At 40.6% G+C, this 72,089-nt stretch overlaps 3 protein-coding genes and 1 long non-coding RNA gene across 10 annotated transcripts; 1 reads left to right on the top strand and 3 right to left on the bottom strand.

Moving 5' to 3' along the window:
- Window positions 1-25,562: 25,562 nt before the first annotated feature.
- Window positions 25,563-27,262, top strand: LOC121970310. Of its 3 annotated transcripts, none has more exons than XR_006108898.1 (3): window positions 25,577-26,059; window positions 26,146-26,485; window positions 26,571-27,262. It is a non-coding gene; the product is annotated as an uncharacterized LOC121970310 (long non-coding RNA). The 3 variants fall into 3 exon arrangements; XR_006108896.1 differs by having other exon boundaries at window positions 25,579-26,059; window positions 26,578-27,262; XR_006108897.1 differs by having other exon boundaries at window positions 25,563-26,059; window positions 26,146-27,262.
- A 10,633-nt stretch (window positions 27,263-37,895) lies between these two features.
- LOC121970309 (ethylene-responsive transcription factor ERF118-like) lies at window positions 37,896-39,430 on the bottom strand. 2 transcript variants are annotated; one of them, XM_042520922.1, is made up of 2 exons: window positions 39,229-39,430; window positions 37,896-39,139 (listed from the first exon to the last, which is right to left on the bottom strand). In XM_042520922.1, exon 2 carries the CDS (start codon window positions 38,971-38,973, stop codon window positions 38,173-38,175), a length of 801 nt encoding a protein of 266 aa, XP_042376856.1. In that variant the 5' UTR covers window positions 38,974-39,139; window positions 39,229-39,430; the 3' UTR covers window positions 37,896-38,172. The 2 variants fall into 2 exon arrangements, with proteins under 2 accessions (XP_042376856.1, XP_042376857.1); XM_042520923.1 differs by having other exon boundaries at window positions 39,206-39,429.
- Window positions 39,431-40,800: 1,370 nt separating this feature from the next.
- Window positions 40,801-41,298, bottom strand: LOC121972540. The gene has a single exon (XM_042524197.1). It carries the CDS (start codon window positions 41,296-41,298, stop codon window positions 40,801-40,803), a length of 498 nt encoding a protein of 165 aa, XP_042380131.1.
- Window positions 41,299-42,494: 1,196 nt separating this feature from the next.
- Window positions 42,495-71,257, bottom strand: LOC121970308 (eukaryotic translation initiation factor 3 subunit J-A-like). 4 transcript variants are annotated; one of them, XM_042520918.1, is made up of 7 exons: window positions 70,836-71,256; window positions 56,515-56,642; window positions 44,494-44,645; window positions 44,228-44,375; window positions 43,995-44,154; window positions 43,824-43,914; window positions 42,502-42,732 (listed from the first exon to the last, which is right to left on the bottom strand). In XM_042520918.1, exons 2-7 carry the CDS (start codon window positions 56,566-56,568, stop codon window positions 42,597-42,599), a joined length of 741 nt encoding a protein of 246 aa, XP_042376852.1. In that variant the 5' UTR covers window positions 56,569-56,642; window positions 70,836-71,256; the 3' UTR covers window positions 42,502-42,596. The 4 variants fall into 4 exon arrangements, with proteins under 4 accessions (XP_042376855.1, XP_042376852.1, XP_042376853.1 ...); XM_042520919.1 differs by having other exon boundaries at window positions 42,538-42,742; window positions 70,836-71,255; XM_042520921.1 differs by lacking the exon at window positions 44,494-44,645 and having other exon boundaries at window positions 42,495-42,732; window positions 70,836-71,257.
- Window positions 71,258-72,089: the final 832 nt, after the last annotated feature.

Here is a 72,089-nt window from a genome sequence, read left to right as displayed (position 1 = left end):
AGCTTGCTCAATAACACGCGAGACACCACCCAGGCTAACACGTGGAACAACATGGTGCATATGACGTGTGATAACATAACACGGGATGGTCCTCTACAATACATAACATGAGTGGCATGACTGTAGATACGAGGATGTGATATTTTTTTCTACAAGAGTATGACATCCCATTAATCAATAACTGGAGCAGAGAGGTACCGTGTCTTCATTCTGCAATAGTGATATAAAAGAAGTCTGCTCCTATGGGCAAAAGTATGTGTATGTACGCCCACAAATCCCCACCTACATTTCTTGTTTAATGTTCTTCTTCTCCATCTTCCTTACCGGAGACCTAACTTGGGTGTCAGAGTGGTTGAGTCAGGGCCCCCTCCGACCCTCCCTAACTCTTACTCTCTCTCTCTCTTTCTCTCTCACTTTTCGCAAGCGCTCCTGATGGCCTGACTCTCACTTAGTATTTGATGACTTTGTCAACATAGAAGACAACTATCTGGTGGTTTATTCTGTTGGTGCAGGTTGCATTAACAGTCTAACTCAAGTTTTGATGAATCACAAATTAAATTAAGTTAGATTTGTTATGATCTAACGATGTAACTAAGTGTACAAGAGAAGTTCAGATAGGTTGATGGGTTGACAGGATATTTGACAAGAAATCTAGCTAGGTCGACGGACTGACAGGATAGCTGGTACGAAGTCCAGTTAGGTCGACGGGCTGATCGAATATCTGACACGAAGTCCAGCTAGGTCAACAGGCCGATCGGATAGCTGACACGAAGTTCAGACAGGCCGACGGGCTGACCGGATGTCTGACAAAGCGGTAAGTTAAGGTAAGTCATTAGAGGGGAGTGACATGGTGAGGACGCATTCCCCGTTTGAGAGAACAGTAGGCGTCGATCCAACTTAGATCCATTTTAAAAATCTAAGTTAAGATCTTGACTAGATTCTGATCTCGAGGAGACAGAATCTAATTACTACTCTACTTGTTATATATTGTGCTAACTTTGTTTTGCAAGGTAATATAATTTTTATTTGTCTCGAACTAACTTTTTCTTACAAGAAAATGATTTGCTGGAAAAGGTGGTTCGGCGCCCGGAACGGATTCGGGCACCCGGAGTGGTTTGGGCACCTAGAACTGGTCCGGGTGCCCGGAATGCCTAAGGCGTATCTGCTCGTCAACTCAGAGGACGCTGATTGTGTTAGAGTGTATATTAAAAGTTTAGCTTTTTGTATAAACATTTATTTTGAAATAAGAATTACATTGGTCAAATGTCTACATTTATGCTAAGTGTAGTTGTCCATTTAATTTATATTGTAGATAACATGGTATGAGGTGATACACAGAAGATCATGTTATCAGTTCCTTATAAATTATAAATAGTAGCTCACAACCAAGATGGAATGGGACAAGCCATTGGAGTGGTTGTAGTGTAATTTGATATTAGTTTATCTTGACTATAAAATTACACTAGTATACCATGAGTGTATTGAGCAGGACCATTTGAGATAGTTTCTTTTTATACTGACTAAATAAAAGAACAAAACTTCTGTTATTATGGAAGTGTGTACTCTTAATCATGATATAATAACAAGCATGTATACTTAATATTTATTTCTTTAATTTATCAAAGGGTGATATTTAGTTCGTTAAATCAATAGGCCCGATAAGTTCGGAAGTGATATTATTTATATGGTGTGTTGTTGATTATAGAATGAAACTGTGTCCTAGTAATCTAGGTTGATGATGTCCCCTTGAGGAGCTCGTAAGGGTTGTCATGTAAACCCTGCAGGTGGACTTAGTTCGACATGACAATAAGGTTGAGTGGTACTACTTTTGGAGCTAGATATTAATTAAGTGAGTTGTCAGCAACTCATTTAATTAGTGGGCATTCGATATCTTAAATACAGGGAGATTAACGCACTCATGATAAGAAGGAGCGCATATTGTAATATGGGATTGGTGCGGTAGTGCAATAATAACTCTTTAGTGGTATGAATTATTATTGATGAACTTGAGTTGGGTGTTCGGGGCGAACACGGGAAGTTTAAGCTCATCGGGAGACCAAAACCAATTCCTCCTCTCGGTCCCTGTTGTAACCTCTTATTTATAAAGTCTTATATTCACTTAAAGCCAAACTTCTTACCCATCTTGATGTGGTCGTTTAGCCAAGCTTGGAGCCCAAGTTAAGGCCGACCAAGCCAAAGATTGGAGCCAAGTTTATGGCTGGCCAAGCTTGGAGCCCAAGGTAGGTGGAGAACCACATTAAAATAAAAGGATATTTTAAATTTTAAAATCTTTCCTTTTGTGGAAGCTATGGTTTTAAAAGAGAGTTTTTAAATTTTAGAATCTTTTCTTTTATAGCTTTATACAAAGGATTAAGAGAAAAGTTTGATAGCTTTTCTTATTTGTAGTTAAAAGGAAGATTTTAATTTTTGATAAAACTTTCCCTTTTTGTAACCATCCACATGTTTTAAAAGAGAAATTTTAATTTATAAAATTTCCCTTTTATAACTAATAAGGGATTTAAAAGAGAAATGTTTTTATTAAAATTTCTTACCGGAAACAAATAAGGAAGTTTTATTTTTGTATTTAAAACTTTCCTTATTTGGAGCACAAGTATAGGGTCGGCCATGACAAGCACTAAAGGAAGTTTTAATTTTTTATTTTAAAATTTTCATTTTTAGTCATGGGTAAGGAATATAAGGAAGTTTTAATTATGTTTAAAACTTTCCTTTATTACCAAGACCAAGGATTATAAAAGAGATGGAGGAGTGCTTCATGAGATAACACATCTTCTATTCTTCTCTTCCAATCCTTTGGTGGCCGACCCTCTTCCTTTTCTCTTCTCCTTTTGTTTTCTTTCTTGGAGGCCGGCGGCATCTAGTGTGGTGATCTCTTGGTGGCCGGTTGCTTTATGGAGAATAATAAGAGAAGGAAGCTCTCTTGTCTAGCATCCCTTGGAGGTTAGTTGGTGGCCAGATCTTGGAAGCAAAGGAAGAAGCTTGGGTAGATTTCATCTTGGAAGATCGTTGCCCACACGACATCAAAGAGAAGGAGAGGAATACAGCAAAAGATCAAGAGGTCTATTAGCTACAAAAGGTATACCTAGTTATTAGTTTCCGCATCATAACTAGTTCATCTTTTGTATAGATTTTGAAAAACCAAACACAAGAGGTTATCGGTTTTAAGTTATCATTTTTGTTATCGATTTTATTTTTCGATTTCATGTTTCGATAATGTATTTCTATTGAGGTCTCTGTAGTTAAACCTAATTTACTGTAAGAAGTTAAATATCCGATTTCTTTGAGAGGCTTTGTCTAGGAAGTGGTGGATGATCTCATACCCAAGAAGGCCTAGTGCCTCGCCATGTTTAACCTGGAAGTCGATCTTTGAAATAGATATTTGATAACTTCTGTAATATGGTTTAACTTAGGAAGATCACATTGGTTAAACTTGGAGTAAAAATATTAAGTATCGTTTCCAATCCAAGTTTAACTTCTGAAGGACAATTTGGATTAATAATGTTAAGCATTGTTGGCAATCCAAATTTAACTTCAGTAGAGCATATGGGTAGCTAGGATAGTTCTATGCTTGTACAAAATTTTTGTACAGGGGAACTAGGACGGTATTCTGAGTAGCAACCAACAGATTGGTTGGCTGACGTCACGGTTTAGGCACCCGAAAGGAATCCAGGCGCCCGGAACTACCTATATAAGTAGCCTTCCACCAAGAGCACAGAACATAACGTTATTCTGTGATTGCCTTCTTGCGCGCTGCTCTAAAGAAGTTCCTGTGACTCGACGATGTGACTCCGAAGGCCGAGTGACGCTGCTCCGATGACCGAGCAACACAACTCTGATGACAGAGTGACGCGACTCCAACAACTGAAATCACAGCCTTCCAGATTTCTAAGAAGTTGTTAGTATACTTGTTTATTTCTACACTTAAATTATACATTCATTGTATTTCTCTTGTAAAAGATTTACGAATTATTAGTGAATTGTCCACCGAAAGTACTATTACGTGCGAACCTTGGAGTAAGAGTCGACGAAAACTCTAAACCAAGTAAAACTTGGTTTGTTAGCATTGTTATCTTTCCGTTGCGTACTCAATTTAATTCTTGATTTTCGATGATCACTATTCACCCCTAGTGTTCTTCATGATCCAACAAGTGGTATCAGAGCAGTTACCGCTCTGATTTGGTGCAACCACGAATCAGGCAAAGAGGGTGAAAATTTTTGTTTTCTCATTTTTTGGTTTTAAGTTTTTTGACATAATACAAATTGGTACCATTACCTCTTTGGAAACATTTTCTCGTAGCAAACCAATCCGAATTAGTACAACACCAATTCAGTTTTAATATTTTTATTTTTATCCTAAACTACTAATCCAAGACCAAAAGTCTTGGGACCATCTCTATTTGTCTTTATTGTGTGCAAGAGCAATGATCCTAAATGAGGGATACAACACTGTCCGTCCTCCCCTCTTCAACGACGACGACTTCCCATACTGGAAGAAGAGAATGGAGGTCTATCTGAAAATCGACTTCGACAAGTGGTTCAGCGTCACCAGAGGCTACAAGGCTCTCGTCGACAACTTCGGAAATCCAATAAACTCGGAACATTGGAATCCGAAAATGAAAAAGAAAGCCCAGACTGACTTCAAAGCTCTCAACACACTACAATGCGGGCTAACAAAGGAAGAGTTGAACTGTGTGGGCTCACACGAAAATGTGAAAGAACTGTGGGACAAGCTCATCAAATTGCACGAGGGAACCAACGACGTGAAGGTAATCAAAAGAGACCTCTAGTTGAATAAATTATTTAATATAAAAATGCAGGAAGGAGAATCAACGAGTCAACTCCACGCGAGGATAAAGGACATCCTCAACAGGCTCCACACCATCGGCCACCAATGGAGAACCACGACTTGATAAGGTACGCCCTAAACACATTTCCTCGAAATGCACTATGGGCATCCATCGTGGAAGCTTACAAGATTTCTAAGAATCTTCTAAATTAAAACTTGACGAATTATTTTGTGAACTCGAACTCCATGAGCAGACTAACTCAAAACAGGTTGAGAAAAGTATTGCCCTTTTTGCAGGTTCCTCAAAGGAAAAGTCAAGAACCAAATATGAACCTAAAGGTGAGTCTGACCAAAACTCAGAAAATGAAGAATACCTGATGAACTTGGTAAGAAAAATGTTCACCAGGAGAAAGAAGAACTTCAGCAGAAATGACCTATAGAAGATCAACTCCACTACTGACCCTAACAATAAAAATGTGACTTGCTTCAGATGTAACAAAAAGGGTCACTACAAGAATGAGTGCCCAAAGCTGAAGAACGACAAATCCAAGACAACCACAATGGATGCCCATAATGCATTTCGAGGAAACGTGTTTAGGGCATACCTTCTTAAATCACGGTTCTCCATTTGGTGGCCGACGGTATGAAGTCCGGTGAGGATGTCTTTGATCCTCGCATGAAGTTGACTCGCGGATTCTCCTTTCTGCATCTTAATGTTAAATAATTTATTTAGGAAGAGATCTCGTTTGGTTACCTTAGCGTCGCTGGTTCTCTCGTGCAGTTCGATGAGCTTGCCCCACAGTTCTTTTACATTTTCGTGTGGGCCGACGCGGTTTAGTTCCTCCTTTGTCAACCCGCACTGTAGTGTGTTGAGGGCTTTAAAGTTCGTTTGTGCTTTCCTTTTCATTTCCGGGTTCCACTGTTCCGGGTCCAACGGAATTTCGACGTTGTCAACTAGAGCTTTGTAGCCTTTGGTGACACTGAACCACTGGTCGTATTTGATCTTTAGATAGACCTCCATTCGCTTCTTCCATTATGGAAAATCATCATTGCTGAATAGGGGAGGACGGACGGTATTGAATCCCTCGATGTGGGCCATAGGTTTTGCACACAAGGAAGAAGATACAAAACGGGTCCCAAAACTTGGTCTTGGATTAGTAGTGCGGGGAAAAAATATTAAGACTGAATTGGTGTTGCACCAATTCAGATTGGTTTGCTACGATAAAATGCTTCCAAAGAGGTAATCGTACCAATTTGGAATACATCGAAAAAATTGAAAACCGAAAGAAATAAAATAAAGATTTCACCCCTTCGTCTGATTGGTGGTTGCACCAAATCAGAGCAGTACCTGCTTTGATACCACTTGTTGGATCGTAGAGTTTGTTAGAGGAGGTGAATAGCGATAATTAAGAATTCAAAAATCGATTCGAGTATCTAGCGGAAATAAAGACAATGCTAACACAACCAATTTTACTTCGTTCGGAACCTTCGTCGACTCCTACTCTAAGGCCTGCACTCGTCGAGTGCTTTTATTGGGCAATCACTAATAATTCGCAAAAATGATTACAAAAATAAGTACAAGAATTATTAAAAGAATACTGACAATAGAAATAGAAGATTAAATCGTAGGTTGTCGGAGATGCCTCGCGGCGTCGCAGGAGCAGTGCACAACAGAGTAGTCGTAGCAGACGTTGTTGTCCAAAGCTCTGGTGGAAGGCTTCTTTTATAGGAGTGCTTCGGGCGCCCGAATCCCTTCTGGGTGCCCAGACTGTGACGCAGGCCTAGCCAACCAGTGCGCTCCACGTTTGCGTTGAGATAGAATTTTGCATTCCGGGCGCCCAGACCACCATTTTCCAACAAATCCTTTTCCTGTAAGAAAATGTTAATCCGAGGCAAATGCAAATTATACTACCCTGTAAAATAAAGTGTTAGCACAATTAAAGTCAAATAGAATAGTAATTAAATTCCATCTCACCGAGACCAGAATCTAGTCACGACCTCAACTTAGATTCCTGAAATGGTTCTAAGTTGGATCGACGCCTAAGTTCCCTAATTGGGAATGCGTTCTCATCAAGTCACTCTTCTCCAGTAACTTACCTCAACTTACTTACCAGACATCCGGTCAGCCCGTCGGTCTGTCTGGACTTCGTGCCAACTATCCGGTCAGCCCGTCGACCTAGCTGGGCTTTGTGCCAACTATCCGGTTGGCCTGTCGACCTAGCTGGGCTTTGTGCCAGATATCTGGTCAGCCCGTCGATCTATCTGGACTTAGTACCAGATATCTGGTTGAACCGTTGACCTAGCTGGATTTCTCCTGGACACTCAGTCAAAGTGTTAGATCACAACAAACATAACTTAACCTACTTTATCATTCATCAAAATCTGAGTTAAACCGTTATTGCTAACCGCACTAACAAAATTAGCCCAATTTGAGAGAAACAAGGTCTGAGACTTAGTACCACCACCTAAAAATAAAATGATAATAGAAACAAAATGGGTATTCAGAAATAAATTAAATAAAAATAAAGAGATTATTAGAAAAAAAAGACTAAACTAGTTGCTAAAGGGTTTAGTCAAGTAGAGTGACTTGACTATGATGAAACATATGCCCCAGTAGCCAGACTAGAGTCCATTAGAATGTTACTTAGCTATGCAGCCCATAAAAGATTTAAACTTTATCAAATGAATATAAAATCTGCCTTTTTAAATGGGCTAATAAAAGAGGAAGTTTATGTAGATCAGCCACTTGGGTTGGGTTTGAGAGTTTAGATCATCCTGACCATGTATTTAAACTTAAGAAAGCCTTATATGATCTTAAATAAGCACCTAGGGTATGGTATGAAAGGTTAACCTCTTACCTAATTTCCAAAGGGTTCAATCAAGGACAAATTGACCCAACTCTATTTGTCAAATCAATCAACCAAGATATTTTTATAGCTCAAATATATATAGATGATATAATTTTTGGGTCAACCAATTTTTACAATAATTTATAATCCTAATGGAACAAGAATTTGAAATGAGCCTAGTAGGTAAACTAACTTACTTTTTAAGGTTACAAATTAAACAAACAAATGAAGGTGATTACATTTATCAACAAAAATATATTAAGGAATTACTTAAAAAATTTGGAATGAAAAATACTAAAGAAATAAAGACACCTATGACAACTAACACAACATTAGATGATGACCCAAATGGAAAACTAGTTAACCTAAAATACTATAGAAGTGGTATATGTAGCCTTCTATACTTAACTGCAAGTCAACCTGATATTTTATTTGCAACTAGTATGTGTGCTAGATACCAAACCTGTGCTAAAGAATCACATTTGAGTAACGTCAAAAGAATTTTTAAATATCTCAAAGGGACTTCAAATGTAGGAATATGGTATCCTAGAACACCCAATTTTGAACTCATAGGCTACTCTGACTCAGACTATGCTGGCTGTAAACTTGACCGTAAAAGTACAAGTGGTGGGTGTCAGCTATTTGGCCTATCACATGTTAACTGGTTTAGTAGGAAGCAACACTGTGTTGTCTTATCTACTACTGAGGCAGAATACATAGCTATAGGAGAATGTGTTGCCTAATTATTATGAATGATGCACACTTTAAAAGACTTCAACTTAAATTTTACAATTACAAAAGTACTAATTAATAATGTTAGTTCAATTAATTTAACTAAAAATCTTGTGCATCATTCAAGAATTAAACACATCGAAATTAGACATCATTTTATTAGACATCATGTCACTAAAGCGACATTGAACTCAAATACATTGAGTTCAAGTCAAATCTAGATGGCATATTCACTAAACCCCTCCCTTGAAAGTGAATTTAGTAACTTGTGTCGACAATTAGGAATGTGCCTAATAGACTAGGACTCTTAAAATTGCTTTCAATTTTTTTAAAAAAATTCTAGGGTAAAATTCTTTATTTATTTTTCGCAAAACTTCCCTTATTTTTAGAATTTTTAAAATTATTTTAGCCTTAGTCTAAATCAAACCCTTAGAAAGCATGTTCCTATAGATGTAGGACTTGAACATCTCACCAGCACACTAGGGCTACCTTGTTTGTGTACTGCTAAACTTAGAAAGGAGTGAGATGCATAGGCAAATTGCCTGGACTTAAGATGCTAATATCAGTGTATCAATACAAGTCTGAGTATTAAAAAACTAAACTAACAGTAATCAGGTTAAGTTTTTCAGCTTAGTCAAACACTAACTGGATAAATTATCTTAACCTGACTAACCAAATGGAAACTGCTATCTTCTGATAGTTAGTAAGTAACAAATGGTTAGACAGTTAAGGACACTTCTTAGTTGATTATTTTGAAATAATATCAGGTTCAGGGGGAGGATTAATAACTTTAAATATCTTTTTATTTTTTTAAAAAAAACTGCTTAATTTTTTATTAGCATTTTCAAAGCGGTAAAGTTTTAGCCTTACAATTTTTAAAAATATTTTTAAAAGATAAATTTTAAAAGATAACTTTTAAAAATAAGTTTGACAACTATTTAACTTTTTGAAATATTACTTTAAAAGATATTTTTAACCAACTTGACATAGTTTTCAAGGAGTTTGAAAATCTTACTTCAGTTTTTACCATCACTTATATCTTTTTTAAAAATTTCATTTCTTGAAAAAAGTTTTCAAATATTTTCAAAAGTTATCTTAAAAACCTAGCTATTTTTTAAAATATTTTTTTAAAATATTTTTTTAAAAAATACTTTTGAATTTTCTAACCTTAAAGTTATTTTTAAGAAAACTTTTCTTTTGAAAACCTTATGAAAAATTAGTAGATTTTGAAAACAATTTCAAATTTTCTAATCTTTAAAGTTATTTTTGTAAAATTTAGAATTATCAAACTTTTGTATATTTTGGAAATCTTATTTTTTGAAAACTTAGTAGATTTTAAAAATAATTTCAAAATCACCTTATTTTTAAAAATCCTATCATAAAATTTTTATTTTCACAAATTTTTATTCTTGAAAATCACTTTATAAGATGTCTTTAAAGATTTTCTTAAAGTTAATTAACTTATTTTCTAAGTTAACTCTCTAAGTAATCCTGAAAATTTTTCTATTGTCAAATTTTTTTGGTTACTTTACTTAGCAAATTTAACTATGAATTGTCTATTTCTATTTTTTGATGAATGTCAAAGGGGGAGGGTTAGGTGTATTAAGTTAGCAAAATATCAAGCATAAACCAAAATATGACTAACTTAAGTCATGTCATTTAACCATGTCATTTATTTCTGCATATTTTTCCTAACTTAAGTCAGGTTGTCATTACATCAAAAAGGGAAAGATTGTTGGTGCAGATTGTACTAACGGTCTAACTCAGATTTTGATTAATGACAAAATAAGTTAAGTTAGATTTGTTATGATCTAACGATGTAACTGTTGGGATGTATACTATAAGCCTATCTTTTGTATGAACATCTATTTTAAAATATTTTGAAATGAGAATTACTTTGGTCAAATGTCTGCATTTTATATTTATATATATATCAATGCAGTTGTCCATTTAATTTATATTGTAGATAATATGGTGTGTGGTGCCACACAGAAGATCATGTTATCAGTTCCTTATAAATTATAAATAGTAGCTCACAACCAAGATGGATTGGGACAAACCATTGAAACAGTTGTAGTGTAATTGGTATTCATCTGTCTTGACTATAAAATTACACTAGTATACTATGTGTGTATTGAGCAGGACCGTTTGAGGTTGTTTGATTTGTACTGACTACATAAAAGAATAAAACCTCTGTTATTATGGATGTGCACCCTCTTAATCCCTATATAATAACAAGCACGTATACTTAGTATTTATTTCTTTAACTTATCAATGGGTGAGATTTATTCGTTAAATCAATAGGTCCGATGAGTTGGGAGATAATACTGTTTATATGATGTGTTGTTGATTATAGAAGGAATATATGCCCTAATTATTTAGGCTGATGATATCTCCTTGAGGAGCTCATAAGGATTATCATGTAAACTCTGCAGGAGGACTTAGTCCTGCATGGTAATAAAGTTGAGTGGTACTACTCTTGGAATCAGATGTTAATTAATTGAGTTGTGAGTAACTCATTTAATTAACGGACATACGATATCTTAAACACAGGGAGATTAACACACTCGTGATAAGAAGGAGCTCATATTGTAATATGGGATTGGTGCGGTAGTTCAATAATAACCCTTTAGTGGTATGAGTTATTATTGATGGACTTGAGTTGAGTGTTCGGGTCGAACACAGGAAGCTCAAGCCCATTAGGAGGCCTAAACCAATTCCTCCTCTAGGTCCCTGTTGTAGCCTTTATATAAAGTCTCACATCCACCCATCCACGGTTTGTTTTTAGTTAATCCTACCTTCCTAGGGTCGGCGACAAGGGTTATAAAAGGGAATAGGTGGTGGCCCCAAAACCTAATTTTCTCACAATTCTCTCCTCCTCCGTGCTAGGGTCAACACCACCTCCTCCTCCTTGCTAGGGTCGGCGCCACCTCCTCCTCCTTGCTAGGGTCGGCGCCTCCTCCTTGCTAGGGTCGGTGCGCCTTGCTTAGCATCCTTTGTGACTAGCGGCTTGGAAAAGAAAAAGAAGAGGAGAAGGTGCCTCATCCTAGAGCCTCTCTTGGTGGTCGACGATTTGGAAACAAAGAAGGGAAGGGTGTTTGTTATCTTGATAGATCGTCGCCCACACGATGTCCAGGAAGAGGAGAGGAATACAACAGAAGATCAAGAGGTCTTTGGTTACAAAGGAAAGGTACAACTAGTTCTTTGATTCCGCTGTGTAATTAGTTTAGTTTTCTTTATATCGATCCTGAATACCAACACAAGAGGTCGGCGATCTTGTATTTCGATCAAGGTGTGCTTTGATCCGTCAAGTACTTGCTCGATTGATCAAACACATATCTGATCAAAAATACGGGTTGCTAGGAAAAGTTCTGTACTTGTACAATTTTTGTACAGGGGAAATTGAAACAGAATGGAATTCCAGCGCCTTCAAGTGGTATCAGAGCAAGTTTTCTGGCTTTGTGTGATTGATTTTCGGTTAAATTATGCACTTCTCATAAATAAATTTAGGCAGGATAATAGTAGGATGTGCTAGAAAGATTAAATCTGTGGTTGTAGGCATCCTAGGTTCAACTATTATGGCTTTTTGTGTTGATGTATAATTTGAACCCTCGGGCATGTCGAGGTTATTTTGTGTTGTGCATGATTGTAATAATTAAGTACAGTCGGTTGCTATATTATTTTTTACATTCTGTTCGATCTAGATTACATGTAAATTCCTTTATGGAATATATGATCGATAAATGTAAATTTTTATTTCTTTTTGTTGTGGCTTGTATCCTTGCTATGCGTGGTACTATTTTGAGGACCGGAGGTGCGACGAAGAAGGAAGCAAGATAGACGCGACGACTTGATCCATTGGTGGCATATTGGAGGGCAGCGATGGATGTGACCATAATAGTTAAACATTTTATTTTCATATTTATTGCCTTTATATGTTGTTTTTATGTGTTGTGATGTGTGTGCATGTTAAAATTCCTCAATTTAAATAACTAAGTAGGAGAGGGATTATTTACATAAATTCCATGGTCTCCATTACTGGTTTGTAAGTGATGCATTCAAACTTGCGCGTTGGCGTTAAGTGCCTTCCTCCATATCGGATGAGTTTGTTTGCGGATCACTAGATCAAACTTCCTCTAAGAATGATTATAGGAAATTATTTAGGTATGTGTGATCTTCTCCATCTGAAGGAGTACAATCCTAATTAATGGATAAGTATCAAGTAATGATATACACTTAGGCGCATTTAATAGTATCCTCCCCATCGGAGTCACTGCTATTATTTGTGTGGCCGAAGATGAACCAACTATTAATTTTATTTGTCATAAAGTTAGGTTGACAAGATAATAAAATTAATGGGTAAAATCTCTTCTTACAAATGTTTGAATTAGTATACACCCACACTATCGTGGCATACGGAATTCACGGTGTTTTGAGGTGTTGGTGAATTTAAATTATATTGTTTGAGGAATCAATATTATTTTAAATTCTAAAGTTTTGACCAAATATTTTATTTTGTAATTCTCAGGATTTCAAAATGACTTTCAATCCTCTTGCTGTTATTTTAAAAGAAAACAAACTTACTGGTCCAAATTATATTGATTGGAAACAGAACTTAAGCAATGTCTTAACGGATGAAGAATACAAGTTCGTACTTTTTGAGGTCTGTCCTAGCGTGCTTGATAAGGATTCTAGTGAAGAGGAGATAGAGAGACATAGGAAATGAGTCGAGGTAGATGAGATGATACGGTGTTGCATTTTGACTTCTTTGCCAAATGTGCTACAACATCAGTATCAGGTCATACCCACTGCCTATGACATGATGCTCAATCTCAAGGAACTCTTCGGACACCAGAATCGGGCTGCCAGGCAGGAGGCCATGAGAAACTTAATGACGACCACCATAACTGAGGGGACACCCGTGAGGGATCATATCCTCAAGATGATTGCTCATTTGAATGAGATGGAAGTCCTTAGAGCTGAAATAGATGGGGAAACCCAGGTCGATATCATTCTCCAAACGCTGCCCAAGAGTTTTGAGCAGTTCCGCTTGAACTACAACATGAACAAAAGGATTTATTCATTGGTGAAACTTCTGACAGAACTCTAAGCGGTAGAAGGGCTATTTCATCAAAGTTCTTAAATTCACATTGCTGAAAACGTTTCTGCCTCTAAGCCGAAAGGCGGAAAGAAGAAGAAGAAACAAGTTGGTTTGGCAAAGACAGTGATTCGACCTCAAGGGACTGGGCCACAGGCAGGTGTGAAGAAGCCGAAAGGCAAGTGCTTCACATGCAAGCAGTCTGGACATTGGAAGGTGGACTGTACTCGTAGAAAGAAGAACAATAAAGGTATATCTTATTCATTAGTTGTTGAAACATATTTAACGGTGTTATCTACCGGTACTTGGTGTGTAGATACGAGAGCCATTGATCATGTCTGCAATTCATTGCAGGGGTTCCAGGAAATCAGACGACTACATGAAGGGGAGATCACCGTCTACATGGGCAATGCTACGAGAGTGGTGGCTGTTTTAGTGGGAGATGTTTATTTATCTTTTGATAGGAATAAAACTTTGATTTTGAAAAATTATCTTTACGTATCATATTTTAGAAAGAATTTGATTTCAGTTTCTAAATTATTTATGGATGGATATTCTGTTTCTTTTGATGACAAAGTGGTTGTTAAGGAAAATAGGATGGTTATATGTTCTAGTGTGTTGGTTGACAATTTATATACTCTTAATCCAATAACTCTCACGATGCAACAAATGGAAATTAATAACACATCTTCTAATTCTAATAAGAGAAAGCAACCTCCAGAAATGAACCAAACATATCTTTGGCATCTAAGGTTGTGTCATATTAACTTGAGTAGCATTCAAAGGTTAATAGCCGATGGACCTTTGGGTTCATTGGTAGTGGAAAACTTTCCGACCTGCGAGTCTTGCTTGGAAGGAAAAATGACTAAGAGACCTTTTAAGGTAAAGGGGTATAGAGCCAAAGAAGTGTTGGAATTTGTTCATTCTTATTTGTGTAGGCCTATAACTATCCAGGTAAGAGGTGGTTTTGAATATTTTGTCTCGTTTATAGACGATTATTCGAGATATGAGTACATTTACCTGATGCGCCGCAAGTCTGAGTGCTTTGATAAGTTTAAAGAGTACAAGGCTGATGTGGAGAAACGTCATGGTAAAAGTATTAAGACACTACAGTCTGATCGTGGTGGAGAGTACCTCTTATGAGAGTTTAGGAGTTACTTATCAAAGGCCAGGATTTAATCCCAATTGTCTGCACCTGGTACACCCCAACAGAATGGTGTGACAGAACGAAGAAATATGACTCTTATAGAAATGGTTAGATCAATGATGAGTTATTTAGAATTATCAAAATTCATTTTGGGGTTATGCTTTGGAAACGACGACGTACATTCTGAACTTGGTACCTTCTAAGTCAGTACCCACTACACCCACAGAATTGTGGAATGAGCGTAAGTCTAGTTTGAAATACATTGGGATTTAGGGTAGTCCAACACATGTGCTGAAGGGAGACGTTGATAAGTTGAAATCACGTACAAAAGTTTGCTTGTTCGTGGGATATTCTAGAGGAACGAAAGATGGTTTGTTTTATAGTCCTAAAGATCAGAAGGTCATTGTTAGCACCAATACCTGATTTTTAGAAGAGGACTATATAATGAACCATAATCCCATGAGTAAAATTATTCTTGAGAAAAAAGAGAGGACACTTCTACTTTAGTACCAATGGTACAAGATGATATACCACAAGTAACTGCAACACGTGTCATAAATGATGCACAATTACAAGTAGTGCCTTGTTGTAGTGGGAGGGTTGTTAAACAACCTAAAGGATTCATATTTTTAGGAGAGTCTTCGGACTTGATCCCTGGTGAACATGAAGTTGATCCCTAGACATATGATGAAACACTCCAAGATAAAGATGCAGCATCTTGGCAAAGTGCAATGAACTCTGAAATAGAATCTATGTATTCTAATCAGGTTTGGGAGCTTATAGAACCACCACATGGTGTAAAAGCCATTGGATGTAAATAGATCTACAAAAGGAAAAGAAGAACAGACAGGAAGGTGGAAACCTTTAAAGCGAGGCTTGTTGCGAAGGGATATACTCAGAAAGAGGGAATCGATTATGAGGAAACTTTTTCACCGGTAGTCATACTTGAATCTATCTAGATTCTTTTATCTATTGTTGCTCATATGGATTATGAGATTTGGCAAATGGATGTCAAGACAGCTTTCCTTAACGGAAGTCTTGAAGAAAATATCTATATGAAGCAACCAGAGGGATTCATTGCGAAGGGCAAAGAGCATCTTGTTTGTAAGTTCAATCGGTCCATTTTTGGACTGAAGAAAGTTTCGAGATCTAGGAACATCCGGTTTGATGAAGTGATCCAGTCTCATGGATTCATTCAGTGTCCGAATGAGTCTTGTGTATACAAAAAAAGTGACGGAAACGTGGTGGTATTTCTTGTATTATACGTAAATGACATTTTGCTCATTGGCAACAATGTCAAAGTATTGTCAGACGTAAGACTATGGATGTCCAAGCAGTTTGATATGAAGGACTTGAGAGAATCTAGACATATTTTTGGGATCAAAGTAATAAGGAATCGCAAGAAAAGGATATTGTGCTTATCCCAAGCTTCATACATCGATATTATCCTAACTTGTTTTAGCATGCAAAACTCTAAGAAAAGTTTTCTACCTTTTCGGCATGGAGTACCTTTATCTAAAAAGATGTGTCCTAAGACACCAAAGGAGATAGAGGAGGTGAAGGCAGTTCCTTATGCTTCTGCTGTATGAAGCCTAATGTATGCGATGCTAAGTACGAGACCGGATATCTATTTTGTCGTGGGCATGGTTAGCAGATATCAAAGTAACCCAAGACCGGGACATTGGATTGTCGTAAAACATATATTAAAGTACCTGAAAAGGACTAGAGATTATATGTTGGTTTACCAAATAGATGATTTGCTCCCTGTGGATTACACGGATTCGGACTTCTAATCATATAGGGACAGTAGTAAATCAACATCGGGGTATGTGTTTACTTTGGGAGGTGGAGCCATAGCATGGAGGAGTGTTAAGTAAAAATGTGTTTCAGACTCCATCATGGAAGATGAGTATGTGGCAGCCTCTAAGGCAGCCAAAGAAGCCCCAAAGAAACTGTATGGCTCAGAAACTTCTTGATGGACTTAGATGTGATTCCTGGTTTGCCCAAAGTTATCACAATTTAGTGTGACAACAGTGGTGCAGTAGCAAACTCGAAGGAACCACGAGCCCAAAAGGTAAGTAAACACATTGAGCGCAAGTACCACCTGAAACGAGACATCGTAAAATAAAGAGAGGTTGTTGTCGTCAAGATTACATCAGCAGATAACCTGGAAGATCCTTTTATTAAGACCCTTCCGGCAAAAGCTTTTGATAGGCATGTTGAGGGGATGAGAATCAGATATATGGCAGCATAGTCTTTTAGTATAAGTGGGAGATTGTTGGGATGCATACTATAAGCCTAGCTTTTGTATGAACATCTGTTTTGAAATATTTTGAAATGAGAATCAAATTGGTCAAATGTCTACATTTTATATTTATATATATGTCAATGTAGTTGTCAATTTTAATTTATATTGTAGATAACATGGTGTGTGGTGCCACACAGAAGATCATGTTATCAGTTCCTTATAAATTATAAATAGTAGCTCACAACTAAAATGGATTGGGATAAACCATTGGAACGGTTGTAGTGTAATTTGGTATTAGTCTGTCTTGACTATAAAGTTACACTAGTACACTATGTGCGTATTGAGTAGGATCGTTTGATGTTGTTTGATTTGTACTAACTATATAAAAGAACAAAACCTCTGTTATTATGGATGTGCGCCCTCTTAATCCCTATATAATAACAAGCACGTATACTCAGTATTTATTTCTTTAACTTATCAATGGGTGAGATTTATTCGTTAAATCAATAGGCTCGATGAGTTGGGAGATAATATTGTTTATATGATGTGTTGTTAATTATAGAAGGAATCTATGTCCTAATTATTTAGGCCGATGATGCCCCCTTGAGGAGCTCATAAGGATTATTAAGTAAACCCTGCAGGTGGACTTACTTCGACATAATAATAAAGTTGAGTGGTACTACTCTTGGAATTAGATATTAATTAATTGAGTTGTCAGTAACTCATTTAATTAACGGACATACGATATTTTAAACACAGGGAGATTAACGTACTCATGATAAGAAGGAGCCTATATTGTAATATGGGATTGATGCGGTAGTTCAATAATAACCCTTTAGTGGTATGAGTTATTATTGATGGACTTGAGTTGAGTGTTCAGGCTGAACACAGGAAGCTCAAGCCCATCAGGAGGACTAAACCAATTTCTCCTCTAAGTCCCTGTTGTAGCCTATATATAAAGTCTCGCATCCACTCATCCACGATTTGTTTTTGGTTAATCCTACCTTCCTAGGGTCGATGGCAAAGGTTATAAAAGGGAGTAGGTGGCAGCCCCAAAACATAATTTTCCCATAATTCTCTCCTCCTCTATGCTAGGGTCGGCGCCACCTCCTCCTTGCTAGGGATGGCGCCAATTCCTCCTCCTTGCTAGGGTTGGTGCCACCTCCACCTCCTTGCTAGGGCCGGCGCCTCTTCCTTGCTAGGGTCGGCGCCCTTTGCTTAGCATCCTTGGTGGACAACGACTTGGAAAAGAAGAAGAAGAGAAGAAGGTGCCTCATCCTAGAACTTCTCTTGGTGGTCGGCGGTTTGGAAACAAAGAAGGGAAGGGTGTTTGTTATCTTGGTAGATCGTCGCTCACACGACGTCCAGGAAAAGGAGAGGAATACAACAGAAGATCAAGAGGTCTTTGGCTACAAAGGAAAGGTACAACTAGTTCTTTGATTTCGTTGTGTAATTAGTTTAGTTTTCTTTGTATCAATCCTGAATACCAACACAAGAGGCCAACGATATTGTATTTCGATCAAGGTGTGCTTTGATCCATCAAGTACTTGCTTGATTGATCAAACACATGTCTGATTGAAAATGCGGGTTGCTAGAAAAAGTTCTGTACTTGTACAATTTTTGTACAGGGGAAATTGAAACAGAACGGAACTCCAGCGCCTTAAGTAACTAAGTTTGCAGAAGTCCAGATAGGTCAACGGTGTTGGAGCAATCTAGGTGCCCTAGGTTTTGATGTTTGGGCAAAGGTTTAAGTTAGGTTTATTGTTGTATTTTATATGCATTGTGAGTGTGCAGAATACATGTACAACAAGGAAAGTCCAAGTGTGATCTTGGCAAATGAGGAAAGTCCAAGAATGAGTCTTGGCGGTGTAAGTCCAAGCATGTAGTCTTGGCAACGTAAGCCCAAGTGTGACTTGGCAATGGATGAAGTCCCGGAGGTGAGGAGCCTCTTGGCAAAGGAAGACCCGACAATATGGACAAGGCCGAAGGAAGCTTCAGAAGGCAAGACGTGAAGGATGGGGAGACATCCGAGGGACACGAGGCTGATGGAGGAGACTAGAAGGCTAGGTCTAGGTTGGTCGGGTGAGGACGAGTGCTGAGTGATGGTACTCAGGGCAAAATTCTATGTGTTTTTAGGATCACTGCAGCAATACTATAGCGACACTGTAGCAGTACTGTTGCGGCATTGTAACAGTCGACTGGTTACTGTAGCAGTCAACTGATACACTGTAGCAGTCGACTAGTAGCCGAACGTTGGGTAACGGTCGACTTCACTTAAAGGACCAGTTGTCTGGTGCATACACCAGTCGACTGGTAGCGGGAAAATAGCATAGTGTTTTCCTCTCGAGCTCTATTTAATAGAGCTCGAGGTGCTTGGGCATGGTTGACGAAATAGACTTGGTTAAAGCCTATTAGAGTCTCCCAAGCCTTCGTGTGATCGGTGTGCTTGTATTCAAGTGTTTGTGGCGAGATTTCTCCACCGACAAGGAGCTTGAGCTAGTCGGAGGTTTTCCGGGGACTAATCCACCGACGGATTGAGGGATCGTCCACCTTACGGATACACCGTGGAGTAGGAGCAAGTTATCTCCGAACCACGTAAACGAATGTGTTAGCGGTTTGCATCTCTTCCTTTGTATTTAGCTTTCATATTTGTATTTGTGGTTGTATTCTTTGTTTTCCGCTGTGCACTAACGAATACGTAGGAAGCGATCGATTTGGGTGAGACGCTATTCACCCCCTCCTCTAGCGGGCACATCGGTCCCAACAAACGGGCTGACTAGATATCTGGCAAGAAATCCAGCTAAGTCGACGGGCTGGTCGGATAGCTGGTACGACGTCCAGATAGGTCGACAGGCTGACCGAATATTTGACACCAAGTCCAACTAAGTCAATGGGCTGACCGGATAGCTAGCACGAAATTCAGACAGGTCGACAGGCTGACCGGATGTCTGACAAAATGGTAAGTTAAGGTAAGTCACTAGAGGGGAGTGACCTGGTGAGGACGCGTTCCCTGTTTGAGAGAACAGTAGGCATCGATCCAACTTAAATCCATTTCGAAAATCTAAATTGAGATCTTGATTTTGGTCTCGAGGAGATAGAATCTAATTACTACTCTATTTGTTATATACGGTGCTAACTTTGTTTTACAGGGTAGTATAATTTTTATTTGCCTCGGACTAACTTTTTATTACAGGAAAATAGTTTGCTGGAAAGGTGGTTCGAGCGCCCGGAAAGGATCCGGGCGCCTAGACTGGTCTAGACGCCTGGAACTGGTCCGGGCGCACAGACTGGTCCAGACGCCTAGAACTGGTCCGGGCGCTTGGAATGCCCAAGGCTTATCTGCTCGCCAGCTCGGAGCATGTTGATTGGTTGGCTATTGTTAGACCCCGTGATTGTTTTGATGTGATCAACCAAAGTTAGTTAGGTTCTGTGTGTTTTTGATCCCTGTGTCTAAGTGTGCAGGAGTTTAGGAGCACAGGAAGTCGAGCGGAAGATGCAGTTAGCGAGAAGGACGGTACGGGAAGGGAGCCGACGGGCTCGGTGCGTCCGAAGGACGAGAGAGCTGCGGAATAGTACACCAGTGGGTGAGAAGAATGTGCGCGACGTTCGACGGACGTAAAGCCGGGACGGAAGACTGCTCGAGGTGAAGGCCGAAAATTGGGTTCGGGTGAGCCCTATTTCGGTTGGCCGGAATCACCCAAACTCATGAAGCTTCGAAAGTCAAAATAAAGGAGAAAGGATGCTGGAAATGCAGCTCAAGGCGCCTTCATCAAGAATTAGAGGCGCCTCAATCAGCATTGGAGGCACCTTCAATCTTGTTTGAGGCGCCTCAGCCCGGGTCAATTTGACCGTTTGAGCGCAGATAGAGTTTTATCCGCTTGACTTGGTTGGAGGCGCCTTGGACCTTGTTGGAGGCGCCTTGGACGTTCGAGATAGGATTTCCAGGAGCTATTTAAAGGCCCCTAGAGCTAGGAAATAATCATTCATTCAAGCTATCAATTCCTAGCAACTTGTGAGCTCTTTTAAGTGTGTAAAAAAACTTCTCCGCCTATAGTGAAGGAGACATTCTAGTGGAGCTGTTCAACCGTCTTGGATTAACAACTGTCTTGGTTGTAACCAAGTTAATTTCTGGTCTCCTCTTTATTTCTGCTTATTTTATTTGCTTAGTATTGCATTTTTGAGTTGAAAGTATTGAGGAGGGTATACTTTGATTTTTCAGGCAATTCACTCCCTCTTGTCGGCCCCGCTGCACCAACAGACGTCACGGTCGACCGACGCCTGGAAGGGATCTAGACGCCCGGAACTGCCTATATAAGTAATCTTCTACCAAGAGCACAGAACATAACTTTGTTCTGCGATTGCCTTCTTGCACGTTGCTCCAAAGAAGTTCCTGCGACTCCACGATGCGACTCAGACGGCCGAGTAACGTTGCTCCGATGAACGAGCAACACAACTCCGATGATAGAGCGACGCGACTCCAACAACTGAAAGCACAACCTTCCAGATCTCTAAGAAGTTGTTGGTATACTTGTTTATTTCTGCACTTAAATTATATATTCATTGTATTTCTCTTGTAAAAGATTTGCGAATTATTAGTTAATTGCCCACCGAAAGTACTCTCACATGCGAGCCTTAGAGTAGGAGTCGACGAAGGCTCTAAACCAAGTAAAACTTTTGTTAGCGTTATTTTCATTGTTATCTTTCCGCTGTGTACTCGATTTAATTCTTGATTTTTGACGATCGCTATTCAACCCTCCTTCTCTAGTGTTCTTCACGATCCAACACATTCATCGACAATCTCAGGCAAGAACAAATTGGCATCATCTGTGAGAATATTGAGTGTTGGGGGCCGGTAGCAGCCGACTAGAGGGGGGAGAATAGCCCTGCAATAAAAAATGAACCTTCATCGTTCTTTATAGCGTAATTAAATCGAACACTTGCATAAACAAAGTAAATAAACTAAAAGGAAGAGACACAATGAATTACTTGGTTACAACTAAGGAGGTTGTTAATCTAAGAAAGATAAAATCTCAGTAAACTCTCCTTCAGGTGGAGAACTCTTTGCAAGTAAAAAAATTTGTAAGTAAAAAATTTTTTCTAAGTAAAATTCGCTAGAAAAAAAATTACAAAAGAATTTTTACTAAAAAATTTTTCAAGTAAATTTTTTTTAAACCTTTTTGCAAGGAAAAAAATTGCAAGTGCCCTATAGACTTGTTCTTCTCTACTCCCCCTTTGGATCACATTAAAAAAGGGGTTCATTTAAAAGTCTAAGAGTAAAAATAATAAAACTAGTGAAAAAATTTCTAACTATTTTAAAAAGATAAGAATTAATAAAAAAATTTAATTAATTTTTTAACAGGAAACTAAATGTTTAACAATTAGTCAATTAATACTTATTTCAATAATTGACTTCCAGGCTGTGATGAGACACTAGATATTTTTGGATATTAAAATAACAATAACTTTCTAGACAAAGCCTCTTAAAGAAATTTAATATTTAATTTACTCTGAAAGTCATAATTTAAAAACATTCAATCCAAATATAATTTTGGAATCCAATATAGGTTTCTTCCTACTGGGTTAATTAAAAAAATTTAGGTATGTATTTCTGTGAAATTTTCCAAATTTAACCCTTATGATATTTAAGGTACCAATTCAATTCACTATATTTTCTAATATATTGAATATTTGAACATGTACAATTTTTCAAATTTTCTATTTCATTTTTAAGCTTTCATTTTCATTTTTTATTTTATCATAGTCTTCTAATAGACAAGATTTAGCTAGAGTCGACTTTAATTCTTTATCTTCTTTTTCTAATTTACAATAATTCTTTGTTAATAATTTAACAAACTGAAATAATTTATTAGAAGAAAGAGAACGTACCTAACTTACCTTGTCGATCCCGTGATCCGAAATTCCCCTTGAAATACTGCTTTCTTCCGATGTCGCTTCCCCTTTATCGATGCTTTCGATGTTCATTTCTGACGAGCTTGTTTCGTCTCCTTCTTCTTGGTGACTTGCCACTAGCGCAAGTCCGGCGATGACTTCAATTTCTGACTCGGACAACGTTTCGTCCCACGTCACCTTCGTATTCTTGTACTTGTTCACTTGGGTCGGCTTCTTGTTCATGCTCTTGTCCTTGTCTTTTAATTTAGGGCAGTTATCTTTCACATGTCCTTCTTCATTGCATGGTAGCATCTTATCCTTCTTTTTCTATCCTACACTTGATTAAATCTTTTAGTTTTAAATAACTTTTTAAATTTACGTACCATCAGTGTTGTTTCATTATCATTAAGAGAAGATTCTAAATCTTGTTCGTCCGCCTTTGCCTTTAAGGCAATGTTATGCTCCTTCTTCGGACTTGCACATCTCGTTTCATACACTTCAAAAGTTGAAAATAATTTTTCTAAAATAGTTGAGTCAAGATACTTAGATATATAATAAATATCTACTAATGATGTCCATTCAGTATTTCTAGGGAATGTGTTAAGAGCGTACCTTAGCGAATCTCGGTTACTTACCTTTTCTCCGAGATTCGTGAGTCCAGTGATGAGCTCCTTGATCCTTGAGTGAAAGTGTGCAACGGTTTTGCCTTCTTCTAATTTGATGTTGATGATATAGTTTATGAGCAAATCACGTCTCACGAGTTTCGCCTCCAAGGTTCCTTCGTGTAGTTCCAAGAATTTCTCTTGAGCTCTTTTGCAGACTCATAGGCTCTAATCCGATTGACTTCTTGTGACGGTAAAATGCTCAGCAGATGGAACTCTGCTTTGCCGTTTGCCACGAAATCGACCTACCCCTTTTTGGTCTAGTGGTATTTTTCTTTGTCTTCGAGTGCTACAAAATCAAATTTTATTATTAAAAGTAAATCGAAATCAGTTTTGAAAAATACCTCCAACTTCTTCTTCTAGTTGGCGAAATCTCCCTCGAACTTCTGTGGGTAGATGCTTGATTTGACCATCTCGTACGCTTCGTTCGGCGATTAGTCCTTTTGAAGTGAACTTGACTCTGATACCACTTGTTGGGGACCGGTAGCAGCCAGCTAGAGGGGGGAGAATAGCCCTGCAATCGAAAATGAACTTTCCTCGTTCTTTATAACATAATTAAATCGAACACTTGCATAAACAAAGTAAATAAACTAAAAGAAAGAGACACAATGAATTACTTGGTTACAACCGGGGAGATTGTTAATCCAAGAAAGAGCTCAGTAAACTCTCCTTCAGATGGAGAAGCCTTTTACAACAATTGACGCACTCAATTACAACTCCGAACTCAAGATGAATCAATCACAAATGTTATTTTTATTTCCTAGGTCCAGGGGTCATTTTATAGCCCCTGGAAAATCTTATCCTCGGCTGGAAGGCGCCTTCCAAAGGGCTGGAAGGCGCCTCCAACAAGGTGCCAGTGGATAAGAGTTTATCCACTTCCAACGGCAAAATCTTCCTAGTTGAAGCCTGAAGGTACCTTCTATAAGGCTGAAAGGCACCTTCGTACTATTCATCGAAGGTGCATTCCAGTAATGGAAGATATCTTCTAGCCATGGAAGGCACCTTTCACAGTGAAGGCGCGCGGAGGCACCTTCAACTCCCTTTGAAGGCACCTCTGGCAACATTTTCAGCCTTCTTTTGCTCTCCTGCAACTTTGATCGCCTGGGAGATATCGGCCAACCGAAATAGAGCTCACCCGAACCCAATTTTCGGCCTTCTCCTCGAGCAGGCTTCCGCTTTGGCTTCTCGTCCCTCGGAATGTCGCGCACGCCCTTCTCATCCGCCGGTATACTCTTCCACAGCACCTCATCTCTCGGATGCACCGAGCCCATCGACTCCCTTCCCGTACCATCCTTCTCGCTAGCTACGTCTTCCGCTCGACTTCCTGTGCTCCTAAGCTCCTGCATACTTAGACACAGGGTTAAACACCAACAGAACCTAATCTGACTTGGTTGATCACATCAAAACTACCACGGAGTACCAACACTGAGTTGAAACCTTGAACTGAAATGTTGAGATGGATGACACCAAAAAAATCGTCGAGAAACACAACTCCTGCCAATGAAAGAAGATCAGTGGAAAACATTGTATGTTCTTATTAACATCGGGCAAGAAATCCTGAAGGCATTTCCTTTCCAATGGCGGTCGACTTCAGCATTCAAGGAGGAGTCTTCTAAGATATCAACATGTGATTTCATGGGCAAGATGGACCGTCAGAAGATTGAAGCAAACCAAGAGCTCTTCTAAATATCTCCTCCACCTTTGTAGTGTCAAAATTTTTTCCCTTGTTGATCTTCCACTCGTCCCATGATCATCATTTTCAAAGGAAGTCGACCGATGTCAAGGACTCCCTTCTCCTCATTCAAAGTCATCTCCAAGTGGAGGTGTTGTCCCGTCGTCTAGCATTTCTTAGCTGACTCGCCTTCCTCCACCCCTCCAAGTCTTGAGCAAGTTAGCTCAGCTCGATCATACTTGGCAACGCGTCTAGACAGCTGGTAAGATACTATAAATTAAATAATAAGTATTATTGAAGAAATAACCTTATTAGATTTTTTTTTGAATTTTTTGAATATTTTCAGGATTTAAAGGGAGTTTGTATGACTCGTTTTGAGGGGATGAATTGATTGGGCTAAGTGGAGATCTGTTTGGAATATCCCTTAAGTGGGAGTTGATTCATTTCGTTAACTTAAGTTGGGATTAATTAAAAGCCTAAGTATACCTAACTTTCCTTTCTTCTATTCACCCGATTCCATCTCTTCCGACCCCTCTTCATCACGATTCGCCGTCGACCTCTCCCCAGATCCCAATCGTCGCTGCTCGATGACGTTGATCCACCGCTGCCTCTCGGGGATGCCGATCGCCCCTCCTCATCACCGGATTTTGGATCAAGGAGGTCCAACACCGTCTTCGTCTCCTTTCACCCGGGCATTGTCTACCCTTCTTGAAGCCCTGCCCTAGCTCCACTCTAGCGCCACCGCCCTCTTGATCTCGATGTCGTTGTTGTGTTGGCACAGATTCTCCATCGTCATGCCCTAGTTTCCTGGTGTCGAGACTTTCTTCCTCTCACCTGCATACCCGAGCGATGCCAACACCTCCTCTTCCTTTCTCTGCCATGGGACACTGATCGTTGGCACCTGCTATGACATAGATCGATCGCTAATCTTCTAATCAGTCGCTAATCTTCCGATCAGGTACGATGTGATCTCCCTATCTTTGCCCTTCTTTCTTACCAACTGCCGGCTGTCGATGTGATCTGATCGACGCTCTCTGGTTACAGATCTAAAGTTCCGGCGACCACAACCCTTGCTGAACTTCATCCACACAGCGAGCTAGCGACACTTGAAGCTGTGAGGGTTATTGGGACAGAGACTTGAGATTTCCAGAAAGGGAGCCAAGATTCATGCCATAGAGGTATGAGATCTATAGAGTAAGGGTTAAATGATTAAGATATAGATCAGTGTAGGGCAAATTTCTGTTGTGGATAATATTGGAGTGTAGGAACCATACTAAACGTTGATTTGGGGATAATTAATGCAAAAGGCAGCGACTTCACTTGGTCTCGACCACCGTCACTGGCAGTGAGTTGCTCCGACCGTGAGTAGTGCATTGGATTTGGGGTAAGACTGTTGGAACTCCGTGATAGTTTTGATGTGATCAACCAAGTTAAGTTAGGTCATGTTGTGTTTGATCCTTGTGTCTAAGTGTACAGAAGCTTAGGAACACAAGAAGTCGAGCGAAAGACGCAGCTAGCGAGAAGGATTGCACAGGAAGGGAGTCAACAGGCTAGATGCATCCGAGGGGCGAGGTGCTGCGGAAGAGTACACCGGTGGACTAGAAGGACGCGCGCGGTGGTCCGAGGGACGAGAAGCCGAGAGAAAATCTGCTCGAGGAGAAGGTCGAAAAATGAGTTCGGGTGAGCCCTATTCCGGTTGGCCTAAATTACTCAAATGAGAGGAACAACGAAAGATCAAGAGAAAGAAAGTGGAGCTCGGTAGCAGTTGCCGAAAACGCCTTCAAGCTATTGGAAGGCACCTTCAATCCTTCATGGAAGGTGCCTTCCAGCACTTGAAGCACCTTCGACTAGGCAAAAGTGAACGTTGGGAAAGGATAAATCTTTATCCTTTCTTGCTTCACTGGAGGCGCCTTCCAGCCTCGGATAAGATTTTCAGGGGCTATAAAAAGACTCATGGAACTAGGAAATATACAACAACTCTAGTATTTATTTCCTAACAACTGTCTGAGCATTCAACGACTGTAATAGGCTTATTCGCCTACACGATGGAGATCATTTTAGTATTTTCTTCCGTCTTGGATTAACAACCACCTAAATTGTAACCAAGTAACTCCTTTGTGTCTTTTACTTATTAGTTGCTTAATTTCCTATTTATAAGTGTGCTACTAATTTGAGTTGAAAGATTGAGAAGAGTTTTTGTGTTATTTATTTTACAGGCAATTCACCTCCCTCTTACCGGCCTCACTTGTGCCAACAAAGACATGTTGTGATTGGTTATCATCCTAATGATTCATGATACCTAGTTGATTTAAGACATGGATTAAATGATGTGTTGATTTGGATGAGTTTTAGAGATGAATCATGTATAAATCTAATCTAATTAGGTTGCAGTATGATTAAGGCTAATTGGGGGATTAATTCATAATTATATTCGATTAGAGTTACTCTAATTATGTGGGGGTGTTTATTTAGCTATTTACTTCATATGTAATTAGCTAAATACATTATGTGATCGCATGACTTGAATTCAAGATGAGCATCTCAAAGTGGGATTTATTTAGCATAATCAACATATAAAGGCTGATATTCTTTCCTTGCCCTCTATATAGTTATTTGAACTTAGTGCATGGTTATTATTTGATGGATTAGACTGTTTTACCTTAAATTCATTTGTATTGTTATTCTGCTTGATACTTATGCTTGACATTTGAGATGATCTATTCATTTCAGATACAGTCTTAGCTTTTGGATATCTATACTCTATTATATATTTACATGTAGAGTATGTATGATAGGGGATATCTTGTTGACTGAGTTAACATGATGATTATGCATTTATGTTGAGTTACACATGATTGGTATATATTGTAGAAGTCATCTGGTTGATTGTCCATTTGTATATTGTATGTGTACACATGTCCAGTGTTTTCTATTGGTGGAATCATGTTTTTTGTATCTATGTTGTGTGTATATGTGTCTGATATGTAACTATTGGAAGAATCATGTTGATAATGCCTATGTTGATGAGTTTATGTGTCTGGTGTAATATTGGAGGTGTCATGTTGATTATACCTACGTTGTAGGGTGTGTACGTGTATGGTGTTGCTACTTATGGTATTTATTGTTTAGTAGACACCAGTTGGATTTACTCATACCTCCATATATAGGTATTAGATGGATCATTGTACTAGAGGTATTTATGATGATTGGGATGTTGCATTGATGATGCTTATGTCAGTATTATGATTATTTACATTATGTTCATTATTCATTGCATGCTGACAACCAAAGTCTCCCTTGTGGTGTGAGAGAGTTGTCAGTCATATTTATAGTTGCTCATTCAGTCACTGTGGGAAAGTGATAGCTAGGAGTGGAGCTAGTCCTGTTGTGCTCACTTGGCCGCTCAGTGTTACACTCTGTCAGCCTCGGCCACTCATGAGTAGTGGTATCGGTTGGGGTTGCAAGGTTGCAAACATAGTCCGACATTGAAAACACATGGGAAAGATCATGGGTTTATAAGAGAAAAAATATCTCCATTGGCTTGAGGCCTTTTGGGTAGAGCCCAAGAGCAAAACCATGAGGGCTTAGGCCCAAAGTGGATAATATCATACCATTGTGGATATATCTAAATTCTTTTCGATCCAACAATTGGCATCAGAGCCCGGATTGTCAGAAGGTTTAACCGCCGACTGTGCACAAGAGCTATGGTCTGATTGAGCCATGTGGATACAATATTGACCTCGAACAAAGAAAGTGGAGGCTCCTATGTTCGGATCAAGAGGACCAGACACCAGGCAAGAAGTTCTAGTTGCGGCTAGGCAAGGAAGTCCTAGTAGGTCGGGTGGACTGAGGGACAGGAAGACCTGGTGAGTCGAGGATCGGACATGGGAAGTTTGTGGTCCTTTGTTTGAGGGGGGATTGTTGGGGTTGTAAGGTTGCAAACATAATCCCACATTGAAAACACATGGGAAAGATCATGAGTTTATAAGAGAAAAGACATCTCCATTGACTTGAGGTCTTTTGGGTAGAGTCCAAGAGCAAAATCATGAGGACTTAGGCCCAAAGTAGATAATATCATATCATTGTGGAGATATCTAAATTCTTTTCGATCCAACAGTATCTAGAGGGTACAGTAGTCAGGTGGCTAGAGATGTGAGTAGTTAGGGACCCTGATACTATGTAGTTAGATAACTACTTAGCGAACTGTTTGTCCCGACCACTCTATTGTGGTATCTGGAGTATACATGCGCATTTTGCATATGATGCGTGGTGCATCTGTGGAGATATATTTACATACATGTCTAGTAGATACTAGCTACATGTGATTGTGATATGTTGCACTTGTTTAATCTATGATTGTTGCATATGATTGTCATGCTTCATACATGTCATTTATTATACATGTATATATTGTCGGTTATATTGCTCATGTGTTACGAGCAGATCTGTTGTCGATCCCTGGTGAGTTTACTGATCATTGCAATGTATATGTCGATTTCATATTCGATATGTGCATTTATTATGTCAGTTATGATTATGTGCATTCCTTATGTTGGATATGATTATGAGTATTCATTATGTCAACTATGTCTAGGTGCATTCATTATGTCAGTTATGATCATGTTCTTACTTCCCTGATGAGACTGTATACTTTGATCTCCATATTTTATTTAGACCATGCACTATCTTATCTATTACCTGTTTAGTGACCCACACTCACCACTGCATTTATGTATTGTCTTTTTCCTCAGGTAGCAGATAAATGATTGTGGAGTCGTTTGGAGTATCCTGTTTGTCGATCTCACATCACATCAAAAGACAAACTTTATTTCGCTTTTGTTGTCTTACATATTTTCTGTTGGAATCCCAAGGTTGTTTTGATGTGATCAACAAGTTAAGTTAGGTCCTATGGTGTTTTAACATTGTGTCTAAGTGTGTAGGAGTTTAGGAGCACAGGGAGTCGAGCAAAAGACGCAGCTAGCGAGAAGAACGGTACGGGAAAGAGTCGACGGGCTCGGTGCGTCCGAGGGACGAGGTGCTGCGGAAGAGTACGCGGGCGGACAAGAAGGAGATGCACGACATTTCCAAGGGACGAGAAGCCGAAGCGAAAGGAAGCTCGAGAAGGCCGGAAGTTGGGTTCGGGTGAGCCCTATTTCGGATGGTCGGGATCACCCAAGCAAGCGGAGCCGAAATGGAAGCCCTGGACCGAGGCGAACTGAACCGGAGTAGAGGGTCCGGATGAAAAAGTCAACTCTTTTGACTTTCTTGGTCCAGGCGCCCGGACTAGTCCGGGGCACCCGGAATCCTTGCGAGCGCCCAGACCTGGATATTATCCAGATCGCGGTCAAACGTGATCTATGCGAGAAGGAATAAAGTTTTATCCCCTCTCAGACACCTAGAATACTTCCAGGCGTCCTGACCAAGACTATAAATATAGCCTTGGTCCAAGAAGCTCAATAACTCAAGCAATTAGCATTTCCAACACTTGTACGCTTTCTTTAGAGTTTAGCTTCTATTTTTCTGTGCGTTATTGCTGTAAGAGGCTTCTTCGCCTGAAGGAGATACTAGTGCGACACATTACTTGGATTAACAACCTCCCCGGTTGTAACCAAGTAAACCCTTTGCCTCTTCTTTAAGTTTATTGCTTTTATTTACTTTATGCAAGTGTTATTCTGAGAGTTCAAGAAGGGTAGTTTTCTTTTACTTTTGCAGGGCTATTCAACCCCCTTCTTGCCGGCCAACGCGGTCCAACAAGTAGCATCAGAGCCAGGACGCTTTAGGAGGATTAATCGCCGAACGAAGCACCGAATCATGGCCGGACCAAGAATCTACCCGCCAAAATTCGAAGGGGAATTCGCTAGCTGGAAAAAGCGAATGTAGGTATTTTTCAAGACAGACTTTGATTTACTTTTAATTATGGAATTCGATTTTGTAGCACCAGAGGGCAAAGAAAAATACTAGTGGACGAAAAAGGAACCGGCCGACTACGTGGCAAACGACAATGCAGAATTCCATCTATTGAGCGTTCTTCCGTCATAAGAAGTCAACCAGATCGGCAACTACGACTCAGCAAAGGAACTGTTGGAAAAGTTCCTTGATTTGCATAAAGGAACGTCCGAAGCCAAGCTCGGAAGACGGGATTTACTTCGCAACCCGCTCACCAACCTGTGACTTGAAGAAAATGAAACAGTCGCATATCTGCACTCGAAGATTAAGGAAATCATCACCGGACTTTCGAATCTCGGAGAAAAGGTAAGTAACCGAGATTCACTAAGGTACGCACTCAATTCATTTCCTAGAAATTCAAAATGGGCATCACTAGTAGATGTCTTTTCTATTTCGAAAGACTTAGAAAAAATTACATTAGAAGAATTATTTTCCACATTTGAAGTACATGAATCAAGATATGCATATACAGAGGAGCCCAAGCAAAACATCTCCCTCAAAGTATCGAGAGACGAACCTGAGTCAGAGTCTTCCCTCGACGACGAGAAAATGATTATAATGGTAAAACACTTTAAGAAGTTATGCAATTCTAGAAAAACTAACAATCCGCGGGGTAGAAAGAAAAGGGTGATCCGCTGCTACCATTGCAACGAATAAGGGCACGTCAAGGACAACTGCCCCAAGTTAAAGAACAAGGACAAAAATAAAGGCAAGAAGTCTGTCCAAAGAAACAAGTGCAAGGTCTTAAAGGCGATGTGAGACGATACGTCGTCCGAATCGGAAGTCGAGGCCTTCTCCGGACTTGCATTAATAGTAAGTTATCAAGATGAGAACTATGATTCAAGCTCGCCCGAAATGAGCATCAAGAGCATCGATGAAGGGGGAGCTATCGATGAAGGGGGAGCTACTTCGGAAGAAAACAACAGTTCAGGAGGGCACACGGATAACGAGATCGACAAGGTAAGTCAAGTACGATCTCTTCCTCCCGATAAACTCTTTAAGTTTGTTAAAGACTGCTATAAGTTAGAAAAAAAATTAAAAATTTAAAAGTAATTCTAGTTAAGTCTTGCCCATTAAAGAGTTAGACAAATTAAAATTAGAAAATGAAAATTTGAAAAGACAAATAGATTCTTTAAAAAATCATGCATGTTCCCATAATACAAATTTTAAAAAATACAATAATTTAAGTTGATATTTTAGATATCACCAGGGATAAATTAGAAATATTTCAAAAAGATATGCCCCTAAAAAATTTTTAATTAATCCAATAGGTTGGAACCTATATTGGGTTCCAAAGTCTTGCTTAACTTGAACTATTAATTAAATTTAGTACTTTTAGCGAGAAAATTAAACAGTTAATTTCTTTATGAGGCTTTGTCTAAGAAAGTGGTTGTTGCTCCAATAACCAAGAAGGCCTAGTGCCTCGCCTGGAAGCCAAAATATTGAAATGAAATATTTAATTAACTTTCTGATAAATCATTAAAGTTAAAATTAAATAATACTTTAGAAAGTCTTTCAAATAATTTTTTAGAAATTTTAAAAAATATATATATATTTTTTTCTTAGAAAAATTTTCTTGCTTAAGTTTTCTGCTTAAAAAATTCTCAAAAATAATTTTACTTATAAAAACTTAGAAATTTCTCAAATTTTTTTGTTTTTGCTTAGAAAAATTTTCTTGCTTAAGTTTTCTGCTTAAAAAATTCTCAAAAATAATTTTGATTGCAAAAAACTTAGAAATTTTTCAAAATATTTTTTCATACAAAATTGTCAAACTTAGATTTTTTTTTCTAATTTAAAATTTTTCTTTGAAATTTTTTTCACTTAGAAATGTTTTCTAAAAATCATTAAAATAATTCTCAAAATTTTCTAAGTTTTAACCCTTAGATTTTTCTTGGAACCCCATTTTTATGTGATCAAAGAGGGATAAGGAAAAGTATAAGTCTAGGGGGAGGTAGACCAATTTTTTCTATAATTTTTCTATCTTGTTACACTTTATTGCAATATTAGTTATTTCATTTTTATGTCTATTTACCCTACCTTAACTTGGGTTGCTCAAATTAAAAAGGGGGAGATTATTGGAACCCCAAGGTTGTTTTGACGTGATCAACAAGTTAAGTTAGGTCCTGTAATGTTTTAACCTTGTGTCTAAGTGTGCAAGAGCTTAGGAGCACAGGGGAGTTGAGCAAAAGATGTAGCTAGCGAGAAGGATGACATGGAAAATAGTCGACGGACTCGGTGCGTCCGAGGGACGAGGTGCTGCGGAAAAGTACGCGGGCGGACAAGAAAGAGGCGCACGACGTTTCCGAGGGACGAGAAGCCGGAGCGGAAGGTTGCTCGAGAAGGCCGGAAGTTGGGTTTGGTGAGTCCTATTCTGGATGACCGAGATCACCCAAGCAAGTGGAGCCAGAGCGAAAGACCCGGACCGAGACGAACTGAACCGGAGCAGAGGGCCCGAACGAAAAAAGTCAACTTTGTTGACTTTCTTGGTCCGGGCGCCCGGACCTGGATATTATCCAGATCGCGGTCAAACACGATCTATGCGAGAAGGGATAAAGTTTTATCTCCTCCCAGACACCTGGAACCATTCCAGACGTCCCGACCAAGACTATAAATATAGCATTGATCCAAGAAGCTCAATAACTCAAGCAATTAGCATTTCCAACACTTGTACGCTTTCTTTATAGTTTAGCTTCTATTTTTCTGTGCGTTATTGTTGTAAGAGACTTCTCCGCCTGAAGGAGATACTAGTGCGACACATTTCTTGGATTAACAACCTCCCCGATTGTAACCAAGTATTCCCTTTGCCTCCTCTTTTAGTTTATTACTTTTATTTACTTTATGCAAGTGTTATTCTGAGAGTTCTAGAAGGGTAGTTTTCTTTTACTTTTACAGGGCTATTCAACCCCCCTTCTAGCCGGGCAACGCGGTCCAACATTTTCCTTATGATATTGGCATTGTAGTGGTGTTTAGTCATGTGGCTTTTTTACCATTTTTAGTATTTGTTGTGTTTAAGTCGTGTCGGCACGCATTGTATCTTTTTGATTTGTATGAGCTTTACTTTCATTTTTCCACTGTGTTTTTAATACAACCGTATAGGCTACTTATTATACAACTGCGTTGTTGGGATCATTTTGTTCCAACCGAGTGGGATGTGTATATAACTACGTGATTGTGTATGTTCCAGCGGTGTGGGTTGTTGATTATTGCTTGTGAGTAACCTTGTGGCAATGTATATATGCTTCATATTGTCACAGTTACTGTGGAGATGCTGTTCGTTTGTCGGGTAGGAACTCCTCTGGGGCGTGACACAGCTCGACTCGGCCAACTCATTTCGGTCATATAAGATAGCTTGGCTTGGCGATATTTGGTAGCTCATCTAGACAGCTTGATCCTGCCAAGTTAGTTCGGTCGTACAAGGTAGTTTGGCTCGACAATACTTGGAAGCTCATCTAGGGAGTTTCGGCCATACTTGGTAGCTCATCAAGGAAGCTTGACTCAACCAAGTCAATTTGGCTCAACCATACTTAACAGCTCATCTAAGCAGCTCGACTTGGTCATACAAGACAGCTCAGCTCGGCTATACTTGGCAGCATATGTCTGCAGCTCGAGTCGGCCATACAAGGCAGCTCGACTCAACCATATAAGACAGCTCGGCTTAGCCATACTTAGTAGCTCATCTAGGCAACTCAGTCAAACAAGGCAACCCAATCTTCCAAGCGTCTCAATCATCCCAAGCAGCTCATCCTTCCCTACTTGGCAACTTTGATTATTAGCTTAAGTCATCTCGATAGATAAATCAAAACTTGAATTTTATAATTCCAACTCAGAATATCTCTCTTTTTTATCAAACAAAAAGATTATCTCTCTCCAACTCTCGTGTCACCATGGAATTACATCCGTCGAGTCTTAGACCCATGACGTCCATCAACAATTACCCTTTTTAGGGTTTAATCTCTCTCAATTCAAACATAGTCACGAATCGAGCATATATAACCCCTGATCTTGAACCCGTTGTGTCCATTAGTGATTATCTTTTTTAAGATCCAATCTCTCCCGATTCGGATATAGTCGTGGTTCGAGCTTATATATCCCCTGGTCTCGGACCAGCGATGTCCATTAGCAATTGTCTTTTTCAAGGTCCAATCTCTCCTGACTCGGACATAGTCGCAGATTAAGCTCATATATCCCCTGGTCTCGGACTAACGGTATTTATCAATAATTACCCTTTTGAGAATCCAAACTCTCTTAACTCGGGCATAATCATGGATCGAGTTAATATATCCTCTGGTCTTGGACCAACGACGCCCATCAGCAATTATCCTTTTTAGGGTTCAATCTCTCCCAAGTAAAACATAGTCGTGAATCGAGCTCATATATCCCTTGGCCTCAAACCAGTGGCGTCCACCAACAATTGTCTTTTTCATGATCTAATCTTTCTCGACTCGGACATAGTCGTGGATCGAACTCATATATTCCCATGATCTTGGATCAGGGGTGTTCATCAGCAATTATCATTTTCAGGATCCAATCTCTCCCGAATCGGACATAGTCGCAGATTGAGCTCATATATCCCTTTAGTTTCGAACTAGCGACGCCCATCAGCAATTATCCTTTTCAGGATCCAATTCTTACCGACTCGTCCATAGTTATGGATCGAGCTCATATATCCTCTGGTCACAAAGCAGTGGTACACATTAGCAATTGTCTTTTTTAAATTCTATCTAACCCGACTCGGATATAGTCGTAGATTAAGCTCATATATCCCCTGATCTTGGACCAGTGACACCTATCAGCAATTATCCTTTTTATGGTTCAATCTCTCCCGACTTGGACATATTCTTGAATTGAACTCATATATCCCCTCGTCCCGAACGACCTACACCCATTAGCAATTACTCTTTTTAGGGTTTAATTTTTTCCAACTAGGACATAGTTGTGGATCGAGCTCATATTATATCCATTGGTCTCGGTTCAACAACATCCATCAGCAATTGTCCTTTTCAAGATCCAATCTCTCCCAATTCGGACATATTCGCAAATCGAGCTATTCTCTCTCTGACTCTATGGGTATTCAGGATTGTAAGATTGAGTCTACTATTCTCTTCCGACTCGGACATAATTGAGGATCAAACATTTGTTCCCCCTATTCAGATGGTCATTGGCATTTCATCTCCTCTGTCCCAAGCAGAGTCACCATGCTCAGGTCTAATATGTCCATTTCATTTCTAACAAAGTCATACTTTCATTAATAGTGGAAGACTTCCCCGATCTTCAACACTAATAGTCTAGTCAGTCGGATTCCCGCCTTCTTCGACTAGGCTTGAGGAGATGCTTGTGATGCTGAGGTAAATAAGGGTTCACGTGGCAGATCCTTAACTTGGTCAATATAGATTCCAAAGGACGTGTCGACTACCGAGCCAACTCAACCGACCAAGTTGTTGACCTCTCTTAAGGAGTCTTCCCAACAAAGGCCAACTCCTCCAAGAGTCTTCCCGACAAAGGTCAACCCTCCCGAGGAGTGTTCCCAACGAATGTCAGTTCCTTCAACTCAATCACTCAGTTCAACCATCTCGGCCCTGTCAATTTAACACCTCTTGCACACTTGACTCGGCTCTGCTGATCTGATACCTCTTGCTCAACTATCTCGATCCCGCCGGTTGGACTCCCTAGCTCACTCGGCTCGACCCCAATGATCTGACACCTCCTGCGCACCCGGCTCAGTCCTCATGACTAGATGCCCCAGCTCACCCAACTCAACCCCACCAATCTGACACCTCTTGCTCAACCATCTTGGCTCCACCGACCCGACACCCCTCGACTCAACAAGCTGAATCCTCCAGCCCAACCAACCTAGCCTATTGAATAACACATGGAACACCACGCGAGCGGACATAGCACGTTGGACACCATGCGAGCGGACATAGCACGTTGGACACCATGCGAGCGGACATAGCACGTGGGGCATCACATGGACGGGTATAGTACATGGAACAACATGGTGCGCATGGCATGTGATAACATGACATAGCATGGTCCTCTACAATAGAGAATGTGAGTGACACGATCAAATACGATAATGTAATATTTTTCCTATTGGAGTATGAAGTCTCGACAATCAATACCTAGAGAAGAGAAATACTTTGCCTTTATTCTGCAACAGTGATATAAAAGAAGTCGACTCTTGGGAGCAAAAGTATCATTTCTTGTTTACGATTCTTCTTCTCCACCTCACCTGCCAAAGACCTGACTTAGACAGTGATTGATCCAGGCCCCCTTTGCATGACATCCATTCTAACTCTCTCGTTCTCTCGAGCTTTGCAGGCATTATTGACGATCCGACTCTCCTTTGATATTCAACGACTTCATCAACATCGAAGACAACTATCCGATAACTCATTCATCATCCCAAGCAGGAACAACCACCGATATGATATCACTCAGGGCACTATGAGTAAGATTTATATAGCACACCTCAATGAAACATTACTTTTAAAACTGAATTTAAAAAAGAAGAATAATAAGTGATTACAGTTAATCTAAATTCTCTTTCCATTTACATCCCAAGTCAGCATCAAATAGTTTTAAATTTGTTAATATTCTCCACAATTATTATGTATAGCCAATATCTCACTTTCATAATTTTTATTGATCAATCCACTACTCATGCATGACTTTTTTGAGTCGATCACAACATTATAAAAAAAATAATTAACCGACCCAAGTAACTAACTAATTAAAAAATAACACAAGTAATTAAGCTTAATCACTCAACACGGCCCAGCCAACTAGTTTCAGTGGTGGCCCCAAAACACTAGTGCTCCACGACTCCACGTAACCGAATGTTAACATATTCCACAAGGCGATGACTAGGACTTATTTTAATTAAGTGCATGCATCTGTCACATAATACAGCTTACTTTTTGAGATCCCTCTCACTCTCTCCCTATTTTAATACTAATTAAAGAATAATATAGAATATAACAGACCATATAACTATAAATCTACTGCATAATCCATTGTTAACATTATTAAACCCTCATAAACGCACCATAATTTCTCAATTAGCATTATTAATTAAACCTTCTAAGGGGTTGTTGAGTGTGTGTCATTTTGAATGGACGGTGACTAAACATCGAGGAGTAGATCTTCGCCGTCCAGTGGCAGCTCCCGAAGCGGTAGCCCATCGAAGCCGATGAAGTCGTCGCCGAGCTCGCCGAGCAGGAACGGTGCCTCGCCGTCGAGCCCGATGAGGTCCTCCCCGGCGAAGAGTTCTGCGATGGACTTCTCCTCGTCGGCCTTCGGCGTCCACCACTTCGTGGCCGGCGGTAGGACTGAGGAAGGGGATAGGACGCAGAGGCATGAGGACGCGGAGTCCTCCGCAACGGCGGCACCGGGCTTGGACGGCCGGAGGCAACGCTTCTCCTCCTCGAGACGGGCCGCAGCGGCTCGGTAAGCGGCGGTGGCCTCCTCCGAGGTGGAGAAGGTGCCGAGCCAGAGGCGCGCGCGGCGGATCGGGTCGCGGATCTCCGCCGCCCACTTCCCCCACCGCCGCTGGCGGACTCCCTTGTGCTTGCAGGAAGGAGCGGCGGGCGAAGCCACCGCCGCCGCTTGCTTCTCCCCCTCCCCCTCCTGATCCGCTAGGGTTTTCAGGGGTTTAGCGATTGGTTGCACAGCGATCTCGCGGGCCACCTGCTTGTTCTTCCTCGTCAAATCAGAACCCTCGTCGTCGCTGTCCGTGGCGTCAGGATCCACGAATAAAACCCGGATCTTCTTCACTGGGCTCGATCTGACCTCCGCCAAATCATCCAACTTCCGTCCAATCTTCTTCTTCGCCGCCACGATCAACGGTCTGTCTAATAGCTTCATCTTCTTCCTCCTTCGCATCCTGTACCGGCTCCAAAGCTGCTGAAACCGAGCCCCCACCATCCCCACCCCAACTCCAACACAAATCTCGGAAGCAAACCGCAAAAATCCCCCCAAAATTACCAAAAAAGGGCAGCACGGCAACCGTCAAGGTAGAGTTCCTCCTCGAAACAAGAGCAAGAAGAAGAAACACCGAAGAAACCCGAAAGACTTCGATCCAAGACCAGATCTGAAACCCAAATCCAACCCCCAATCAATCAACAGACGATGCAAGGAAAATACAAAAAAAACTAACCGCATCGAATCTGCGCTCGATACCATGAATCCGGGGGCCGACCGAGAGGACAGATGAATCCGACGGTGCGATGACGCAAAAGCAACAGCTGCAGACATAAATCGGGAGGCCTCCGGCGATCTGTTGGTAGGGGAGTGCGAAAAAGGAGAGAGAGGAAGTAGCGTTGGTTTATAGAAGTGGGAATATGAGCAGTAGTGCCCCCTGGGCTTGCTCAGTTGGTTGGTAAGTGCCTGATTGATCAAATTATAGGTCTAACAGGGTGTAAATTTCTATCCTCTGTGTAAAAAATATTCCATCTACCACTTATTTGTTGATTCATCGGTATTTTATTTTTTCTGTGTGTTGAGTATGAGACGGATTGACGGAGATGTTACGAACGTATTTATAAATAATAGTGGATAAAGAGAAGAAAGGGAAGAGGTGTGACGGGACGAGATCACGAATCTACGGCTGTGGTTCTTCCTCGTCTTCCTTTGGATCATTCTTCTCTCGTGGCAAGCTTAGGACAAATAATAAGTGTTGGAGTGCTCCATTGTTGTCATTGTCTAATTTGATATTGTTGGGCAAAAAGACGATTTGGTTTCATACCGATGTAAATCACCATGACGGGAATGTAAGATAGAGGGTGAATTATGCAAGGACTAGGGATTTACGTCAGGATAGTCTTGGGGTTTGATCTTTTATTTATTGAATAAATTTGTTGTCCATTTACCATCTCTGTTGAGCCCTGAAAGCGTCTACTTTAATATTGTTGGTGTAATGAAAAATCAATTTAGGTGCTTCGCCTAGGGTTTTTGTGTATTCCTGAGCCAGTGGTACAGTGATAAAATATCTTGCTATTATTTTTAGATATTTAAGGATTAAATTTTAACTTACAATAAAATAATAGATGAATTTATTTTTCTTAATAGATGACTTAAAGATTTATCTTAGTGATCATTGAGCATTAGTGATCATTAAGCATTCGGTTAAAATCCAACCTAACAAATTAAAATTTTTTCAACCCACTAAACTTTCATACAAAAATTGAAAAAATTCGAACCAATTAAATTTTGACTAATTCAGTTTTCGATAAATTAACCAAATTAATCAAAATTTCAAAAATTAATTAAATTTAGATTTTATTTAATTAATAATATTTTTATATAAAAATAATCAAATTAATATCTTTATTTAACTTATTCAATTTAACTAAATTGTGAATTTTAAAATTAAAATTGAATCGAATTAACTAAAACTTGAATCGAATTAATTAACATCTCGAGCTAAAAGGGAAGCTTTGATAAAATTGTTGTAAATAGTCTCTTGTAAAAAAGGAAAACTTCGTACTATCTTTTTTTATTTCTGGAGCTAATTAAAAAAAGTTGCGTGGACTCTTCTCGAAACTGCTAATTTTGATCCGTATTAACGAATAATTAAGGAAATAATTTTCTTAATTAACAAAGAAAATAACAGCCTATACTTGAAAGTTTATGGAAAAGATAACGGAGATAGGATATTATGTAACACATCTTTTCGTAACGCTTTCATCATATCGAACCGTTTCTATCGCCAGAGTTTCCAGAATATACAAAAGATAAAAAAATAAAAAAATATCAGACGGCCCAGACGTCATCTCGCCCGTAATCAAACGGCGCAAAGTGATCATAATCCACTCCCTCCCCGTCCTCGTAACGGACGGAGTCGAATCCTAACACGTCGTCGTAACCGTACCCAAATCCGCCCATCTCGTCGTCGCCGAACCACATCGCCGCCACCGCGGCGGCGGCCTCCGCCTCTTCCCCCAGCGGTCGCTCCTCGGAAGCCGCCGGAGGAATCCCGAGCTCGTCGTCGGAGGCCTCAAGTAGATACCACAGATCCGCCGCCGCCGCCGTAGGCGGGGGCGGCAACGGCGGTGGCGAAGAAGCGGAGGCCGCGAGTGCAATCTCCCTCTCGAGGCTCCTCATCACGGTGGCGAGATCTTCGCAGCGCCCTCCAGCATCCGCTCCGCTGTCGTCGTCGAGGATGCCAAGGATAGCGTCGGCGGCGTGGAAGCGCTTGGCCGCCGGCGAATTGACCTCCTCCTCCTCTCGTTTCCGCTTGATGAGATCCATCGATTACTGAAGCAAAAGACGCGACTGAAATTTTGTGTGTGTTCGGTTTGGGACTCTGGAGGGGTATTTATAGGGCCAGATCTGAATTTCAAACTGGGGGGTGGGTGGGTCGGCGAGTCGAGCGACCGCATCGCCCGCTCACCACCACCGAGTCTCGTCACGAGTCAAACGCGTGCGAGTCCCACAGCGAGTTATTGTTCATATTATCATATATGGACGCCGAGGGTTTGGCCGCCTACGTCGCGAGCAAGTAAACGACTCCGCTCCCGCGTCGTCACGCGAGGCGTGCCTGCCTGCCCCTTTACGCGGCGCCACTTGAGACGCGACTTGCGCCGAGACAGAAATAATTTTAAAGATTTTTGGCGTGGCTTTGATGGATTTTGAATCAAATAGGTAAATAAATAAATAAAAGGATTTAATAAATTAATTAAAACAACGTTTCAATTCTTGCTTCCAAAATAAAAATAAAAAATAAAAAATAAAAAATGAATTTGATTTAAATGAATGGTCGAGAAGGGAACCCTAGGCGTGATTTTTGACTTATCGAAAAGGAATCAAAATAGGTGAAGAGTCAAGATACCTTTTCCTCGAAATCTAGAGAATAACAAGGAACAAGAGCACCGTGGACGGTCAAATAAAGAGTAGTTTATTCTTTCTTTTAATTAATGTTTTTTTTTTATTTAGGCAAGCGCTTTAGCAAAACGCTCCCCAGAATATTTTTTTTTGAAAAAAAATAAAGCAACATCGCCACCATATTTTTTATTTCAAAAATAATCTTATACCAAACGCTTTTATATAAAAATAAAAAGATTTTTTTATATAAAACTTTTTATTTACTTTATTACAATTATTTAATATAGTAATACAATTGGTAAAATATTATAATATTTAATTAATGATTACTAGAATATTATAGTAGTGTGACAGGCATTTAATAAATACTACATTGACATTATGATAATTTTGATTATATTGAAGCAATATGAATTAAATTTAAATAATTTGAATTAAATTATATATATAATCGAGTTAATTTTTTTTTAAAAATATTGTAACAGTTAGTGTGTTTAAATAAAGATATTTCTGATAAAACATATAATAGTGCATTTTTTAAAATATATATATATATATATATATATATCCTTTTCATAATTCTGATAATTAGATGCGTTTTTTAAAAATCTTTTTCCCCATTTTCTTTTTATTTATCGTGATCCAACGTATCACATTCAATGTTCTTGTTGAATGAGGATTTGGATTGCGACTCTAGCTCACGTTTATGGGGAGTTGGGCGTTGATTAGAAGAATCCAACAAAATCCGGCGATACGAGTCTTCGTTCCAACCATGACAAATCTTTTTGGTGGCCGGCCGTTGACCTGCGCTCATGGTTGAGGACTGTGTGCTGTGCCAGTACAGCAATAAGCCACGATATGCTGGAAAGTTCTATCAGAAAAATTAAAGGAATTAAATAAATTATTATCAACGTAACACACAAAAAAAAAACAAATTGAATTTGAATATATACAGCTCTGAATATTTGAAAAACATCGACACTTTGTTGACAATGAGATGGATACTTAGAAATTATTTTTAACCATGTGATCTCCATGGAAGTTTCTAAGCCACAACATTCTACAATCTGGAAACTTCTTGAAATTGGAGAAATTGTGAATTAACATAATAATAATTTTACAGCAGGTCAAACTCAAACTTTATTCCAGAGTTAAATCCAGGCGGAGCCACCCAATTTTAAAAATTTACAAGTTAAATTTTATTTCAATCTCATCCTCATTATATTATTTTATTCATATGGTCTATAATAATTTCATTTCAATCCTTATTTCTCCCTATTGAATTGTCAAAAATATTAATTAAATCTAAATTTTTCCTTATTTACTACTTCACCTCCATATGTGTACTGCTCTATCTGCTGCACAAATAGCCAGTGTCGTCGCCTTCCTTATCCCTCCTCGCATGCATCTACCCACGACTTGACTAGCACAACCATGACAAACATTCTCCTTATTAGCGCGCTATATCTATGGGACATTGGCGTAGCCGCAGCTGCAGCCGTGATCCTACCGTCGATACCTTCCTCCTGACTACCATGGCATCACATTCATTGCTATCCCCATTGATAGTTTTGTCATCACTGCTCTCCCTGCCACAAGCGATGTTGACTCTGCCTATGTCACGACTCATTCGCAACCATCGTCGTTGGAACACCAACGTTGATGATCAACTTCAGGTAATTTTAAATCTTGGCTACGCCCTGGTTAAATCCCTTGTTAAGCCTAAACCCATATGATCTAAACCACATTGAGAGAATTTGGAATAATCTCAATCATGGAACTGGCTATGAAAACAACTCCAGGATGCATGTATACCTTGCACCAGGCAACAAATAATCCATTGAGACGCTCTTGTTTTTTTTTCTCCTTGTCCTCCAACTCGAGTTTACATATCGAGTCTTTGTGATCTGTTGAAGTGGGCAATTGCACAAAGAAAGAACTAGATAACTCACATGAAGTCGTAATCATCCACATCATCGTAACCGCCTGTGGTGTTGTAGTCATCATCAGCCTTGTCTACTTGAAGCTGTTTCTTCTTTGCACCTGGTAGATCATAACCATCGTTACATTATTATACTTGTCCAAACAGAGAAACAACACATTTAAGGGCATTATACACTAACCTTGTTTCTTCTTTCCTGCGTTGGCTTCTTTTTCTGCCTTAAGCTTCTCATTTGCGATCGCTGAAGCTGAGGCGGCTATTTCTTTTGCATCTGCGGCTTTTAGTGAAGTCATGGAAAGCCTCAAGACGGATATAAGAAGACCAATGTAATGAAAGCTTTTCTGAAGGGAAATGCAGATGAAAGTCAGTACCATAAATGAATATAGATCATCAAAAAATATATATAAGTTTTACCTCATATGGGTGAATTTTATAAGAGAGCAGCTCAGCGTACTCCAGAAAATCATTTTCCGATTTAGGAATAAAGTCGTCTAGTGTCTTCTGATCACCTTTCTTAGCAAACAACTCTGCAGTTGATCTGTTGTCAGCTTCTTCAACAAGTCTGCTACGAGTGGCTATTTGTTAGTCGGGATTACATCCAAAGGTTCACATGATGACTGCTAGTAAAGAAACCCAATCAAGGTAACTAACTGCTTATAACGAAGATACGCAAACATAACCTTTGTAGGCGAAGTTTTTCACCGACAGAGTCTGCTAGAACTTTAACAGGTACATCAGCTGTCTTAGCTTCGGCCAGTTTGTCTTTCTTCCCAGCAATTTTGACTTCTGTTTTTGAAACAGTAGGGTTTGCAGCTTGTTCTGGCTTTGGTGACTGCATCAATCCAAAATGGCAATTTGAAACCATATATAAATCAGTAATATAACAATTCATACGTGTCATTTGAATGCTCTTGTGCAAAGAGAGGGCAATACCTCTCAACCTTTCTGAACCGCGGAAGAAGAGGAAGAGAGAAAAGAGATCGCGCGGAACAACAAGACAAAGACGCACAAAAGAGAGCAAACACCAGGAAGGAGAAGAAGAAGAGAAAGAAAAAGAGTTACCGTGGTTCGGCGACTTGCCTACTCCACAAAACGGCCGAAGCTTTATTAGAATTCTCTTCTACACAAGAGAATCACATCTAATGATTCTTGTGTTGTCTGATCTACAATGGGTTTACAATGATCCCTATAAATACTGCTAAACCCCCAGACCCGGTAAAAACGTAACAGAATTCTGTTATATAAAATCTTAACAGAATTTTATTACGAAAAATCTTAACAGATTTTTCTTCCATGACATCCCTTCATCCAAATATGAGCCACTCGTCAACAATCTCCACCTTGGCGAATATTCACCCCTTCGAAGAATACGAATATCTGGACAAAACTCCATCTGGATCTCTGGGTCTGGGCTTCCTTCCTCTAGCATCTAGAGATATGGATCAAGTTCAAGCAATGCTTAAACTTCTCTGTGGTCACTGGCTTTGTCAGCATATCTGCAGCATTGTCTGCAGTGTGAACCTTCTCAAGTTGAATTTCCCCGGAAGCAATCAACTCTCTGATCTTGTGAAACCTCACATCAATGTGTTTGGTTCTCACATGATACACCTGATTCTTCGCCAAATAGATAGCACTCTGACTATCGCATAACAACTTGACTCCACCTTGCTGAACACCCAGTTCTCTGACCAACCCTGTAAGCCATAAAGCTTCCTTCGCTGCTTCAGCTGCTGCCATGTACTCGGATTCCGTAGTAGACAATGCAACAATAGATTGTATCATAGATTTCCAACAAATAGGTCCTCCTGCCACAGTGAATACGTATCCTGTAGTAGACCTCCCGTTATCTAAATCTCCTGCGTAGTGCATCTACGCATTGCCAAAGAACTAAAGGATCTTAGGTTGTCTCTGAACATGATGCCATAATTAGTTGTATTTCTCAAGTATCGAAAATCCATTTCACGCATCCATGTGGTCGACGATTTGAGAGAAACTTGCTTACCATACTAGCTTGCGCCAAATGGTCTCGTGCAAACCATGGCATACATCGGACAACCAACCTGACCGGCATAAGGAACCTTTGACATCTCTTGGATCTCGTCATCCGTCTTTGGACACCGTGTAATGGATAACTAAGTGATGCGCCAGGGGTGTGCTCACCGACTTTGCATTCTTCATGTTGAACCTATCCAACACCTTCTCCACATAGCTACGTTGAGACAACCATAATCTCCCTGCAACTCTATTCCTGTGAATCTCCATCCCAAGAATCTTCTTGGCCTCTCCCAAATCTTTCATGTCAAATTCCTTGCTCAGTAGCCTCTTCAATTTGTCAACCTCTCTCATCTTCTTCGCAACAATGAGCATGTCATCTACGTATAGTAGTAAGAAAATCAGTGATTCATCTTCAAGGCCCTTCACATATATGCAGCAGTCATACTCGCATCTCCTATATCCGTTTTGAATCATGTATGAATCAAAACGTTTGTACCATTGCCTAGGAGATTGTTTCAGTCCATAGAGCGATTTCTTCAACTTACAAACCAACTGCTCTTGTCCGGACTGACTAAATCCCTCAGGTTGTGACATAAAAATCTGCTCCTCCAAATTTCCATGAAGAAATGTCGTCTTCACATCCATTTGCTCCAAATACAAATCGTGATGTGCCACCAAAGCCAATACCGCTCTAATTGACGTATGTCTTACCACTGGAGAGAAAATTTCTTCATAGTCAATCCCCTTTCTTTGTGAATACCCCTTTGCTACCAACCGAGCCTTAAACTTCACTTCTTCTCCCTCTGACATTGCTTCTTTCTTCTTGAATATCCACTTGCACCCTATAGCTTTCTCTCCTTCAGGAAGTTCCACTAGATCCCACGTTTGGTTCTTATGCAACGACTCCATCTCCTCTGCCATAGCACCCATCCACCTGTCCTTCTCAGAGCTATGTATTGCCTCCTGAAAAGATGTAGGGTCTCCGCTACTAGTGGTAAGTGCATAAGATACCAAGTCTTGAATCCGTATCTAGTGGGTGGTTTTACGACTCGTCTCGTTCTACCACTAGCTATAGTGCGATGCTCCATGTGCTCGAGCTAGAATCATCAGAGTCATGAGTCTCTAGCTCCACCAGACAATATCTTTCTCTTTGTTGCTTTGTGGTGTTTCCTTTCCTTCTTCCTGAGTACGTTGTAACATAGCTTTCTAGTCAAACACCCCATCTCTGCTGATCACCACCTAGTTTTCCTTAGGATCCCACAGCTTGAAGCCTTTAACTCCTTTCGTCTAGCCCAGAAAAATGCCTTACTTTGACTTTGCATCCAGCTTTGATCTTTCCTCACTAGATATGTGCATATAGGTCGGACATCCAAAACTCGAGATGAGAGTATTCTACTTGATTCCCTGTCCATACTTCCTCTGATACTTTGCCTTCTAGTGCTGCCCTTGGTGATCTATTAATGAGATAACATGCCATGTTAACTGCTTCCGCCCAGAAATTCTTTGCAAGCCCTGCATTCAGCCTGAGACATCTTGCCTTCTCAATGATTGTCCTGTTCAACCTTTCCGCTACCCCATTCTGCTGAGGTGTCCTGCGAACCGAGAAGTGCCTCATTATCCCATGCTGCTCACAGAATTCCTGAAACTTTGAATCTGTGTACTCAGTCCCATTATCTGACCTAAGGCATTTGATCTTCCTTCCGGTCTGGTTCTCTACTTCAGTTTTCCACAATTTAAACTTTGCAAAAGTTTCTGACTTGTGACGCATAAAGTGTAGGACCGTTAGATTCGATAGAGGGGGGGTGAATATCGATTCGAAAAAACAAGAGTTTAAGCGCAGCGGAAAAAGATAAAGTAGACACAAATATTTTTACTTCGTTCGGAGCCTGTGACGACTCCTACTCGAAGGCCCGTGGTCCTTGACCACTTTCGTTGGGCAATCACTAGCAAGTCGAAATATGATTACAGAAAAAGTACAGGAGATGCTAATAATAAAACAATACCTACAAAAAGAAAATTAAACAAAAACCGGAAGAGCACTTTTGTCGGAGCGTTGTTGGCGTCGCACTTGAACGTCGAGCAGCAAGATCAGCAGAAGAGTTCTCAGTCAAAGTTGATTCTGAAGCTCCTGTCTGGGGCTTCTTTTATATGTTGTTCCAGGCGCTTTCTATGAATAGTATCAAGATGCCTTCACTGCTTGAAGGTGCCTTCGGATACTGTTCATCCGAAGAAAATGTTCTTTTTTCCCGCAAAACAAGGTTAGTCCGAGGCAAATATATATCCTGTAAAACAAATGGTTAGCACAGTTAAAGTTCAACAGATAGATAAAGAGAGTATGACTTAGATTCCGTCTTCGAGACCGGAATCTAGTCACGATCTCGACTTAGACATCCAAAATGGATCTAAGCCGACGCCTAATGTCCCTTCCCGGAACGCGTCCTCACGGTCACTCCCCTCGGTGACTTACCTCACTTACAGACGTCCGGTCGGCCCGTCGACCCATCTGGACTTCTCTGTCGCCCGGTCAGCCCGTCGACCGCTTGGACTTCTTACCGACTATCCGGCCACCGTCGACCTGGTGGACTTCTGCCAGCGTCCGGTCGGCCGTCGACCGCTTGGACTTCTCGCCAGCTATCCGCCCGTTGACCTAGTCGGACTTTCCTGCACACTTGATCAAAGTGTCGACAACAACACAACTAACTTAACCTATTTGTCATTCATCAAAACTGGGTTGGCCACGGGGTCCAACAATCTCCCCCTTTTTGATGGAATGACAACCTGGTTAAGTTAGTGAAAGCATATGTACGAAACAACATGCATTTGTGTGGTTTTAAAGTCAGTTTGTGTTTTCAAATTGGTTTAGCTAACTTAACCACCTAACCCTCCTCCCCCTTTGGCATTCATCAAAAAAAAAGGGTAAACAATCATAGTGTAGAGTTATAAAAAGTTTAGTTCAAAAATTCAAAGATACTGATAAAAGTACAATTTTTTTAACAGCAAGTTAAAAAAAATAGTCAAGTTGACTTGGGGGAGTTTAAAGTCTTGAAAACTTGTTTAAAGCATTAGCTTTTAGCTTTTAGAAAAATTGCTAAGTTTAGATAGTTTAATTTTCAAACATAAGTGTATAAGGTCTAAATTTCAAGATCAAGTTTAAATTTTCAAAACAAGTTTCAACTTTGAAACGCTTTTCAAACATAAGTTTTCAAAACCAAAATTTCAAAACTAAGTTTGAAAATTTTATTTTTCAAAACTGATTGAAAAATACTAGAAAAATTCAGTTTTCTAGAATACTAGAAAAGTACTAGTTTCAAAACCATGGTTAAAATACTAGAAAAGTTCAGTTTTTAAGTACTAAGTAAAAAGAATAAAAAGTTTGTGATTTAAAACAAACAATTTTGAGTTGATTTGAAAAATTTCACAATTTTAAGCAAGTTGATTTTGAAGATTGATTATTGAACTTTGATTTTCAAAATTAAGGAAAAAGATTTTGAGAAGCTTAGTTTGTAAACTTAAGTTTTGGAAAATCTAATTTCCACAATTTTCAAAACTAAGTTAAATCTAACTTTCAAAATCAATTTTCAATAAGATGTAAAACCTAATTCTTAAAAGCAACTTAGTTTTATAGGAGTTAGTTTTCAAAAGTAGGTTTAAGAAATTTTTAAGAAAACATTTTTCAAACAAAATTTAAAATATTTTATATAAAGGGAAATTTTTAATTAATTCCTCCCCCTGAACCTGACATAAAATTTGAAAATATTTGCTAAAAATATTCAAAGTAGATATATATTTATTTTTTAAATTGAGGTAGAATTTTCTAGAGAGATTTTAAAGAGAAGATTAAAAAATAACACTTCAGGAGATAATTAAAAAATAAACCTCCCCCTTAATTTGATACTCTTTTAATTTATTAATCCTCCTTATTTATTACTTCCCCTTAATATAAAATTTTACAACCGTAACATATTTTTGTACCTAAGTGTTTTAGACGATTGTATAATTACCTTTATAAAATTGTTCATTTAAATTTGACTAACCGTAATTAATGTTAGATTAAGTTGAAATAAATTAACCTTTAATGTAATGTTAAGTAAGATAAGTTGTTATTAATTTAATAATTGATCAATATTAATAATTTATTGATTAAATTTTGCTATAATCTAAATTTTATATTAATTGATGAAGGTGTTAGTTATAATTTAACTTTTCATTTACTTCCTTTTAAGTTGGATTGACTTAGTTTAAAGTTGGTGGTAATTTGAAGTTAAACTCGTTATTAAACAAGGTTAAGTAAGGTTCAATTTAAGTCAAACTTTAATTATGTTTTAATAAAAATAATTAATATTTTAAAGGTTGATTAAGAAAAATGACTTAGAGTAATTTTAATGTTTTTACTAAGGTTAAACCTAGGTTCTGATCAAATCAAGCTTAGTTCTCAAATAAAGTTAAACTTAAATAGTTAAGTTCTACTTATTACATAATTAAGTTTAAAGTTGAAGTTAACGGAATTTAAGTTTTTAAGTTAGGTGTCTAAGTTTTAAATGAATTTAAAAGAATTATAATAATTATTATTTTTAAGGGATTTCTAACAGGAATTTAATGACAATTAATATACGTTCAATTCAGTTTTGATTTTAGATTAAAATTAATACTAGTGATTAATTTAGCTTTAATTTTTAAGTTTAAGTTAAATTTTTAAGTTTTAATTTTCAGTTATGTTGAATTAAGTTGAAAAGTAATGTTTAAATTAAGTTTTAATGAGTTTTAATTTAAGATCTAATTTTCAGTTAAGTTAAATTAAAAAATAATTTTAAGGTTACAATGATGTTTAAGATTAAAAAATGAGTTTAAAGTCAAAATAATAATTTTTAAAGTGAAAATAGTCTATAGAAATAATTTATTATTATTACTATTTTTTTAAGTTAAAAGAATTTTATTATAGTGAAAAAATAAGAAGAATTTTTCAAAATGAGACATAATTTTTAAGATAGTTTTTAAATGATTTTTAAAAGTTTTTAAAATAATTTTTCAAAATGTTTTAAAAGAATTGTTTAAAGTTTTTAAAATAATTTTTAAAAGAGTTTTTTTTTTTTTTAAATAATTTTTAAAAGAATTTTTTAAAGTTTTTAAAATGATTTTTAAAATAGTTTTTAAAATAATTTTTCAAAATGTTTTAAAAGAATTGTTTAAAGTTTTTAAAATGATTTTTAAAAGAGTTTTTTTTTAAAATAATTTTTAAAAGAATTTTTTAAAGTTTTTAAAATGATTTTTAAAAGAGTTTTTTTAAATAATTTTTAAAAAATTTGGAAATAATTTTAAAATAATTTTTAAGTTTAGAATAAAATTTTTAAGTTAAATATAAAATTTTTAAAGTTAAATTTAAAAATATTTTTTTAAAAGTTAATTTTTGTTTTAAAATAATTTTTAAAGTTAATTTAATATTAATTTTTTTTAAAATTAATTTAGTTTTAATTCGAAATTTAATTTTTAATTAATTTAAAATTTAATTTTAATTTGAAATTCAAATTTTAATTTTAATTAATTTTAATTTAATTTGAAATTTGAAATTTAATTTTAATTTAATTTGAAATTTGAAATTTAATTTTAATTTAATTTGAAAATTAATTTGATCCTTATTCATCTCACCCGATCTAGATTATCAATCAGGGAATCCTATAATTTTGTGAGATGAATTAGATTTAATTACAGAGTTTGGTTTAACTTTTGTTAGATTCAAGTTTAGCTTTGGTCTCAACAAATAGGCATTCTTCGGATAAACTTCTAAGCTTGGTGAGTCACTTGGACGTCATTAGAAGTAGCCAACCTTTCGAGGTTTTCCGAATAGTCCTATCCACGGAGCTTAGTATTAAACCTTGGTCTAACTAGTTAGAATCCATTTAAGGGTAGCTTCGGTCAGTTCCACTTGGCCAAATGCACCAGATCGAAGCCATATCTTTCTAGACATGCGATGCCCAAGCTTCCCTAACGTACTATTATCCAAAAACTTCACCGGTACCATGATTCAAGTTAAACCTGGTCTCTTTTTAACTAATCCTAATTACCCTGCCGGGTTAGTTTGTTTGGGTTACCCTGTCGGGTAAGTTAGTTTTGGAGGTGCCAGCTATTCTGGAGCCTCCCCCTAAATCATTGGTCTTTAATTTAAGATTTTTTTTTTATTTTTTTTTTATAATTAGAGTTGGTTTTAGTTAAGTTGTAATGTTTAATTTGTAATTTAAATTTAAGTTTTTAATTTTGAATTAATTAAATTGGTCAAATTATCTTTCTTTAAGAGAGTGTATTTAATATTTGAATGTTCTTTCAATTTCAATTTTATTGGGTTAATTGAATTATCTTTCTTTAATAGCTTATTTTTAAAGTTTAAGTTTTTATTTATTTTTAAATTTGAATTAACTATACTGTTTGAATTATATTTTCTTAACGGTTTATCTTTTAGCTTTTTATTAATTGTTAATTTTGAAATTTCTAGATTATTTTTGTTTAATATGTTATCTTTAACATTTAATTTTAAGTTTGTTAAATTCTGTTTTGATTTTATCAAAGTGTTTGATTTTATCCTTATATTTTCTTTGCCTTTTAAATTGATATGATTAATTGAATTTATTAGATTAGTTTTATATTTAAAGTTTAATTTCTTATTAATTAAATTATCTTGGTTTTGGATAGCATTTTCTAGATTAATATTGTCTAGATTATTAAATATTTTATTAGGGTATTTATTGATTTTATCCATTTTCTCATTTTTAGCATTTAAATTCAAGTTTATTTTAATGTTTGACTTATTTATGTCTAAATGCTCACCTAATTTTAAATTTTCTGAATTAATTAAATTATTTGAATTGATTTGGTCATTGTTCTGTTTGACCAAGTCAAGGTTGATGCCAAATTGATCAGAGTCTTGATTGACTTGATCAGAGTCTAGATTATTCTGTGATTTTGAATTTAAATCATTTAAATCTAGATTATCATACATCATACTTGGACTAATTTCATACTTATCATCATGCTGATTATTTAAGCTACTATTAGCAGGGGTATTTTGATAAATATTACTAATCTTGAGCGCAACCCCTAATTGAGTAGGCTTCTCCGTTGGATTTGACTCGAGTCCATATTTGACTTTAACTTGATTTTCTAGCTCCATCGGCGTCTCGTGAAGCTTGATCAACTGGGTCCACAGCTCATATGCATTCTTGTATTTTTCTAATCTGCATAAAATATTGTTAGGTAAAACATTACAAATAATGTTACTTACCTTTTTGTTCAATTCCAAGTTTTGAGAAGGTTTCCTCAAAATTAGCATATAATCGATGTCTACGCTTCCTAAGAAGTATTCCATTAATCGCTTCCAGTAGTTGAAGTCTTCATGATCGTATGGTGGTGGTTCGCAGGGGTTCCGTCCTTCTTGAAGAGTCATTATTCGTGCACACAGAGAAACAGACAAAAAAAATCCCAAGACTTGGTCTTGGATTAGCAGTGCTGGAGAAAAAGATAAAAAAAAAACTAGATTCGTGTTGCACTAATTTAAATTGATTAGTTAAATATTAAGTTATCGAAACACCAATCTTAAAATTAATTAAAAAAAAACTTCACCCCCTGTCTGATTGGTGGTTGCACCAAATCAGAGCGGTACCTGCTCTGATACCACTTGTAGGACCGTTAGATTCGATAGAGGGGGGGGTGAATATCGATTCGAAAAAACAAGAGTTTAAGCGAAATATGATTACAGAAAAAGTACAGGAGATGCTAATAATAAAGCAATACCTACAAAAAGAAAATTAAACAAAAACCGGAAGAGCACTTTTGTCGGAGCGTTGTTGGCGTCGCACTTGAACGTCGAGCAGCAAGATCAGCAGAAGAGTTCTCAGTCAAAGTTGATTCTGAAGCTCCTGTCTGGGGCTTCTTTTATATGCTGTTCCGGGCGCCTGGAGTGTGACGTAACTGCTCAAATCAAGATGCTCCACGTAGCGACGAGGTGTCTGGATAAAATTCGCCTTCCGGGCGCCCGGACCTCCTTGTTCCAGAAAGACTCCTTTTTCCTGCAAAACAAGGTTAGTCCGAGGCAAATATATATCCTGTAAAACAAATGGTTAGCACAGTTAAAGTTCAACAGATAGATAAAGAGAGTATGACTTAGATTCCGTCTTTCCGAGACCGGAATCTAGTCACGATCTCGACTTAGACATCCGAAATGGATCTAAGCCGGATCGACGCCTAATGTCCCCTTCCCGGGAACGCGCCCTCACAGTCACTCCCCTCCAGTGACTTACCTCACTTACCTGCCAGACGTCCGGTCAGCCCGTCGACCCGTCTGGACTTCTCGCCAAGCGTCCGGTCAGCCCGTCGACCTAGTTAGACTTCTCGCCAAGCGTCCGGTCAGCCCGTCGACCCGCTTGGACTTCTCGCCAGCTATCCGGTTAGCCCGTCGACCTAGCTGGACTTTTCCTGCACACTTGATCAAAGTGTCAGACAACAACACAACTAACTTAACCTATTTGTCATTCATCAAAACCTGGGTTAGACCATTAGTGCTACCCACACCAACATAAAGTATACTCATACCTTTCGTGAGAAATCATCAGTAAAACTCACAAAATACAAGTGCCCTCCACGTGATGCTACACTGGCCGGTCCCCAGAGATCCGTATGTACGTAGTCCAGAATCCCCTCCATCTTGTTTGTTGCCGTCTTAAATTGCACTTTGCTCTGTTTCCCAAGAACACAGAATTTGCAGAATTCAAGCTTGCACGTTTTGACACCCTTCAACAAATCTCTCTTGTGAAGTTCTAGCATCCCACGTTCACCCATATGCCCTAGCCGCATATGCCACAAGACAGTACTATCTGATTCAGACTCCACCTACAACTGTAGTCCCTATCAACTTGTAGATGTTTCTTGCTACCTTTTGTCCTTTCATTAACGTCAGAGCTCCCTTGCTGACCTTCATCACCCCATTCACTGATTTGTAATTACAACCAATACCATCAGTGTGCCTAGTGAGATCAAGTTCTTCCTTAGCTCTAGTATATATCTGACATCACATAAAGTTTTGATCACACCATCAAACATCTTGATTCTGACGTTCCCTATGCCGATAACCTTGCATGATGCATCGTTTCCCATCAACACTGAACCAGAATCCACTGCCCTATAGGTGTCAAACCAATCCTTGTTTGGAGTCATGTGATATGAACATGCAGAGTCTAAAATCCATGCATCCGTCAGCTGCTCCGAACTTGACATAACTGATAGCATATCTCCATCACTGCTTTCTGAATTTTCTTCTTCAACTATGTTTGCAGACTTTGCCGAACTACTTTTGTTCTCTGCAACATATTTCTTTATCTCTGGACAATTTCTCTTGATATGACCTTTACCTCCACATTTGTAGCACGTGATCACCTTCTTCCTTCTCGACTTAGAACGAGTCTTGTTGTTGTTGTCATATCCATGTCGAGATTTGCTCCTACCACGCTCTTGGTTGCTATTTACCACAAGTCCTTCTCCTTGAGAAATTTCATCGCTTGTTTTCTTCCTTTGGTGAAAACCTAGCAACGCACTTGTGATCTCCTCCAATTTGAGAGTTTCCTTACCCCACATCAAAGTAGTAACAAAATTCTCGTACGTAGGAGATGAATGTAGAGAATTCAACAACATCAGCGCCTTGTCTTCGTCTTCGATCTTCACATCAATCCGCTTCAGATCACTTACAATCTGGTTGAATACGTTGATGTGCTGGCTCAGATCGGTTCCTTCTGTCATCTTCAGCCCGAATAATTTCTGCTTGAGATACAGCTTGTTTGTCAATGATTTTGACATGTACCGGCTTTCCAGCTTTTGCCAAACTGTCACCGGTGACTCCTCGTCCATGACATGGTACATCACGTCATCCGTAAGACAAAGCCTGATTGTTGCTACTGCCTTCGCCTGAAGTTCTTCCCAATCTGATTTCTCCATGCTTTCCGGTTTTCTTTCTCCTAGCGCCTTCACCATGCCTTGTTGCACCAACAAGTCCTTGACCCTTCTCTGCCATAATCCAAAGTTTCCGGTTCCGTCAAACTTCACCATATCAAACTTCGCAGAAGTCGTCCCCGACATGTTGAAGAAATCTGCCAAAAACGAGCTCGATACCAATTGTTGTGCAAAGAGAGGGCAATACCTCTCAACCTTTAACGCGGAAGACGCACAAGAAAGAGCAAACACGAGGAAGAAGAGAAAGAAAAAGAGTTACCGTGGTTCGGCGACTTGCCTACTCCACAAAACGGCCGAAGCTTTATTAGAATTCTCTTCTACACAAGAGAATCACATCTAATGATTCATGTGTTGTCTGATCTACAATGGGTTTACAATGATCCCTATAAATACTGCTAAACCCCCAGACCCGGTAAAAACGTAACAGAATTTGTTATGAAAAACATAACAAAATTCTGTTATATAAAATCTTAACAGAATTTTATTACGAAAAATCTTAACAGATTTTTCTTCCATGACATCCCTTCATCCAAATATGAGCCACTCGTCAACAAATGCTTTAACAGCTTCATAAACTTCCAGTTGAAATTGCATTAAGCATCATTTGGGAAGGGCCTCTAACAAATGGGAGTTTGCATTTCTAAGTAGTTGAATACAGACAATGGCAATATTCACCACTTTTGTTGAAAAGATGCATTGATCAGTCAGTGATTTTTTACCTCCATAGTATCTTCCTCATCTTCCCAGGATTCTTTAATATTATCATCTTCCATATCCTCATCGTCCCACTAGTTCTTTGGTTGAATGGTAACTAATCCTGGAGCTGCTGGTTCAAAATCTTCTTCTTCTGAGAAAGGCAAATGAAAAACAAAATATGCAAAGCCATATTAGCGGACACAATCAATGAGAGATTTAAAGAGAGAGGTTTAATTCTGTTTCACTGGAACTAGAAGAAATAATTCACGAATAATGCATGCTCACTACTGAGTATGTTAAATTGCACACCGATTTAGCAAGAATTTCATAAAAATTTACCAATAAATCCCTTGAAATCAGTTTCATCGTTCTTAACACAAAGGTAAGATTAGGTTCCATTTTTATATCATGGTTGATAGAGACAGAAGCTTCCACATCTACATCTGTTTGATAGATGTGCAAGTTTCAATGACAAATAAATAAATAATCATAAATGTTGATGTGACATAGCCACGTGTAATGTTTGCAGATCATTCAACTAACAGACAATGGACAAAGAAAAAAATATAACACTGAAATGCAAATATTTTCTCTACACTGATCGTTTCACCTCAAGACAGATGAGTTTTTAAGTTGAATGGAAGACACCAAAAAAGGGGTTAGAATCAATAGTTAGTATGAAAATAGCAAAAGTTGATTGGTCACATACATTCAGATCCTCAGGAACATATTTAGTGGAACACAGAAACCATCCAACATGAGATGTGTTTTCAAATCTATAAGCTACGCAAAGACACAATATATCAGTAATGAGTATTGCACATGTAAGATTAGTTACCTGAAGGGGAGGTAAAATTCCTCGTATGGATAGGAATAAGATATGCTAATAGTTTGATCATGGCATAGATATTCACCAACCAATGGGTTGAGGGATTTTGGAAATAAATCCCATACACCTCAGCAAGACTTTAATATTCCCTTGGCAAACCAAAATACAAAATACCAAAATTGCCTTCTGTAATCAGTGGACACCAACTTGATTCGATTCATTACAGTGCTAGAAGATGGATAATTCAGACAGAAATGTGAACCTGGGTAGCAGTTCTGTTGCTGCTATACATAAATGTAATATGATCTAAGAAATATGGTGACTTGCTACAGTCTCAGAATGCAGCCTTAATTGTACAAAGAGTGAGGCATAAAGCATGACAAATATATTAATCTTTTATTAAATTTGTTTTTCTTCCAAGAAGAATCTGGACCTGATTTAATTATGATTATATAGTACAACATGTTGGATCAATCCATAACTTGACTTTAAACGTTAAGGAGGAACATATAACATGGAAATCTTTTATTAAAATCATCACAAATAAGGGTGAGACCCAAGACCAACACAGCATTGGAAATTTAGTATTGAGGAAAGAGGCAACTTCAGTGTTCATAAGTCAAGAGATGGGCTTGACAACCAATTCAAATGAAAACTGAACTGAAATCCTAGCTTTGCCAATTAGTTAATGACTCACAAGAGTAAAGCAACAACGTTAGTGATACTTCAAGCATGAAGAGTTCAAAACTCTTCTAACATTTACCAATGACGATGAAGATAGGTAGCTATTAGTCAACTATAGCTTATTAATACAATGTCCCAATACATAAGCTGATATTAAGAAAACCATTTTTCAAACTTTCTTTCATCTCTGAGTTCAGCTTTAAGTTACTTTGAAGACAAAGAAATCAGAAATTTTCAGCAATGCTGAAAAAGGCAATATCACCTGATCCGATGGTAAGGACGGGGGACCCGCTCAGGAGGAGGTCAGTAACATGTATGAGTCAAAGGTCAAGAGGGTCAACCCTAAAGTCCTGCCGAGCGGAATCTCCTAAGCCGGACGAAAGACAACTCGACCACAGGCCGGGTTTCCGACGCAAGGTAAAGGAATTTCTGTGCCGAGCGGCCAAGCCGCTCGGCTGAGTCGCAGATCAAGGTGGCGCAATCTCATCCGAGCACATGACCGGGGGTCTTCCCGCTCGGTCCGATACACTCATATTCCAGAGCGCCTGGAGCGTCGGGCGGCCGACCCGCCCGACCCAGGGATAGACGAAAGACAGAAAAAGACAAAAGGGATAACTGGGGAGATCAGCCTAGAGACAGCTGCCGCCGACAATCGGCGTGGTCGACGGTCAGGCCGTACACAGAATCGTACGATGGAAGTTTCCACTGTCTCGTCAGGGATATGCTCGGACGGTTGCGGAATGACGTCAGACATGCTTTTTCTGACATCCATGTTGGAGGTATGTTTGGGGAAGCGTGCACGTCTCGAGAAGCGTGCACGGACCTCCCCGGGGTCCTATATAAGGACCCCTAAGCTTCAGCGGAGGTATGCAATCATCCACACTGTAGCTACAGTTCTCATTGTCTTGCTCCAGTTTTCTTCTCGCCTGACTTGAGCGTCGGAGGGTCGTCGCCGGAAACCCCTTCCCGGCTCGACTTTGTTGTAGGTTCGTCGGAGGTCCATCTCATCCCGCCGTCTACACGAAGCCAACAAAGAGCGCCACGTCCCCAGCCTTCATCAACTCATAGTTCGGATATGATCAAATTGGCGCCGTCTGTGGGAACACACCTGAATCCAAGCAGAGCAGATGGAAGAAGCTGGATACCAACTCATGGTGATGCTCTCTTCCGAAGAACTCGAACGGCGGCGGCGTTAGCGTGGAGGAAGCGTCCGGAGCCTCGGACGACGCCGTCGGCCGGTGGCGGCGGCCCCTCGAGCCCTGGCGCAGAGGGAGGTGGTCCCAGGAGGAGCACCACCATAGCTTCTTCCACACCCCGCTCTTTCGATTCCTCCCATCCTTTTCCTTCGAGCAAGCAGGAAGAGGCACAATTCAGCACATCCGGAAGGGCAAGGCACCCCGAACGGAGTCATCTCCTGAGCGGATCAACCGTCAATTTTCTGAAGCCATCCTAAGAGACCCACTACTGAGGCACTGCACGCCCCCGGCGATCGGAGAATACAACGGGACCAGCGACCCGGATGACCATCTGGGTAAGTTCGACAACACTGCCACACTACATCAATATACAGATGGTGTAAAGTGTCGAGTGTTCCTCACCACCCTTTCGGGATCGGCGCAACGGTGGTTCCGGAGGCTGCCGGATGGATCGATCACCAGTTTTAAAGAGTTCCGAACGGCTTTCCTCTAGCATTTCGCGAGCAGCAGGCGATACCAGAAGACCAGCGTTAGTCTGTTCTCCATCAAACAAGGCTCAAGGGAGTTGCTCCGAACTTACATCCAACGCTTCAACCAGGTGGCCATGGACATCCCGACTGTCACCTCGGAGACCATGATTAACGCATTCACGCAAGGGCTCGTGGACGACGACTTCTTCCGATCGCTCATCCGAAAGTCACCCCGCAGCTACGACCACATGCTGAACAAGGCCAATGAATACATCAACGTGGAGGAAGCCTAGGCGGCGAGGAGAAAAGAAGTGTCATCCGAGCCGTCGGCAACCGCCGAGCGGAAGTCCCCAGCCAGCCACCAACCACCGAGGGGACCTCGGGCCGAGGGAAACAGGCCACACCACGAACCCCGGCCGCACGCGGTCCAGCATGTGGCAGCCGATCGACCCAAACCGAAGGGAAAGGTATGGACTCCTATGTTCTGTTCGCTTCACCAGTCAGCCACCCACAACACCCGAGATTGTCGAAGCCTTCCGCCGATCGCTCACCCCACGCCCCGAAGCTATCGCCGTCGATCACCTTCACCCGATCGAAGACACCGACACCAGGATACCGGACGGCGTGAGGCTAGGGAAACGCTCGAGCGACATCAGCAATCGAGGGTCAATCACCGAGCTTCGCAAGAGCAAGCAAGACCTTCCGCTCGGGAGGAAGAGAATAGAAGCAACGCAGCTCGAGGCGAAATCAACATCATCGTAGGTGGCCCCACTGGAGGAGATTCGAACCGGGCCAGAAAGTCACACGCTCGGCAGCTCAGGATCCACGCGGTCGGCTGCAGCCAGGAGCAGGTGAGCAGGCCCGAGATCAGCTTCGGGCCCCGGGACCTCGAGGGAGTCGAAGTCCCCCACAATGACACCCTCATCATCCGAGCGGTAATAGCTAATTACACTATTCACCGCATATTTATTGATATAGGCAGCTCGGTCAACATCATTTTCAAGAAGGTGTTCGATCAACTTCAAATTGACCGAGCCGAGCTATTGCCAATGACGACCCCGTTATACGGGTTCACGTGCAATGAGGTCCTTCCGATCGGCCAGACCAGACTGGCTATCTCGCTAGGGGAGGAGCCGCTCAGGAGAACGTGTACCACTAACTTCATCGTAGTCGACGCCCCTTCCGTATACAATGTGATCCTGGGACGGCCGACTCTCAACGAGTTCCGAGCAGTCGTCTCAACATTTTGTCAAAAGATAAAATTTCCCGTCGAAGATCAAGTGGGGGAAGTCCGAGGAGACCAGCTGGCGGCCCGGCGATGTTATGTGGAAATGGTCAGAGTCGAGGCAAAGGCCGCTCAAAAAACTCCACGGATCGAGGTAAATGCTATAACTGAAAAGCCACCTTCCTTGGTTTATGAAGAAAAGGAAGAGGTACAGATCCACCCTGCCCGACCGAACTCCACTACGTTCATAGCATCCGACCTGGAGGCGAGCCAGAAGGAGAGGTCGGTCAAATGCCTCCAATAGAACTGCGACGTCTTCGCTTGGTCGACTCACGAGTTGCCGGGAGTCTCGCCGAGCATAGCGCAGCACGAGCTTCATGTTCGGCTGGACGCTCGGCCAGTGAAGCAGAGGAAGAGGGACTTCAGCGCCGAACAGAATGTCATCATCCAAACGAAAGTCGAGAAGCTCCTGCAGGCCGGCCATATACGGGAGGTGCAATTCCCAAGCTGGCTCGCAAATGTGGTGCTAGTCTCCAAGCCAGACAACAAATGGAGGGTCTGCATCGACTTCCGTGACCTAAATAAAGCGTGCCCGAAGGATTTCTACCCTCTGTCCTGAATCGACCAACTGGTAGACTCCACCACAGAATGCGAGCTGATATGCATGCTGGATGCATATCAGGGCTACCACCAAGTGTCGCTCGCCCGGGAAGATCAGGAAAAGGTGAGCTTCATTACTGCGGACGGGACTTACTGCTACAACGTAATATCGTTCGGGCTGAAGAACGTCGAAGCTACATACCAAAGGCTAATCAACAAAGTGTTCCGGGAGCAAATCGGGCGCAACCTGGAGGTATACGTGGATGATATACTTATTAAATCTTTTCGGGCAGCGGATCTTTGTGCAGATATAGAGGAAAGCTGCCGAACGCTGAGGAAGTACGGAGTTAAGCTGAACCCACAAAAGTGTTTGTTCGGGGCAAAAGGCGGACGCTTCCTCGGTTACATCGTGACCGAGCGGGGTATAGAGGCGAACCCTAGCAAGGTGAAAGCGCTACAGGATATGTCGCCTCCCAAGAACCTGAGGGAAGTGCAGCATCTTACCGGTCGGATAACGGCGTTATCGCGATTCATCTCCAGAACGGCCGACCGGAGCCTACCTTTCTTCAAGATCTTGCGTAAAGCTACCAAATTTCAGTGGGACGGGGAGTGTGATCGGGCGTTTGAAGACTTGAAAGTCTATTTGAATTCGTTACCTGTACTGGCTAAGCCGAACATAGGCGAACCGCTCCGTATATATTTGTCATCAACCGAGCATGCTGTTGGCTCGGCGCTGGTGAAAGAGGACGGGGAAGAGCAGCCCGTGTATTTCCTTAGTCACATTTTAAAAGACGTTGAGTCCCGCTATACCGGTCTCAAGAAGCTCGCTTTCGCGCTGGTCTTGGTCGCACGAAGGCTCCGCCCTTATTTCTTAGCACATACGATCATCGTCATGACGAACAGCCCGCTAGGAAGAGTGCTCCTAAATCCAGAAGCATCCGGGCGGCTCATCGAGTGGACAACGGAGCTCAATGAATTTGACATCCAATATCAACCCCGCTCGGCGATTAAGTCGCAGTCCTTTGTAGATTTCGTAACGGAGGTACAGAATCCCGAACCTGAAGCTTTATGGAAAGTATTTGTAGACAGATCATCCACTCGGCTCGGAAGTGGGATTGGTATCTTGCTACATTCTCCTCAGGAAGAGTGGATGCATCTGTATGTCCGGTTGGACTATCGAGCAACAAATAATGAAGCAAAATATGAAGCCCTCATAGCTGGCTTGCAGGCCGCCCGGCATGTGGGGGCCGGCCGAGTAATCCTTTACTCGGATTCTCAGCTTGCCGCCCAGCAGCTCTCAAGCATTTTTGAGATAAATAATGCGAGGCTCAAGCTCTACGCGGAAGCCTTCGAAAAGCTTAAACCCAACTTCAGGGAGGTAGTCATACAGAAGATACCCCGAACGGAGAACCAGGCGGGGGACGAATTAGCAAAACTTGCCAGCTCGATAACACCGGTGGTGATCCAGCAGTCGATCGAGCAAGTATCCTTGGTGGCTCATATCGACAAGATGGAGGGCCTCACGTTCCCAGGTGACTGGAGAACGGCCATAGTCGAATTCCTGCGATCGGGAGCCACGCCATCCGATCGGGGCGAGGCCCAATTGTTAAGAAGAAGAGACGGTCGGTTCACCCTTATCGGGGATCAACTCTACAAAAAGGTTTTTTCTCGACCGTTGCTGCAGTGCGTCAGCTCGGAAGACGCAAAGTACATACTGGAGGAAGTGCACCAGGGGACTTGTGGGGGGCACCCGGGCGGTCGATCATTGGCGAAGAAGATTCTGCTAGCCGGGTTCTTTTGGCCCACCCTGCACGAGGATGCTGGGTGGACCGTCGCTGCTTGTTTGTCCTGCCAGAAGTACCACAGCTTCTCCCATCGGCCAGCGGAGGAGATGAAGACATCTACAGTGTCCTGCTCGTTCGATCAGTGGGGCATGGACATCGTGGGACCTTTCCCCATGGCGACCGGGCAGCGGAAGTTCCTACTAGTGGCGGTCGACTATTTCTCCAAGTGGGTCGAGGCCGAAACGCTGGCAAAGATAACGGAGCAGATGGTCAAAAAGTTCATCTGACAACATATAATATGTCGGTTCGGTGTTCCTCGTAGGCTCGTGTCTGATAATGGGCGACAGTTCGTCGGTCAGCAGCTTGGAGAATGGTGTGCGGGGTATGGCATCGAGCAGCATTTCACTTCCGTAGCATATCCTCAGAGCAACGGTCAAGCCGAAGTAGCCAACCGGGAAATCCTTCGAATTCTTCGTATTCAGCTCGATCACATTGGGGGAAGTTGGGTGGACGAGCTGCCAGACGTACTCTGGGCGATCCGAACGACCCCAAAGGAAGGAACGGGTGTTACTCCGTTCCACTTGGTATACGGAGGAGAGGCGGTCATCCCGGTCGAAGTGGGCATAGAGTCCGATCGAGTCCAGAACTACGACGGAGACAATGCCGAGCGGAGATTACTCGAACTAGATCTGGTGGACGAGGCGCGAGCCAAAGCAGCTGTCCGGCTAACGGCGTACCGACAGAGGATGAAGTAAAACTACAACAGGCGAGTAATTCCCAGAGCATTCTAGGTCGGCGACCTGGTGTGGAAAAAGGTGAAACCGGTCGGCAATGTAAGCTAGCTGGAGGCCCCTTGGACAAGGCCTTTTAAAGTCATCGAGAAGCTCCGATCGGGTACCTACTACCTTGAAGATGAGGACGGACGGCGGCTAGAGCGACTATGGAGCGCAAATCATCTCCAGCCGTACCGAGTTGGGTGAAAGTTAAACTTTAGGGTCGAAGCGACGACCATAAATATCCCGCTCGGAAGATCGTCGAGCGGCGACGTTAAACTCTAGGGTCGAAGCGGCGACCATAAATATCCCGCTCGGAAGACTGTCGAGCGGCGACGTTAAAGCTCAGAGTCTAATCGGCGACTATGAGCCCGCGCGGCTTGAGGATCGCCCAGAGGCAACATTGAAGCGCAACGGCTAACAAGAGACGAGTGTCAATTATTAGAAGACAGGAGGAAATCAACACAACCCGCTCGGGATATACGACTATCTATGTTAGACCAGAAAGAGTAAACCAGCAAAGCGCGAGAAAATTTTCATAAAACAAAAGGGGAAGTTCGTTGACCGAGCGACATAACTACAAAAACACTTCATTCTAGAAAGTCAAAACCATCCTTCGGCACAGTGGTAAGAAGGGTAGCATGCTCGCGGACGTGAAGCAGGAAGGACTCCGGAAGATGACCCTTTGCCTTCAAATAATCCGCCGTTGCTGTAATAGCCAACTCGAAGGCATGGACGAGCCGATCGCAGACCTTCTGAACGAACTCATCCGAGCGGATGTACTTTTGCCTCAGTACGGCGAATCGGCTCGGCTTAGCCTCCTGATACTCCTTGAGAGCAGAGCGAGAGACCTCAAGGGCCTCCCGCAAGGTCTTCAGCTCGTCCTTGAGAGCCACCACCTCGGCCGAACGACCCTTCTTCTCACTGTCCAGTAGATCCGCCAATTCCTTTACCCGTTGTTCCAGGGCGCGGGCCTCCACATTCTTCGCTTCCAGATCGACGATGGCATTATTCTTCCGAGTGGTCGCAAGTTCTATCTTGCGGTCATAAGTTTTGACATGCTTTTCGAGTTGGTTCAGCATGTACGCCTGATCGGCTGTCTTCTTCCGCTCGGCATCTAGCAGCTCCTTGGTCTTGGCCAGCTCCTTCTGCAACTCGATATATGAAGGGCCCTGAGAAGAGGACGGCCCGCCAAAAGTCTTGAGATGCTTCAGCTCTTCTTCCAGCATCGCTAGACGAGTGGCAACCGCTACATCTTCCACCCAACACTAACGGAAAAGGAACTTTTTAGTGCCGAACGGGGAGACGATACAAAGATGTTTGGGTGGACAGAAGACTTACGTCGGTGGCATGACGCATGTGACTGTTAGCTAGCAGACCGGGAGGTATTACGACAACGCGAGCTCGGGCATCCGCCCATACCTCGGCTAGCGGCCCCCGGATGGCGATCATGTGCTCAAGAGCCGTGGGTTGATCCGACTCCGCAAGATAATCCTCGGTAGGAAGATGCAGAGTGGCCTTAATGGTGCGGCGCCTGCCCGGCGTCGTGTAAGCGGACGCGAAGGGATCAGATGCTGGGGCGGACGGCGCGGAAAGTATGGCCGAGCGACGAACCCTCCGAGGCGCCGGAGGCAGGGAGCGGACTGGCTGAGCCGCGATGGGATCTGCCGGCAATTCCAGCTAGGAAGGGGTCAGGTTGGAAGAGATGGCCTCAATAGACGTCACCTGCTCTCTCGGGGAAGGAACGCCCGCCCGCTCGGACGCTTGTATCGCGGAAATGGCCGAGCGCAGGGGCGCCTCCATCCTGCGTCTCTTTCGGTTGAGGGGGAGATCATCTTCCGGTTCGGAATCGCTGGCAGTCGGACCCCTGCTAGTGGTTACCTCGCCCGTCACCTCCATAGGGGCGGTCGGAGCGGCCGACTCCCCAGCGTCCGCTTCGCTCTCACCTTCGTGAGAGCTGACCGGAGCGATGTTCAGCTGCTCCATTTCCTTGGCTGCTGCTGCCTCAATTGCTGCCGCCTTTCTTCTTCAGGATACCGAACAGGACGGACTCCATCACAATGTTAGCTGTGAAAGAAAAATAAGAAAATCAGTTAGACGCAAATTACAGACAAAGATGAACTTCTTACCGAAGGTGTTCGGGAGCTTGGTTCGTCTCGGACTCAGGCCGAACATATACATCACCCCTTCTGGTATAAGCTTATTGATATCGAACTTGAGGCCGGCCAGCATATTCGCGGCCTGGAGATAGTCCGACCGGGTCTTGTACCTCTTCAGCTTGGGGGAGGTCAGTGGTCCGACCTGCCACTTAGTCAAGAAGGGGAGCCGTTCGAGAAGACGAAGGAAGAAAAAGTATTCCTTCCAATGTTTGTTGGAGGTAGGCATCTTATCGAAGAAGACCAAGCCGATCCGAGACTGGAACAGATAAGTGCCCAGCTCGGATTGCTTGGGGTAGTAGAAGTAGTAAAAAACCTCCGGGCGGAGGGGAATATTGTGGATTTTGAATAACACAACAACTCCACACAAAAGGCGAAAGGAATTCGGTACCAGCTGGCCGAGCGGAATACCGAAGAAATTACAGACTTCTACGATAAATGGATGAAGAGGAAAGCGCAGACCGGCCACAAATTGATCGCAGAAAAAACAAACAGTGTCGAGCGGCGGTTTGTGCGGCCGGGCGGAAGGCGAGGGCAGAATAAGTTCGAAATCAGAGGGAAGATCAAAAGCGTTAACTAGGCCCTCCGTGTCACGCTGATCGAACCATGACTCCATGGTAGTATACCACGGGGCGGGGGCGAGGTCTGAGGGCTGGGAAGAACTAGCCATGGCCGGAATAGTGGAAAAGGCGAAGTCAGAAGAAAAAGCAAGGGGCTCAATGGGGAAGATGAACGGAACAGTGACCAAGAAGCAAGAACACGGCGAAGAATGCAAAGAAAACACGAGAACCAAGGAGAAAGAGGCAAGGGATCCTTACAGAAAAGAGGACGGTCGAAAAAAGAGGACGAGGAGTCGTCGGAATGTCAGGGAGCAAGTTCTTCGGTGCACTGAGCGCAAGCGGAGGCTTCTGAACGCAAGACTGCGAAATTGTGGCGGAGAAGGGTGACGAAGGCTTTATAAGGATGGGTTCAATTCTCTCGAGCCATCGGATGCAGGTCACAAGATCCAAAGCCTGCATCCAACCGCTCATTTTAAACCGCCGAAGGTCCCATCGGACGCGACGCCGCAGCCGTACGATGACGGCAGCGGTAACACGTGGCATCAGGTCACAGGAGCACATTTAATGAGCCCCATTACGAGGCAGGGGTCGCGTGCTCAACCTTAATGGTAAGGATTTGCACGCATTCCAGGGAGATCCTAGGGACATCGGCGTTGACCGCCAGCGGCTCGGCAGGGCAATCATTAGTAGGAGGCCGAACGGCGATACTTGTCTTCATTTTGGCCAAGCGGAATGACATTTTTGAAAGGGGGAGAACGGCTGTCACTCGGCCCAACTCGCAGTCCAGTCAGTCGGACTTAGTGCCTCCTTCGACTAGACTTGAGGAGGAGGCACGTGATCCGGTGGTAAGGACGGGGAACCCGCCTAGGAGGAGGTCAGTAACACGTAGGAGTCAAAGGTCAAGAGGGTCGACCCTAAAGTCCTGCCGAGCAGAATCTCCTAAGTCGGACGAAAGACAACTCGATCACAGGTCGGGTTTCCGACGCAAGGTAAATGAATTTCTGTGCCGAGCGGCCAAGCCGCTCGGCTGAGTCGCAGATCAAGGTGGCACAATCTCATCCGAGCACATGACCGGGGGCCTTCCCACTCGGTCCGATACACTCACATCCCCGCGCGCCTGGAGCGCTGGGCGGCCGGCCCGCCCGACCCAGGGATAGACGAAAGATAGAAAAAGACAAAAGGGACAGATGGGGAGATCAGCTTAGAGACAGCTGCCGTCAACAATCGGCGTGGTCGACGGTCAGGCCGTACACAGAATCGTACGTTAGAAGTTTCCACTGTCTCGTCAGGGATATGCTCGGACGGTTGCGGAATGATATCGGACATGCTTTTTCTGACATCCATGTTGGAGGTATGTTTGGGGAAGCGTGCACGCCTCGGGAAGCGTGCACGCACCTCCCCGGGGTCCTATATAAGGACCCCTAAGCTTCAGCGGAGGTATGCAATCATCCACACTGTAGCTACAGTTCTCATTGTCTTGCTCCAGTTTTCTTCTCGCCTGACTTGAGCGTCGGAGGGTCGTCGCCGGGAACCCCTTCCCGGCCTGACTTTGTTGCAGGTTCACTAGAGGTCCATCTCATCCCGCCGTCTATACGAAGCCAGCAAAGAGTGCCACGTTCCCAACCTTCATCAACTCATAGTTCGGACAGGATCATCACCGATCGGAGAAGTGTTTGAACAACTTAAATTGATGCAGTGAAAAATGGCTGACATCATACGCATTATACATTTTTCCCCCTCACCAATGACATTTTTGCATAACTTCATTACAGTGTCAGACAACTTGATTATCCTTAGGGGGTGCTTGGTAGGATCGAATGAGAGTAAGGAATGGGAAATGGATTGAAAGTGGGTGTTTGGTTTGGGAGATTAGTAGTGGGTCCCATGGATTCATTACCCTAAACATGGGAATGAGTCATTCCCTAGTAAAAAGAGGGGAATGGGAAAGCCCCCATTTCCATTCCCTACTTCTATCAATCCCATTCTTATTCTCATTCCTTTCAATGAAGCAAGCACTCCCTTAGTTCAAAGTGCACTTTCTTTAATCCACTCAACTCATAAATTTAATGCAATTCTAGACATTTTTTGAGATACAAAACTTCAATAGTTCTAGTATGGGTCTATACTTAAAAGTTTCCCACAATATACTCACACCTGAAATATATGGGCAATATGTGATTGCCTAGTTACGCAGATGGATATGTTGACGCATGTGGTTCATGTTAGAGAAATTAAAAATAATTAATATTGATATAAATGTTTAGCATAAATCTATAAAAAATATATAATAATCAATCTATGGTATAATACAACATAAAAAAAATACATGTAACTCTACAATGTAGAACCTACTGTAGAAAAATACAAATTAATCAATAATATACTATGTAACTAGCATGCATATAATTTCTATGTAACAAGCCAACCGTTTTAAGTTAACACTTAAAAATACTCCATCAAAAAGCATAGTTTTGTAAATGTGAATGAAAAGAAATATCAGAAAACCCTCATGATTTGAGTAGAGATCAGTGCAAGCAATAACAAGATTTCTATTTGATTTGATTCGACCAAAACTGTTTTGCATAAACCACACTTGTGATATTTGGGGTCTCTACATATACAAGCTGCATATGATACATATGTGGACAACAAAAACTCTTGTTTATTGAAGTTAACTACGTATGAGAGACAACACATAATGTTGTGCGATGTGATCCCTTGCCTCAGACGCATAATAAGCTAATATCTAAACTGCTTCCAAAATACTACTCATACTGTCCACATTTAGTCCAACTTGCTGAACCTATGCTACAATCATATTTTCTTTAAAAGACTGAAAAGAAGAGTCCAGAGAGTAAAATCAATTGATAACATCAAGAGAAATAGTATATGGAATTACACTTGAAGAAAAGGAGTCTAGAAACTAAAATCATTTTGTAACATCAAGAGAAGTTATATATGAAATTATGCCGGATGATCAAAGAAAAAAATGCTAAGTAGGATCTTTTAAACAAAAACAAAACACCAATCGTTGTCACCATTTCATTGCATACTGATAAATTTGAATTAACATATTTGCTCAGTGCTATTGTGTTGCTTGAGCCTGAATATATGTGATGCTCTGTACGACAGCTAGTTAAGATTTAAGAAACAAATGTAAACGTAACTTATTTACTATTGATGTAATAAATATTTGATGTTGTGTAGGGGCAGTTGCTAAAGTGGAAACTGAAGAGACTAATGAGTTGCTATATTTACAATAAAAAAAAAACGCAAAAGTGATCGCGGATCGGGTTGGTTCGATTATTAGGGTAAAAAACTATCCGATCCTACTAGATCAGATAATATAATATTAGGACTTACATCCGGTCCTATATCCGACGATTATTATGTATCAGATATCCGACGGATTGTCAGTTATTTGGATATCCGACCCTATATCCAATGAAATATAAAATATAAATATAAAACAAAAAAAAATATTTTAAAATGATAATAGACATTATTCACTACACGTTACAGCAGCTAATCGTCAGTAGTTGCTACACGTACACGTTATAGCAGCTAATCGCCAATAGCTGCTACAACGTGTAGCAGCTTATTGGTAGTAACTACTACAACGTGTAGCAACTTATCGACAGTAGTTGCTATAAGTAAGGGTGATCGCGGATCGAGTTGGTTCGGTTATTGGGATAAAAAATTATCTGACCTTACTAGATCGGATAATGCAATATCAGGACCCTACATCCGGCCCTATATCCGGCGGATTTTTTTTTTTTTAAGTTCGATTCGGGTCGGTATAAGCGGGTTGATCTGTTTAGCAGATTGACTGCAACAGTGTACTTTCCTGAACCTTAAATCAATTATCGTAAGAAAAACTTACTAACGGGAGAAAAAAATAGATAACAAAACTCAGGAGAAGCTAAAATAAAAGGCAGTAAATTCGCGTTCAAAATTCATTCGGCGAAATAAACAAAGAAAGAATAATCCTTTTCTCGACCAACAACAACTTAAATCAATAGATTGAAACTAGTTCACATCTATTCGACGGTTGGAAGACGACTAACCCCAATCAGCCATGAGTCTTCTGTTTCAACCCGCACGCTGTAGTTGCAGCTGGTAACTTCTCAACCCGCCATCAGAATAGCTGAAATCGTGCAGCGAACGAACCACGGAAAAAAAAAATTCAGCTCCGGTATGATCCGTAGGAAGGAAAACGAAATGATTATAGCTCCAAGAAGTAAAACGGCCAAAGATTCCCCCAAAACGAGCAGCCGTCAAGGAAGGCGGGAACGGGCCTCGAAGGGTTTGGAGCAGAGGAAGGAGCAAGGTGGCGCCTCGGCACTCGACAAGCTAAATCGAGCAAGGAAGGGCAAAGGCGGCAAGATCCCGATGGCTATGCGACGGCGATGACTGAGAATTGAGAAGGAGCAGAGGAAGGAGTAATACGGGAGAAGTGAAGGGCAGCGAAACGGAATGCAGGGAGCCGTTTTAAGCGTGCGACCCTGGTCAAGGCTGGATCAACTACAGCTGTCCCTCACGTGCTTTGTACGCGACTTGTTCCATTGCCAATTTTCAGTTTGCCCCAAACGAAGCCCTTCGTACTTTTAGAAAAATAATTTATCTAGTTATTTCATTATTATCCATAATGTACCTATTGCGTAATATAATACCTAAATACATATAAATTTTATAAAATAAATATTTCCTATAAATAACTAAATAATATTTTTTATTGGTAAAGGCCAAACAAAAAATTGAAAAATATATACGTTCTAATATCGACGGCCTAAGATATTTATAAAAGTTTCTCTATTTATAGTGTTGTTAATTCTAAGATGTGAAATTAAACAGAGCCATAGAAAATTACTAATAAGAAGAATTTTCAATAATACGTTAGAATTTTAAATTTTAGATATCTGATTAATCTTACTATTTTATTAAAAAATTTCCCCCTTTACTAATTAACTTTGGTGAAACTTAAAATGAATTTAAGTTATTATCCTTTTTTCTATTCACACTAAAAATACTTCTAAGGTTTATTAATAATTCCACAAGCGAAACAATCAGTGATCTAGAGTTCGAAGCTCCGCGTATTATTATGAAATTTTCTCATCATTAATTTTCTCTTATTGTTTTATATAAAAAAATATAGTTCTCTTTAGTCCCACTTCTTAGAATTGACAACACTAAGATCAAAGAAATTTTTATAAATATTTTAGGCCGACAATGTTAAAAATATATATTTTTCTTAGTTTTTTTATTAAGATAAGTATAATATTAAATTAAATTAATTTTTTTCATAGGGAAGCCCATTACAC

This window comes from Zingiber officinale, chromosome 4A, assembly GCF_018446385.1.
Source record: "Zingiber officinale cultivar Zhangliang chromosome 4A, Zo_v1.1, whole genome shotgun sequence".
Classification (NCBI taxonomy): Eukaryota; Viridiplantae; Streptophyta; class Magnoliopsida; order Zingiberales; family Zingiberaceae; genus Zingiber; species Zingiber officinale.
Note: the sequence above shows the minus strand (reverse complement) of the source record. Positions and strands in the feature narration are given on the sequence as shown.

Excerpts from the sequence above, each read along its gene's own strand:
- LOC121970309 (XM_042520922.1), bottom strand. The coding sequence starts at position 38,973 with ATGGTGGGGGCTCGGTTTCAGCAGCTTTGGAGCCGGTACAGGATGCGA.
- LOC121972540 (XM_042524197.1), bottom strand. The coding sequence starts at position 41,298 with ATGGATCTCATCAAGCGGAAACGAGAGGAGGAGGAGGTCAATTCGCCG.
- LOC121970308 (XM_042520918.1), bottom strand. The coding sequence starts at position 56,568 with ATGGAAGATGATAATATTAAAGAATCCTGGGAAGATGAGGAAGATACT. Across the intron at positions 44,646-56,514 it reads ATGAGGAAGATACTATGGAG|TCACCAAAGCCAGAACAAGC; the intron begins GTAAAAAATCAC and ends GGATTGATGCAG. Across the intron at positions 44,155-44,227 it reads ATAAAATTCACCCATATGAG|AAAAGCTTTCATTACATTGG; the intron begins GTAAAACTTATA and ends ATTTCCCTTCAG.